Genomic DNA, 72,089 nt, shown 5'->3' on the forward strand with positions numbered 1-72,089 from the left:
GCAGAGGGCCTTACTTCTCCCAAGTTTGACAAGTGGGTCTCACAATGGGGCTTTCAAGTCTGCGCTGACTGTTTTGCCGGCACAGGCTTGAGAACCTCCATGTTGGGCTTTTTGGCCCGACCCAGAGGATAGGATTCAGTGGAGGAGGCCTCTGCTGGTCTTACTCCTTCCAACCCTGCCTCCCCATTCGCTTTCACCCAGCCCGGAATGCCTCCCTCCACCCCAAACACCTGCACTGCCAGTGGGTGGTGCTACTCATTGCCAGTCAGCGTCTTGCCAGCTTTGAGTCCATCACTGACTGGCAGTGACCCAGTGCCAGCATTCCTCCCTCCCAAGGTGCCGTAAACATGCTTTACACCACATTTGCAACACCTAGTGCCAGTGCTGGAGCTCAGCACTGGCACTACAGCCCAACAGAACTGGGCGCTAAATCACTGGCGTGGTGTTTTCCATTCCTAATCCTACCCAACTCTGCCCCCACTCCACCAATGCAGTGTGCATACTTTGTTCACTTGCCCCGGGGATATCCTCCACTTTCCCAATGGGTCTCTTTGGTTCTGTGCCGGCTATTTTGCTGGTGCAGGAACAAGAAGTGCAAGGGTGATGGAGGATTAGGCTGCAAAGTTATAATCCTTTACACACTTCTATGGGAATAATTAATTCACTAAGGTGAAAATGCTGAGAAAAGATGGAGCGGAAGAAGACATTTATTTATCATGTCTGCATGATGTTTTTCTTCTTGAGAGCTCAGGGGAGCTTATCCATCAGCTTTTGAGGTAGGGTGGGAAGAGAAAAACCTCTCATGGAGCTTCATAGTTTCAGGGACGTGAGCCCAGGGCTTCTTAATTCAGAACTGACACCCTGCCCACATCTGACACTCTGTCCACATAAGATACTCTGTCCACATCACTACCTAAGATAAGATCAGGTAACAGGAATTCACATCCACTCACTGCAATCCTTGGGGCGGAATTTATTGCAAATGCCCCAGTATGTCAGGAAACAAACAGTTGTTGGAGTTTCCTTTGAAAGGTTCAAGCAGAACTGCTAAATTCATGGCAAAGGCAGGTGTAACATTTTACGTGTGGTGGAATTGATTTGTACACACATTCCAGGATGGGCTTCAGGCCAGCAAATGTGCATCAAACCATTTTCACCACACTTTGGGTGAAGAGAGGCCAGAATTCTGAAGTGTGCTAGAACTGGTCTGAACGCACATTTTCTGCAGTACATTCAGGGCAAAGAAAGTGCATTCAGCTTCAGAAACAGTGGCGGACCTGCCCTTGAGGTGCCCCGGGGCAAAGGTCCACGATAGCACCTCCCTCTGCGAAGCTGACCTTCGCCACTCGACTGCAGCGCAACAGAACCTCCGGTGGTTCCAGGACCAGCTGGGAAAGCCATCTGAGGCTTCCCTGTGGTCTTAAACTATACTTTCGGTACAGTTTCTGACTGTGTTGGAAGCTTCAGAAGGCTTCCCATGCAGTCCTAGAGACATGCGGTCTGGGCATTTGCCCCTTTCATATAATGGTAGGACCGCTGTTCAGAAAAGCCACTTCTTCCACACCTCATGAATGACTGTCTGTCCTTAGATAAACCCTTTTCAACCTTTTTAAAATCTCACAGCACACTGACAAGGTGCTAAAATTTTCAGAACACACCCTCAGTTTTTTAAATCATTGACAAGGCACACCATGCTGCCACGGGGGGGGGGGAGTCATATCCCCAATGGCCCTACTAATAAATTTGCCTCCCCCAAAGTCCTGCATCATATCTGTGGACCATTTGCAGCACACTAATGTGCCACAGCATCCTGGTTGAAAATCACAACCTGAGGGTGCAATCCTAACCAACTTTCCAGCACCAAAGTCAGGACAATGCAGCTCTGAGGTAAGGAAATAAACATTCCCTTACCTTGAGGAAGTCTCTGTGACTGCCACCCAACTGTGGGATGCAGCACATGCTCCATTGGCACAGCTATGACACAGTGAGGGAAGGTTGGTTAGGATTTTAGCCTCACATTGTTATGGCTTTCTTTGCTTTGACATATATTGAGCACAGTCACTATTCTGTGGACAGCAGGGGAAGAATTCAAGAGATCACTGGAATATCTTTTTCAAGGGAACATCATGTGCTAGTCCTTCTCTGGGACCCTTGCTTCATCCATTTCTTCAGGTAGTGCACAAGATGTCATAAGCGTGAAGGATGCTGCCAGCAGCATTTTATAATTTTCAAAGCATGACTGAAAAATGTCTGATACGAGCTGAAAAGATCCTTTACTTAAGCCGTTTCTGATCAATGTTGCATATTGGTACACAGGGACCAAATGTGCACACCTGTGGGCTGGGCTGAAATGGGTTAACATACCAGTGAAAGATACATTGGACTATTTAAACTCTTGGTACTCATGATTGTCCAGATGTTGCTCTTCTAAGGACAGTGATGTCAATTACAATATAAAAGAACGGACTCCTTTACCCTGTGAGCTTTGACAGAATGGTTGGGCAGGTCGGGCTAATTACTGTCAGGGTGATCAGGGTTTAACATTTACATTAGAGATAATGACTTCTTCCCCATGCCCTTTACAGTGTTTTCATGTCTGTGGTCTGCATCAATTCTGCATGAGTGTTGCTGCCTTTGCACAGTATACCATGATATGTTTCTTACAGCACAATACTAGGGCATGTCTACTCAGAATTAACGCGCATGAACTCAGTGGGGCTCAGCCCCAGGTAATTATGTTAGGACTGCAGTTTTAGTATAAATTATTCTGTATGGGCCTAAAGGGTATGACATATTTCATTCAGCCACATCCTATACAGATTGACTTGGAAGTAAGTTCCACACAGTTCATTTACTACACATGCGTGTAGAATGGGCCTACCTTATCTGCCTCCACATCTGTGGATTCATTCAACCCCGGAAGGAAAATGTATTTAAAAAATTCACTTACCCCACTGTAGTTTTGTTTCCCTTGCATCCACCCATTTATGCAAGTTTAGGCACAGGCTTGGAGCAATTTGCTCAGGCTTTAGCCAGCAATTCTCAAACAGCGGGTCATGACCCAATTCTTGGTGGCTTGCAAAACTGACAGGACAGAATAGCTGTGTGTATCAAGAGTTCAGAGAGCTGCTACTTGAGTGGCAAGCACTGCTAGGTAATCATATTACAGGCACACGCCTTGCCACTCATAAATCAGGCAGCAGACTCTAAGGCCTCTAAAAAGTTGGAGAACCACTGCTTTAGGTACTTAACTAAATGTAGCTAAATTTATCAAGAAGAGTCAATAACTGGTGAAGAGGGGCAATTAATTTGTCATTTCAGGATTGGGCAGCCCAATCCTGAACTGCCTGGCGTGCAGGGCGGCAGCGGCGCCAAAAATGGCTGCTGCTGCATCCAGCACATCCCAGGCAGCCGCCAACACCTCCTTGAAAACAGGGAACTTTTGTCCCCTTTCTCCTGGGTAAAGTGAGTAGCCCTGCAATGGGGCTAATACGACAAACCGAGGGTCAGCGTAAAATTCAGCGGACAGCCCAACATAGAGGCTCAAGATCCGGTGGAGTGAAGTTCCACAGTCCCACCTCCCTCCTACCCCACTCCCCTGGCATGCTTCCTCCCCCCTCTCTCCACCTCCCCCTGCCCCAAAACGCCTCCTCCCCACCTTCCCCTATGCCCCCACCTACCTCTCCACTATCCAGCGGTCCGCGCAACTGCCGAGCAGCAGAGTTCCAGTGCTGGGCTAGCACCAGTGCTTCACCAGTGCTAGGTCACACAAACATGCCTTATGGCACGTTTGCGACAGTGAACACTGGTGGTGAGCTGGTACGCACTGGTTAGGATTTGGCCCTAAGTTAGGTGAGAGGCAAGGCCAGGCTGGGTTCTTATTTACCCACCATTCATATCCTATAACCTTTTTCTGAAAATGTCCTTGGAGAGACAAGAAGGAAAGTTTGGTAGGAAAATGAAAGAAAGCTTCACCTCTGCTTCTTGCTTTTTTAAAAACTGTAATGGATCTCAACTGACCTTATGTGAATTCTTTGAGATATATAATGAATATCATATGATAATGACTAACCATTTGAGATAACCACAGGGCCCATACATAGCTGGGAAGTTGCCTCTTCCACATTGAGTGACCATTGTTCTTTAAATACCAAACAGAGCTGGTTGTCCTCCCCTCCTCGTAAAGAAGATCTTAAATTTTTAAAATTAGAATGCAGAGTATCAAAAGGCACATTCCCTTCAAAATGTCAAATATTCACTCAGCAGGAATATCAGTTCTCAGTGATCTTCCTTATATAATTTTCTCTTTCTTTCTTTCTTTCTTTCTTTCTTTCTTTCTTTCTTTCTTTCTTTCTTTCTTTCTTTCTTTCTTTCTTTCTTTCTTTCTTTCTTTCTTTCTTTCTAATGCTCTTTAAATTCATCTCTAGCATGACAACATAAAAACAAGATGATGATGATTTGCAATTAAGTCCACCATAACTTTTTTTGTCTGTAGAAGCATTTTTTAGGATTGAAGACTCAGATATTTGTGTTATAATCCAATGAAACATTTGGCAAACATAGTCATGATTTTAAACCTACAGTATAAGAGATATGAAGAGCTTTGACACAGTCCCTCACCAAAGGCTTCTGAGAATATCAACAGTCTGGGAATAAGAGGATTGATCCTCTTATGGATTAAGAACTGGTTGAAGAACAGGAAACAGAGAGTGGATTTAAAGGGCCGTTCTTACAATGAAGATACATGAAAAGCAGTGTGCCCCAAGAATGCCAAGAATGAATGAATGAATGAATGAATGAATGAATGAATCTATCTATCTATCTATCTATCTATCTATCTATCTATCTATCTATCTATCTATCTATCTATCTATCTATCTATCTATCTATCTATCTGGGCTTTTCAATTTGTTCATAAATGGCCTGGAGTTGGGGATAAGCAGTGAGGTGGCCACGTTTGCGGATGACTAAATTTTTCCAGGTAGTAAAGTCCAGAAGGGATTGTGAAGAGCTCCAGAAGGATCTCTCTAAACTGGGGGAATGGGCAGTAAGAGAGATCAGAGACCAGGAGATCTTGGGCTCGTGGTGGACAGTTTGATGAAACTGTTGACCCTGTATGAGGCAGCTGTGAAGAAGACCAATTCCATGCTTGTGATTATTAAAGCCATTACTGCCCAATGTTGCATATACGCAACAGGGACCAAATATGTACACCTGTGGGTCAGGCAAAAATGGGGGGATTTGGGGGGAAGCATGATAATTTATCATTTTTATAAATGATATAAGCTATGGACAAAGCAGATCAAGAGAGGTTTTTCTTACATTCTCATAACTCTGAAAGCAAGGGCACAATCCTAACCAGGTCTACCTAACAAAAGTCTTGTTTTGTTCAATGGGGCTTACTCTTAGGAAAGTGTGGTTAGGGTTGCAGCCTTAGATTCATCCACTGAAAATGACTTGACTGGCAGTCAGGGAGAACCCAAGCAGAATGGTTTGATGGTGCTTTGGTCTGATGGGCTCTCCTTAAGCTCCCTTAAGCTCTCCTTAAGCTCCCTACACAAGACCTTCAAGATTTACAGAACAACATAAGTAAAAAAAAACAGGTCCCTGACCCCAACAAACTTCTAATCTACAATAATAATTTTGACAAGGTGGTGCAAATGGGAAGAGAGGCACAAGGGCTGAATAGAAACCATTTTCAATTTAGCTTTCCTCCAATCTGGTATGTCTTCTTGTGCCCACCCCCAGTTAGTTATCTTTCCCCCACTCACGCTTATATTATGTGGATGGTGTTGATGTTCTGTTTCATTATCAAGCATCTGCTTTTCTTTCATTTGGCTATTTACTTTGGAAATTACTTTATTAATTGAAAAACTTGTAAATATTGGTAAAGTTGCCACTCAAGGTAATTGCCACCACATTTCAATTCAGCCCCCAGCACCGTCCCCGCCTAGGCTGCGTATAAAGCACGCTGTGTTGTACCGTACTGTAGAAATGAGAAAGCCACACACACCTTGGAGAAAATGTTAATCACATCCTGAGTATTGTGGGTTCTGTTATGGCACTTCCTTTCGCAGACTGTTGACAGCACATGTCACAGAATATGAAGGCTGATTCAGAAGTTTTGCAACTGAAAGCCCTTTGGAGTAGCTATGCGCAGAGACACTACCACCCGCCCCAGAGAAATTTCACTGGACTTCCAGAAATTTGTTTGGCAACCCTTGGAAATTTTCAGATTTCCAAGGAGAAACAAACCCTAAAATTGCTTTGAATTTCACTTTTTCTTCACTTCTCCAAAATCTTGGTGCAAAATCCTACTTTAGACCTAGTGGGTTGCAATCACATTTTTTCAAAGTTCTGAGGTGAGGGATGTCCTGCAGAGGGCTTTGTGGGTCTCCCTGTGCACCCTGGAGGCTGGCGCAAACACAGGGTGAGTAAAGAAAGGTCCCTCCGTCCCTGGTGCTGGTGTGATTCTGGAGATCATGTCACCACCATCCCATCCACCCCGCCCTTTTAGGGTGCAGAGATAGTGCTTCTTGGGCTGGTTGGTTTCGACCCACCAATTTGAGAACCACTGATCTAGGGGCATACGTTAATGATATTGCCTTTCCTAAGGACTACCAGAGAGACAGTATGTAGCTCATGTTACATTAGGGCTATAATCCTGTGCAAATGTACCTGGGAGCAGGGATTTGTGGAGAGGGGAGACAGAGGAGGCAAACCCATCCCTGTTGTAGTTCATGGAAAAGAGCTGCAGCCCCCCCTGTGATTGCATGCACATTCCACCCACTTTCTGACTCTACATGTGTTCTGATTTCTTCGGGGAGGCTGTGGCTGTGGTTCTGTGTGTGTGTGTGTGTGTGTGTGTGTGTGAGAGAGAGAGAGAGAGAGAGAGAGAGAGAGAGAGAGAGAGAGAGAGAGAGGATGTGGTTATGGGGGGGGTTATTGATAAGCTTCTGTGCTTTAAAATGTACCACTACATGTGTACATAAAATGTGGAGCCAAACTTTGCCAGCTTGTTCCCATTTTATCAGAGGGGTCTAGATGGAGGGATCACAGGATGACCCTCAGCATTGTAGGAAAGCAAGACATAGGCGCATGGCGGAGATAGCAAGGCGTTTTGTAGACACACAGATCAAAAATATGACTCATGCATAATGAATCTGTAGGGAATTCAGGAAATCTTAAAACTGACATCAAAACAGGCATTCAAAAGGAATAACTAGTCTGGGATTAGTGGTATCGAGCACACCCTTCCTGTAGATTCAGTTAGTATACTGATTAAGAAGACAGCTCAGTGTACATTTCCTGGAGTAAAATGAAACATTTCACTTCTATCCACTCCACACAACCACACAGACAGAGCCGAATTGATTTCTTCCTGGTTAGAAGAGAAGCACTACCTAACCATGGAACCTACTGGTTAAATTAACGGATCTTTATTTTTTTAACCCTCCAGATAAAAGAGACTAGTAAAATGGAACTTCACCATGAAACAAACAAATTTTAAAAAAAAATAGCAAGAAACAAACCCCTCTTTATAAATAAATTAAAATTCTAAGTAAAAAAAGCTAATTATAAGGGTATTTGTTTTGTTTGAGGTAAAGCACATCTATTATCATAAAGATAATTAACTCAGCCTGACAGATCTAATAAAAGGACAAGTTTAGCACTGGCTTAGCCAGAAGCCTAAGGCAAGCAATTTTTATAATTACTAGTTATTGTAACTGGGCTCTGAGAAAATGGTCTGTGATATTTAAACAGTAATGTTAATTTGCATTTAGACCTGATTTTTTTTTTCTTGGGCAAGATCTATTTAACTGGAATAAGTGAAAGAAACTCAAATAACTTTTAAAAAATCAGTATGGTTATCTCAGTACAGAGAAACTTAAGGCTTTTTATGCCTGGATAATTAATATCCTTATGAGGTAAGTGGCCTCGTAATCACAAAACAATTCAAGAGCTTAACGCAGTTTTAACATGCAGAAAATATCGAATTTTCTACTTTGACCAATGTATCCAAATCGGGTGCGTCGGAGGCAATCTTATTTACTTATTCATAGATATGCTAGTACGCACCGTATAGTATTTTCTCATTTGAGTCCCTGGACTTGAAGATGATCAAGACAAAGGGTAAACATGGATTAAACATAAAGGCATTCCACACTCGTGGAGGCAAAAGAGAATAGAGCAGGGGTGCTCAATAGGTAGATCGCAATCTACCGGTAGATCGCGAGGCAAAATGAGTAGATCGCAGAGCCCTGTCTCTCCAAACTGTTAATATGTCAGTTTCGTCTAGTGACTAGACGAAACTGACATATTTAGCTGACACGAAACTGACACTGAAACTGACACTTTAGCTGCTGTTCAGGCATGCAGCAACAAAACTGACGAAACTGACTAGACTCCAGCAGGGGTTCCATACATTAAAGGGGGTGTCTGTCAGACGCTTCCTTCCCCCCTGGTAGATCTCTGGGCCTTGCTGGGTTTCAAAGTAGCTCTCGAGCCAAAAAAATGTGAGCACCCCTGGAACAGAGTCTGCAAATATGCCCAACATAGTAAATAGTTCCTTTCGAGATGAAGCGGCAGCCACAAGTCCGTATGTCACACCATGTTGTTTTCAAGAAAAAACAAATTAAAGCTTCCTCAGGAAGGGGATTTTTTTTTCCTTTTTCCTTTAAACATCTTGTAAAATTATAAACAAACACTAACAAGAATCTGCTAAAATTATGTTGGTGGCACTGTGAAAATGGGGAAAAAAAACCCAAGCATGTAGCGTTCGATTGTGAATTTCATTAGTTTGCCAACAGGCAGCCCAATCCTAAGTTTCCGTGCTGTGTTGCAGCAGCACTGGAATGGCCTCCACTGTGTCCAGTGTGAGACGAGAGGCTGCTGGAAGTCTACCTGAGGGAAGGGGACAAATGTCCCTTTCGCTGGGGGTAAACCTAGAAGCCTGTAGCAGCCACTATGGGGCTATTCAAGCCTGTGCCAGCAAAATTACTGGCACAGTTCCACACAGCCTCAAGTTGGGGAAGCACAGGAAGGGGAGTAGGATATGGTGGGAGCTGGCCCCGCCAATCCTGCCCCCTCCCAGGCCTGATCCAGTTGTTTCCACCCTCCCCACCCTGTCACATCCCCTCCCTACCCCATTCCACTCGCCCCTGCCCCTCTGCCACCTGTGGGTGCACGCCTTCCCACCAGCACCACAATCACCTGCACTGTCTCAATGTGCTTTATGGCACGTTCGCAACAGTGCATGCTTGCTCTTCTAGCCCGGTTTGGACTGTGCTGTTTTTCTTTTCCAATTTTTGTTTTTACTTATAGAAATGCTTTTGTGGACATGCAATGCAGAATGAGAAGTGCAGAAAGTGGTGTTATGTGTTTTTATTTCGTTATCCACAAAACAAAATCACACCTCTGCTCATAGGATTGGGCCATCAGTGTGTCAGGCTCTGTCAAACAGGTGTAGTGGCAGCAGGTGAGGATGAAGTGTCCAACTGTAGTCCAAAGAAAATAGCTGCAACCTCCGCTACAACTGCGCGCACACTCCATGATCGCAGACTATGTCAGAAAGCAGATGGAACACATGCCCAGTTGCAGCAGAGGCCATTGCTGTTTTCAGAGGACTATGGTAGGGTGGTTTTACCTCATCTGCCACCCCCACACCACATGTACCTTCTGTTGAAAAATCCAAATAATTTTAAGAGAAGCAAACAAAGTTCGATATGGCTTGTTCAATTTCTCAAAAAGTGAAGGTCTGCTTACCCCTATTGGAAGCATTCTATCTTTAGGTGCCATTCTAAATTATATCTCCCGATTTTATTAAGTGTGCACCTTTATTTAAATTATTTGTTTATTTATTTATTGCTCTCACATAGATCCTATGTCCCAATTTACTGAACCTTTAGATTATGTTCTAACTTGGATTAAGTTTAACTTGGGTTAAGTATAGGGTTAATTTAAACAAAGTAGAAAAACTTGCTTTCTGCTTTATCCTCCTATATTTTATTTACTTTTCCAAGTGCCTGTGCCTTGGGCCCTTACTCACGAGTAGGACTCCGCTCCTGCTCAGAGTAGACCTATGTACACACTCACGTATATATTTTTATTGCCCTCACGTAGCTCCTGTGCCCCAACTTGCTGGACCTTAGACTCCCTCCCTCTGGTTAGATTAGGTGCTAATTTAAGTAAAGCTAAGCTAAAGGTAAAGCTAAATTTCAGTGTTGATTTAAGGTTAGAAGACAAAGAGTTAGAAAGAGTACACTTACCTTCTCCTTCTCGTCCTCCTTCTCCTCCTCACTTCTTCACAACTCAGAGAGTCCTCTCTCTCCTTCTCCAAAAACTCAGAGGTCCACTTGCCTTCTCCCTCTCTTTGCACCGAGGCTAAACTCATGGTACCTTACCTGGCACTTTGTTCCCGAGGCACTTTGTGTCCCAGAGGCCACGCGCCATGTCCTCATCCCATCTGTAAACAAAAGCTCTGCTGTTCTTCAAGTGAGTGCAGCAGTGCAAAAAGCACTGATTGATTCCTCACAAACCCCAGTGAAGAACTTGTTCCCAAGAAAAAATCAAGAGTCCCAAGACAGTTTGAAAACATGTGTCTCAGTTCGTACGAGTCTGGGAAATGTGTGTTTGGCAACTCGAGTCCGAGTCTTAAGAGTCAAGTTGCCCAAATGGGCATTGCAATACATTTGTAAAGGTGGGCTCAAATGTAAACCAAATGATTTTTGTTTGTGCTGTCAATATGCACCATGTTGAAAGGAGAAGTTGTGTGAGGATGGAGGAAGTTTGTCATTCCCTGCCCAACATTTTAAACAATTTGGTTTAAAAAGTGACTGTATCCAAGACCCTTTGTGGCTCCATATTAACTGTTAAGTGGGTGGTTAATAATAATAAAATAATATTAATACAGGTATTTATATACCCCCTTTCTTAGTCGTCAGATTTCTGCTCAGACTTTAATTCAAGGCGGTTTACATGGGCAGGCTATACTAAATCCCTGTAGGGATTTTTACAATTGAAGAAGGTTCTGTCTTTCAAGAACCACAACATTTCAGATGGATCTTTTATGATCTGGTATCACATTCTGGCCTCCAGTTTCCTCCCACACAGGCTGACAGGCAGCTCCTTCACATCTCACTTGAAGGGCGGCCAAAGAGCAGGTGGAATAACTCGGCTAGGCTTGTCATCTGCTTCAAGGTCTCGCCATTCATGGTGCTGGTGGCCTCGAACTGGCGACCTTCAGATGTTATCTTCAGGCAAACAGAGGCTCTACCCTCTAGACCAGACCCTCCTGGTTGTTATCATGAATACAATTCAACTGGAACTTTTCTATTTAATGGTTGACATTAAATAGTCTTTAATTAAGACTATTTAAGACATTTAAGTCTTTAAGACATTAAGTCTTTCTATTACATTGTCAAGGAGTTTCCAACAGTTGTATCATATTTTTGTTTTGCATTAATCATAAGAAATGTCTTGCCAAATCAGAGAAAGGGTTGCCATTTTGTTTCCAACAGTGACAATCTTCATGCCGCTGGGAGTTTATATGCAGCATAGTGCATGAAGGTGGTGGCCTTGGACTATTGTTTGTCCCCAACATCTGGCATTTAGAGATGGCTAGGGGCTTGATTTTACAATTATGCCTCATAAGCATTGTGATGTCCTCCACAAATTTGTATAATGCAGCAATTTTCAGCCACTGTGCCACATACATATCTCAAAACATACATCTTTCCCATTGACTCCTTGAAAGACCAAATGTAGTTTGTATTACATTAGAGACAGAATCCCATGCAAATTTGCCTGGGAGTAAGTCTTATTGAACACAGTTCAACTTGGATTTTAAAAACATGCATAAGCTCACACTCGAATATATCTTTTATATGTACCTGAATATTTTTAATTTCATTTTTTCAGTTTTTATGCATTTATTTAACCTATTCTAACCCACTCCAAGTGGGATGAAATGAGCTAGACTATTAAATGAAATATAACAAATTTCAAGCAGGAACATGTGAAGAAATAAAACATTTCTCTAATGAAGAAATTCATTAGAAATTTGTGAAAAAGTTCATTTGTTTCATGAGTCGTTCATGATTGCAGTTGTTCTTAAAGAGCCTTGCTGAAGCATGTCTGTGGATATTTGTGCCATGAAAAGCTCCTGCACATCAAAATTTACCACTACACCACTGCCCACATCGCCCCAGAACTGGTGGCTCTTCATACTGGGCAGCGGCATGCAAATTCATAGGTTCCTAATGCTACCCCAACAGTTTCTGTGAAAATCCAAAGAATAGAATTAGAGCTACCTGCCTCCCCCACCCCCAAAATAAAAGCAGCAAAGAGCTAGCTCATTTCACCTTGTGGCATCTTAAAGATGAACACGTTTACAGCCCAATCTAAATTCTCATGTGATGATGCAGTGGTGCCAATGTGGGCTATGCTATAACCTGCAGGGAAATTTTGCCTGCTTGAGGTCACTGAGGTAAGCCCCAGCAACCGCTACAAGTCAACCTAGACCTGCACAAGCAATATTGCTGGCACCAATCCAAGTTGATCTGTGCAGGCTGATCAAGTACGGAAAGAGGATTAGGATACGGCACACACTGGCGCTCCTGAACCTGTCCCCCTTCCAGACCTGATCCGCGCACCCCTGTCCCATCTCTCTGTTCTACTCCTCACCCTCCTCCACCCTCCCTCTGCCCCTGTACTGACCTGGTCCAACGGGCATCTGTTGGTGTAAAGGCTCTGGCCTTCTTGCCAGTGTGCTGGCTAGTAGCACTGTTATTACAGCACAAGTTTTCATTGATTCAACAGATTATGGAGGCTACCAGCAAAGTTTCTCAAGTTTTAGGATACTGGGGGGGGGGGACCCTTTCTCTCTCTACATGCCACTCATAGTATTCCCTTGATAGACCACTCCCCACTTCTTAATCATCTTGTTTTCTAAAATAAAATTTCCTAAATTTCTATTAAATGCTTTAGGACATGGATATTTCACATGGTCACAGCAGTCAAACACAGAGTTGCTCTCTCTCTCTCTCTCTCTCTCTCTCTCTCTCTCTCTCTGTGTGTGTGTGTGTGTGTGTGTGTGTGTGTGTGTGTGTGTGTGTTTTAAGATTTTAATGGACTTGGCCACACCAAACTCTGTGCTGGATTGTAGCTAGTACTTTTAACAACTTAAAGTGGGTCAAATATTAAGTTCCCCTCCTTTATTGATGGACACCCCTTTAAATATCCTCCCTTGATAGCTTGTTGTTAATCACTGTGGTAAGCAGAAAATTATAGCACCATCTCCTTGCTGAGAAAGGCATGTTTTTCTTTGCTTATGAATTGATCCCTGCAACTTTCCTCCTGGGAATCTCCCCCCTCACCACCCACCTTCTAATGCAAACTGGCTTTTGACTACAGATGTGCTAATCTGTAGGAGACTCCTGAATTCATTGATTTAGGGGCAGCATAGATATTCATCTACCTTGGTAGGAAGACAGAAAGAAGGAACAATTAATTAAGCATCCCCCAGGGTTATTTTTCAAAACAGCAATGTAAGTAGTGATGGGGAAACCTGAGGCTTAAGGACTGTCAACTTGACATGAGACCCTGTAACTAAACAACAACAACAAAAAAAGAGTGCAACAACTTTTTCGTATTATTATTTTGACAGTGTTCAGAAATGTAAGGAAACTGGCTCATTTTTTTAAAGAGTGTACAGTCAGTTCTCATCATGCACTAGGGTTAGGTTCCTGGAAAATCTAGTGGATACTGGATCATTGAGCCTATGGGGAAAATGGGCTTAGGTTCCAGGGGATCCTTTTCACCATACACTTTATGAACTTTATGAACTTGAACCTGAAGTCTACGGGGCTGGGTGATAGTGAGGACTTCTCAGCATTTCCAACATCTGATGCTTCCTCCTCTGTGCTGGCTATCATGGCCCAACCATGAAGCCTCAAAGTTCAGCTGTTGGGAGTGGATTGCTTCACCCCTCCTCCTCCTCCATCTGTCACTGGGCTCCTTTTGTGGGCTTGGCCCAGCCCCAAAACAGCCCTCAGGCAGCCTTCCAGAGACCTTTCATCATCAGCTTCACATCATCGTCAGGTCATCAAAAGTGTTCAACAAAATTCCCCATGGGCCAATACAGTTTTGCAGAAACTAGCACTTGGTCATGAAGGAGGTCACTGTCTCTTCTCCTCCTCCTCCCGCAACCTTGCCTACCCTCACCTGTGTGCAGGTAGCAGCGCTGAGGCCTCCTCCCTGAGTGCACCAGCACAGTATTAGCAGAAAACAAGAACAGATAACGAGGGATATCTGGCAATTCTGCCCCTCACAGATAAGCAAATTTGCAGATAGTGAATTCACATATAAAGAGAACTGACTGTATCTCCATGGGGTATTTGGGGGCAATGGGATGCCTTCATGCCCTCCTAGTAGGTTGATCAGTGACTGGCCACAGTGGCAAAAGGACTGGACAAACCGATCCAGTGGAACTCTTAGATCAGGGGTGCTCAATAGGTGGATCGTGATCTACTGGTAGATCGCGAGGCAAAATGAGTAGATCGCAGAGCCCTGTCTCTCCAAACTGTTAATATGTCAGTTTCGTCTAGTGACTAGACGAAACTGACATATTTAGCTGACACTAAACTGACACTGAAACTGACACTTTAGCTGCTCTTCAGGCATGCAGCAACAAAACTGACGAAACTGACTAGACTCCAGCAGGGGCTCCATACATTAAAGGGGGTGTCTGTCAGACGCTTCCTTCCCCCCGGTAGATCTCCGGGCCTTGCTGGGTTTCAAAGTAGCTCTCGAGCCAAAAAAGTGTGAGCACCCCTGTCTTAGATGCTTGTAACATTCATATTTCATTTTTTTTGTATTTTATAAAAATGTAAATACCTTAAGCTCAGGGCCATTTTATAATAAATCATGTTCTCTACATTGTCACATGCACAGGTGAAATATCAAATGAATTTCAAGGGAAGCAAAAAAAATAAAAATCCTTCTATGCTACTAGTTAACATTTCCCACAAACTGAGAACGTGCCCATTCCTACTCAGAGGCATGCATCTATTTAGACTCAATTCCATAAATGAGCATGGTAATTTACATTTTGCCTTCATTTGTTAGCCATACTTGGGCTCTAATGCGCACCAAGCAATTTTTGCATATGCTGTCAGTATGATCCCTTTCAAGAAGAGCAGCTATCGGAGGATAGACACAATGCATCATTCCCTAAAATCACAGATCATAGAATCGTAGAGTTGGAAGGGACCTACCAGGTCATCTAGTCCAGCGGTGTCCAAACTCCGGCCCGGGGGCTGCTTGTGGCCCTCAGGGGCTCCCAATCAGGCCCTCGGGGAGCCCCCAGTCTCCAGTGAGCCTCTGGCCCTTTGGAGACTTGCTGGAGCCCATGCTGGCCCAATGCAACTGCTTTCAGCATGAGGACAACTATTTGACCTCTCACCTGAGCTGTGAGACAAGGGCTCCCTCCACTACTTGCTGTTTCATGTCTGTGATGCAGCAGTGGCAATGAAAGAAAGGCTGGTCTTGCTTTGTGCAAGGCCTTTTATAGGCCTTGAGCTACTGCAAGACCTTCATTCATTCATATAAGTTTCATCTCTAATATATTCATTTATGTAAATTTATTCAAATTTTAAATGTATATTAATTCTTTTTTCCCCTGCCCCTGACACATTGTAAGAGAGATTATGTGCCAAAATGTTTGGACGCCCCTGATCTAGTCCAACCTCCAACTGTTGCAGGAAACCCTCCTAGGGCATCCCTAGCAGATGACTATCTACCCTCTGCTTGAAGATCTCCAATGTGGGAGGATCCGCCACCACCTCCCTTGCAATCTGTTCCATGGCTGAACTGCCCTTACCATCAAGAATTTCTTTCTCTCTTGCAGTTTGGATCAATTGATACAATCCTGTTAAAAATTAGTTGTACCCAAGACCTTTTTCAACAGCTCCGTATGACCTGTTAAGTTGATGGTCATAATCATGAATGTTCTCTTATAAGATCTGGATGCCCCAAATAAATATAGGTAAATAAGTTTGCAACACCTAAATCCTCAAACATTATTAAAATTTAGCCTAATTTTTTTCTCATGACAATGGGCTTGTGATCCAAGCCAGGGAGCACCATGGACTGCTAGGTCCTTGTAATGTCCTTTGTTACCTCCTACCCACCCTTTATGGGTCCTGAGAATACCAGCAGGAATAGGGAAAGGGTTCTTGGGGATCAAGGTTCCAAGTAGTTGAGGGGCGATGTACACAGTGACTTCAGCTCAGTCCCCATTTATTATCTGTGCTCTGTACAAGACTGAGTGGCTTGACTGAGAGGAAGGTCAGAGAGTTCAGTCCTTGTAGTAAAGAAAGATGTTTTGATTTTCCTGGAGCTAAAACAGAACTTAAGTACAGCTTTGCACAATGGAGACTTGACATAATTGAGGAGGCTAAGCCATAGGTCTTTAGAAGTCAACTACCTATGCATATGATCTTGGAGTTAGAGCAGTGGTTCCCAAACAGTGTGCCATGTTGCTTCATGGTCACTGTGGGATGTCCCTGGTGGTCTCTTTTCCTGGCTCTCCTGGATGCCACCCTCTTGGATTATGCTAAGGGAGAGAGAGAGAGAGAGAGAGAGAGAGAGAGAGAGAGAGAGAGAGAGAGAGAGAGGCGGTATCACATGAAAAAGTTAACTATTCAATAAATACATTATCTTTTTTATGAATGGATACACACACACATCACTCTTGTGTGGCCTCCTCTAGTGTGCTTTGGCATACATTCTAACTGTAACATTTTAAAAGATCTTTGCTAGATCTCATCACAACTATATGGTCAACCATGTTTCCTCAACTACTCTTGAAGCGGTGCCAAATTATCACTCTGTGTGTGTGTGTGTGTGTGTGTGTGTGTGTGTGTGTGTGTGTGTTCCTCTTGCAAGCCAGTGTGATAAGGTCATGAGAATAAGGTCACCAGTGATTCAGCTAGTGCAACGGACGTGTGCTTGCTGGATGTAGCCACCCATGCGTGGTTAGAGAATGCTTAGGAAACTGCAAACGGAGGAAGCAAGCTCACGGAAAGTCACCTACTCAGTTCATTTGCTTTTTTCCCCCCTTTTCATTTGCAGATGATCCACAAAATACCAGCATGTTTTGCAATCAACTTGATTATTCAAAATTATTTGCTGACAAAGGTAGCAGGCATCTCCATAAGCTCAGCAGAGAAGGAACTGCCCACTTGGGGCCTCCATTAATTTTTTTAGGCAAGATGATAAATGGGGACCTCTAGTTGTAGGAGATACTCATATTTCAAGATATCCGAGGGAGCTTTGGTGGCACAATTCACTTCATACCTCCAGGCATCCTAGTCTCTCTCATATGTGGGGATGTTCAATGTTTTATTACAATTCTTCTAAAGTTCCTCTAGAGATACTATAGCTCTGGTGTGCTCATGTGGGAAGCCACATGACATCTTTGGACTTATGGCCTAGGAATATCAAGCGCATAACTTTAATGGTTTCTCATCTCATTCACTCAGTAGCACGATTTCCTACAGTAGCTGGTTGGAGGCAGACATGGGGAAATGGCTTATAGAGCATATGTTCACTGCATTCTATGGCATTTGTCCACTTGTCCATTTCGCCTGGGGGCTGGGGATAAGAATAGGTCCTCAGTTTGGCTGTACTTGTCGTAAGAGGCGACTAAACAGCCACCGGGTAGATGGGACTCGATAGCCTGGGAAGGCAGCTCATCTGAGAGAAGGAAAACTCTGATCCCAAATCTCCACTGACTTGTGGCTACATCCAGTTATGGAAAAGGCTTCAGGAGTCAACCTCGAGGCAAAATCAGTCCCTGAGGCAGTTCGTGGCTGAACACAGTCATGTTCTGGCAACTCCTGCGACTCCACTGGAACCAACCATATTGGCTTCTGCCTTTCCATTGGACCATTCCAGCAACGTGGAGAGGGGGGATCTGATGCATGGGAAACAGTCTATCCTCCATATCTACTTTACCCAGGCTTCGCGCACTGGAGAGGACACTGTTCCAGAACCACCATTCAGAGCACGATATCATAGTCTTCCAAGACTGAAGGATGCCAACAGTATGTCCACTTGGAAGATGGGCGGGGGGCTGTTCACATATTAAGCTGTACCCAGGTACATCTGTGAACGAGGGCATGATAGTTGTTCATCCATACCTGGGTAGAATTATTCACATAATCCATTCAATGCAGATACAACCCATGAACCCAGGTACAGCCATTCATACAGAAATGTGTGCTTGGGTTTTAAATCTACTTTCTGCTCCCATTTTCTACTACCCTCTGCCTGCCTTCTCCATCCTCCTCATCACCTCCTTCCTTTTTTGCCTCTGTCTCCACTTTCACTTCCACCTCTGTTTCTGCCTCTGTCCCTAAATTGTTCATTTCTTTATCTTTCTGTCTCTCCTCTCCTTCTGCCTCTGCTACCACCTGCTTTGGTCTGGCCACTTTTGAGAGGCTGATACCACTAGCCTAGTTCTTCCCCAGGAAAATTGCTGGGATATCCTTGGCTCATGAGCCTTTGCTTGGGCGGTCCAGCCAACCAGCGTTCAGTGATGACTTCACTGGACCGCAGTACAGCGTGTCTTCTGCTCCCAACAACTCGGTAAGGCAGTCAAAGCTGGGCTCACAGCCTGTCTTCACCCTTCATTCTCTTAGGAATTCAGTTTGATTAAGTTTGAGGAATTCAGTTTGTCACTGTATGTACCATTACATCTCCATTTCTATCCTCCTAGTTGCTTTGAATTTGTCTCATTCAGCTTGGAACCTGCAAAGGTAACTGAAGCCCACCAGCCAAGTGTGGCAGCATACCATACTCGCAGACACACAACACACACACACACCTCACCTGTTCTGATTGTTTGCATCAAGCATCAAAAACAGAGTTGGGGGTGTTGTCAAGCACAAGACAGTCTCTAGTGCCTGGCTGATGGATCATGTTTACTGATACCTTTAAAATTATCCAGGTTTTGAGACCATGGTCCATTAAAATCATGCATACCTGGACCATGGTCTTAAAACCCAGATAATTTTAATTATAAAGATAGCTGCCCCAACCACAAAAGCCTCAGAATGTACGTGTTTACTGATTTGGTTGGTCACACATTGTGTAGGCCTGGTCTAGTAAGCTCCAATCAAGTATTAGGAAGCGCTACAGAAAATAGATGGCGTTAAAGGATACTGGTCAAGGCCTCTTGACCGGCAAAGCATTCCTCGTCTTTTCTGAAGCTGAGAAAGTGAAATTTCAAAGGAAATTTGGAAGTGCCTATTAAGAAGAAATGTCTGAGGAATTCTGAGAGAAACTAAAAGCCTTTCAATAAAGCAAGTCAGTTTGCTGAAGGATGAAGCCCTGCACATCCCTATCTGCAACCCATAGTAATGCAGATTGTTAGTCATGCTGCTCCTCAAGCAGTAAGCCAAGTTGATAAGGCCTGGGACTAGCCACAGAATGTTCCCTGTCGTGAAAGTTCAAGAGGAATTTGGAGATTTCCACCTCTGGAGAAATGCTGGAGGAATTTTAAGACAAGAAAAAAGAGTTTCCATAAAAGAAGTGAAATGCAGAGGAGGAGGGAAGGGGGTTGTTCTTCACATCTATAACCATAACTTGCCTAGCCAAAAATATGCAGTGTATTTATAGATGTGCTGTTCTCCTGGTAGATGTTATTTAAGGAGCACCATCAATATCCATTGTGTGGCACAGCATAGGAAACAAAAGCAAGTGCCCTGCCCCAAGGGCCTTACAATTTAAACTTTGACAATGGGAAGAGGACAAAGGAAACAAGAAAGATGGGAGAAGCCATGGTCACAAGGGATGAACATGTTCTTGAGGTGTGATTCAGCAGTCCAGAAGCATCTTGGGCAAAGATAAGGGCTGGTAACGGTACCAGGAACCGGATGAAAATATCCCTTGGCCTTTCTTGTTCTCGGAACAATGTCTGAATGTTCATATCAACTTTCCGTCTTTTTATATTAGAAATGGCATCATCTCCAATTCTCTCTTTCCGGCTTTTGACTTTCCTTGCTGTGCTATTTAATCATGGAGAGGTGGGTTTCAAGAGCCAAAAATAACACTTGGCACCCAAATGTTCTTGCCTCTGAAATGCCGTTCCCAAGAAGGCAGGTTTGCACCAGGTGCGACAAAGAGATCCTTGCCCAGAAAGAATCATGATCCAAAGAGAAAAAGGAAGATGATGAGGAAAGAAAAAGAAAAAAGAAGAAGAAAAAAGAACAGCACTCTTTTCACACATGCCATTGTTGTTTCTGCTGTATATCATTTGCCCCTCCTCCTTTACATTTTTTAGGAAATTAAATTTAGCTGATGCCTTGAGGCTCAGGCTGTTATGTCATGCTTCATTAAGACCCTAATCTTTCAATTGGATCTTTATGCATGCTGCTTGATGGGTTGTTTTTTAGGTTTACAAGGTCTGTCCCTGTTTCAATGTGAAACCTCTGGTCCAGACTAAGGGAGGCCTTTTTTCCCTGATCTCTCCCCACCCTTGTGCTCAGAAAATCCTGCCCAACAGGACCTGCTTGATGCCACAAGCAAAGATATTGGGGCACAACAGTCATTGTAGACTATTTGAGAGGTAAATTTTGTGATCAATCCTTTGCAAGTAGGTTGCAGAATTTCACATATTGATTTGAACTAGCTGGCCAGCCCTTCAGCTGCAGAATTCTGATGCTGTTTAAAGTTTGCACTGCCCAGAGACCAACCCACCTGTGAGGCCAACTGAGGTGGTTGCCTCAGGCAGCTGTTTAGTGAGGGCATCCACCTTGTTGCCTCCACACTCCTCCTCCTGCTTCCTTTCTATTCCCCCATCCCTCTCCTTGATGATATGATGTGACTTTGCAGATTAATCTGTGTTTCAACGGAACAACAAGGGACTCTGACTTGGCAGTTGTCATTTGCTCCTGAAAACATCTTCTAAACAAAATTTTAAAAAAGGTAAGAGCAGAGAAGGGTGTGTGTCATCAGAAGGTATAATAAGTAAAAAGTTCAGCTTAAATCCTTCCCAGTTGATGTCCCACAGTAAGCTATAAAGGAGGGGTTGAGAATGGTGGTAGAGGTACTCAGAGAGACAAGCCCTGCTTGAATTGAAGCCAGCAGAAACAAGGAGGGCACAGCCCAAATACAGAAGCTCTCCAGTCACTCAAGGAAAGTGAGATTGGTTTAGCCCCTTCCCGTTACACAGGGGCAAACACTGAAAGCAGGCGGAGTTTCTGCTTTGCCCAGAGAAAATCAGACTCCCTACACAGCTAATTACATTCTGGAGAATCCAGTGATATCCTTTAGACTCTTTGAAAATAACAGAAGCCGAGTTTAGCAGTTTCATATTTCTTGAGGTTTTTATCCTTCCTTATTAACTACCATTTTCAACACCTGAAAAAATCTGTCTTTGCCCTTAATTAAGTCTCTACAATTTCTTCCTCCTTTGTCACTGCTTGAGAAGCAGCTGGAGACCATTTTTCTGCCTGCTTCCTCAGATCTCAGGATAATTTTCAAGTCTTATTCTGACTTTTTTTAGTATCATTCTGAGGCAACGGTGAAGTTTACATGCTTCCCCCCCCCCCGCCTTTGCCTCGATGAGGAAATTGGAAAACAGCAGTAAGATGTAGCTCCTGACACCAAACTACACATGTAGTCCAAAAGTAAATAACATCAGGATAGGGTGGCTATCTCCCCCGGCTTACTGTGTGCATCTTAAAGAGACCTCGAGTCATCCTCATGCCAGATACCAAGGTTTTGCAAAGGCAGAGCTACTGGAGTGAGACATGACTTTCTTGCTCCACGTGCTATCTTATCAGCTTCCGCTCCTGATCCCTAGGATGCAAGGGAATTGCCAGCGTAAACCTTAACCGCTTGCACAAGCAACTGCATCAGCTTAAAAGCAGAAATTATTAAGCTTCTTAATTTAGTCATTTTATTCCTTAAACCTGAATCTCCCTTATTCTCCTGAAAGTGAAGGAGAAAAGTCAAACCTTTATTAGCGTAATCACTTTATCGGACTCAATCCAGCACTCTGCAAATAACTTCTTTGCTTCCTTATGACACTCTCGCTCATTACTTAAAGGAACAGTCACTGTCTCAGTTCTTATGCCAGACCCCTTTCTCCTTCTCGGCTGGAGACAAAAAACACAGGCCAACACACTTTTTGCTATCTTAGACTAGTGTTTCTCAGAGGTACAGATGGTACCAGTGGTACGGGTGGTTTCTCAGTAGCATGTCTGGTACCAGTGGTACCACTTGGTACCACTAGTGGTAGTATCTGGTGGTACTTGTAGGACCCCTGGACACCTGCTGCCTGGCAGCAAGACCAGGAATGCAATGCAACAAACAGTGGAAGGTGGTTCGGCTTGGCCAGCAGAGCTCCAAAGCATGCTTTTCTCTGCTCAGAAAAGCCCTCCTGTTCACCCTGAGCCTCTTTCTGGTGTTTGACATGTCACATCTGGCCTCCCAGCCTAGAGGTAACTGGTGATGATGTCATCACCAGTTACTTCCAGTGGTACTTCAGATAGATGGACCATGTGAAGTGGTATGGTGGAGGACAAACGTTGAGAAACACTCACTTAGACCTATATTTAGGGTGCTGATTCCAAAAATGGCACCTGTTTTGCCCTATCACTAGTTTCAGAGATAAGGCATAGCCTCATTAGTGAATGGTTCAAGCAGCTTCCTCATGAGGAAGCCTATGTCATTGCTTCCTCACAAGGAAGCTGCTTGAACCCTTCATTAACAAGGCTATGCAGCATCTCAGAAACTAGATGTGATATGACAAAACTGATGCCTTTTTTTTTTTGAATCAGAACCCCAAATTCATCAGAAACCACCATAAATTGGGGGGGGGGGAAGGTTTTCTGACCCTCAGTTTCCCAGGCCTGTGTAATTAATGGTCCAATCCTTCCTTTAAGGTATGTCAGCATATCTCCACATACATCGCCACGATGATGGCCCCAACAGCACAGAAGATGGCCTGCTGACAGGTATGCCCCAGATGCTGGCACAAAGCTGGAAAAAAGCTGCACCAATATAACTTGTGCAACTCTGCCAGCGAGGAGGTCAAAACAGGGAGGAGATGGAACATGTTGTAGGAGGGCTTGGGAAGGACATGGGCAGGATGAGGAGGAGCAAATGTATGCCATATCCTAAGCTTCATTCTGATAACAGACATGACCTTGATGCTGGAAAACACATGAGACCAACAACAGCTGGCTGTGTGAGTACAGGAGTGGTTGGGGTAGATTCTAGATCCACCTCTTCAGTGGCGTTGCTAGGAGGTGCAGGATGTGTGGGCTGCAATGGGTGTCGTGCACAGGGGGTGACACCACTACTGGCCAAAATGTTTTAATCTTGGTATTTTTGAATAATAACACCATGTTATATCTCATTCAGTGCATAATTTCATGCAGAATGCAATGAAACAAACCATGTTGAAATATCTCTATTCTATCAGAAGTTATAGCAAAAAAAAAAAGTGGGGGTTAAGTTGATGGTGCATTACAACCACCACTTGGGATGTTGCCATGCTCACTGCATGGGAGGAGGTTCATCAGGGGGTGATATGCTGGCCTCCCATATCAGGTGATGCCCAGGTGAAAGAACACTGACCTCTGCCAAAGCCCTTGTTCCTCATCACGTTGGACAGGAAGTGACTACAAAAACTGCAACTTTCTCTCAGCTGGCACAGGAGTCAGTTCCTGCAGGCCCTTCAGCCTCAATGCAAAATATAAGCCTGGTTAAAGTGCATTGTCTGGAATTATAGAGCTCTAGGCAGTAGCGTAGTTACAGAGAGGCGGCATGGTAAATATTGCAAGTGCCACAATGCGCCGTGTAACAGACTCCGACAGTGAGTGGGAGGGACCGGTTACAAGTCTGTTGCAGCACCTGGAATGCTTACCATGCCACTGTGCCCCACCGCCCTCTCCCGTAGCTATACTACTACAGAAGATCTAGATCTAGCAGGAAAAGAAACCATGGATCACAAAGGGGACGTGCTTGCATTTAGGCAATAATGCCGTGCACAGAGCAAAGGATGATGGTACATATGACAAGAGAAAAGCTAAATGAAAATGTAGCTTGTTGGGAGACTTTGCTTCCATTTATTTTTGCCCACCTTTTGGTTCACAAATGCGGTCAGGTTACTCCTCCAGACAACGAGCTAACTGTTTGTCCCTGCTATTGATATTTTCTGTTTGTCTTGTTCTGTCTTCTTTGTCCTTCATTGATTTCATCGCTCTTCATTTGTTCATCCCCCCTTTCTCTTCTTCATTTAATTCCTACTTGCTTGAATAATCACCTGAGAGGGCTTTGCATTATCTTTTCCAAGCCAGAGTCATTTCAGAACCACCACCTTCCCAGTTGCCCTTCCACAACAGTTGAAGTCTGCTGGGGTATCTTAGCTGTTGATGCCTGAAATTAGAATTTCTGGGGTCAGTGGAAGGGCATGTCCTTTGGAGGCCAGTATCTTTGGAACTTGCTCCCCAGGTTTGTCCAGTACAGGAAAACTCTGGCAAACATCAGAGCACATTGAAAAGGCCTTTGAATGTATGAACCGCCTTTACGCTGAGTCGGCAGCTTGAGTGACTGTGCTTTATTGCAGTTGATGATGGTCCCTGGCTGTCTCAAATGGAGGCCCTTCCAGCCCTGGCACCCTTACACTGGAGATATTGGGGACTGAATCTGGGGCCTTCTGAAATGATGGAGCTTCTTATGGAGAGATACTGCCTGGGAGCAATAGCTAATTTGTTTGAAAAGTGGGTTATAGAGGAAATAAATAAATTAATGGCCCAATCCCATCCAGAATTGGGCAGGCGCATGGAAATGTGTGCACAGCATGCCACCAGTGGCCATTTTGTGTGTGCTGCATGGGAGGCCTGCTGCTGGATCAGGAAAGGTGAGTCTGCTGGCAGTGGAGGTGGAACAGGACAGGAAGGGGGAGGAATTGGCAAGTGGGGTGTTGGAAATTGGCCAAGTGGGGTGGGGGAGAGATTTGGACTAAGTGGCACTTGGGATCAGTAGCATTTGCGCACACCCATGTCTTAACCCCTTCTCCCTTTCTGCCAGTGTTAATGCCTTGGACTTAGGCCTGCAAAAAGTAGCAGGAGTACAGCCAAGGAGTCCTTGGTAGTAGTGGTGGTGGTGTGGTAGTGGAGGTCCCCGAGGGAACCTCTCCAACTGCCTCCATGCGGTTGCTGCACATACCCCATTGGTGCAGCTGCGTTGGTGGGGGTGATTTAGGTAGAACTGGGCTGTAAAACATCATTGTTGTGGGTTTAAATGGAAGTTTTTAATAGTGACCAACGTTTTGAAAGCAAAGACCGATTTAAATGATATCTCAGCAGCATGGGAGCCTGTGCTGAAGCGATTCCTAAATCATTTGTTGAAAAATTAAACCTCTGCCCCTGTTGGCAAGCACCTTGCATACTGGCTTTTGCTCCAAGTTATCATGTCCTTTTTGGCCTCCTCGAGGCTGGAGCCTATAATTCAGTTTTTTTCAGCATGCAATTCTCTCTTTTTCATTCTTGCAATCAGCTGGGAGAGCTCCTCCAGGTACTGCACTGTCTCCCAGCTCTCACCTGTTGCTTCCCAGTTCGGAACACATCTATTTATAGTTATTTTAATTGTTGTGTGTTCTTAATACTTAGGGGTACATTTGCCGCATACCACATGGGGATTTAGCTTTGAGAATCCTACAAATGTTAATGGAGGTCACACAGTTAAATTTCAATGCACCATGCTGGAAACTTACCCCCAAATGTCCTTCATGTATATCCTCCTGTATTCTACTCCATCTTGTCACGTGCCGTATCCTCACCTGAATTCCCACCCTGCCGAATTAAATGCGCCACATTCCATCTTTTTGCACCGTCAGGACACGGGCTGATCCTTTGTCACCCAGTTGCTCCTTGCCTGCTTCTTGGTTGCCTGTGTTCTTTTAATTGACATTCTACTGCTGTCTCTTCATGCCATAAATATTGCAGTAATATCACACTTAGTGTTGTTCTTGAAAAACAGCATATCCAGTTGTAATAAACAGATGATGGACACAAGACTGATGCAGTCAATAGATCCTTCTATATAGACACATTTTGCTGATATAAACTAGATAACACATTTCCCATTTGAAGATAAAAGACATTCATCACTTGTCTTTGTCTTCTATTTTTTGATTAAGCAGTATGCAGAATAAAATATTTTAGTATATGTCAGACTAAAGAAAAAGACCTGGTTTAACAGCCTATTCTGGATTGAACAGTTTCCAGTGGTGTTGCTAGGGAGGTGCAGGTCTCACAGAGTGACTTGCAGGGGGGGGGGGAGTGACACCACTATTGGTCCAAATTTTTAAAATCTTGGTGTTTTCGAATGATGTTATATATCATTCAATACGTATTTCATATTACAGAACAAATTGCGTTGAAATATCTCTATACTGTCAAAAGTTGTAGTCAAGAAACCAGCAGGAGGGTGAGGCAGTGGGTCATCACCACACTCACTGCCCAGGGCATTGCCCCACACACTGCATGGGAGGAGGTCCATCATGGGAGTGACACACTGGCCTCTCGCACCAGTCACACAAAGTGATGCCACTGGCTGTTCCACAAAGCCATTTATGACAGTGGAAGAGCTTTTTGCTGCCATTAAAATGGCTGCCAATGGAGTGTGCAAGTGCTCTGTTGTCATCCATTTTTGGAATGCTGCTGGAAGAGGTGGCAGAGCTCCTTGGATGTTGCTGACTCTTTATGGACCTTCTGGAATAGGAAAAGCAGTGGTGGGGTGAAACAGGGCAGGGGGGGCAGGAACAGGTGTCAGGGAGGCTGTGGAAGGAGGTGGTGACAATGGCACCCACCAGATTCTACCCTCCCTTTCTGTAGCCTCCCTGCCCCCTTCTCTACTCATACTGGCTACCAAGCTAGTGCAGATCTGAGGACCCCTGGATCCTCAGAGCTGATGTAGGTCGGAGGCAAACAGAGGAGTGAGGGGATTTAAAGAGGATCCACCCTCCCCACTGGATACAGCATGTGCCTTTTCAGCATGGCTGCACTAGTGGGAAGGAGAATATGCTTGGACTCTAAATCATACATGTAAGAAGTGCAGTTAATCTACATCTCTTCTGTCTAACCTACTGATGACTTGCTGCTTGGCCTTACTCAAACCACCATAGAACTTCTATGTTTCCCAGTTATAGTCATAATTTGCCTACAATATCCACCCTTATGGCTCCCTGTAAGCAAGCAGCCTTTTCTCTAGTCTTTTATTACCTAATTAAAGGCATCCTTTTCCAATCAGTATTGATGGCCAGTTTAAATTAACACCAAGGACCGGTGGCTGCCAACTACTGGCATACCCTACCACGGACTGAAGAAATACTTGGCCTCAGTGGCAGATCCAAGACAGAACTGGGCAGCATTCCAGGTCACACTGGTCCTGAATAACATATTTTGTAGCACTGTAAGGCTCCAACACACCATCCTCACAAGGGCAACTGATTCTGCCACTCCGGAGACTATGAAATGCATAGAGTCAACCAAAATGCTCAGTCGTCTTTCCCCTACTGAATCTCAGTTACAGAAGGCTTTCTCCTTGTCTTCTCTGCACAAAGTGAAACTTCAGGTTCATTTCTGTTGGATAGCACAATCCAAAAGTAAAGCCCTTCTACGTTCCTAAGTATGTGTATGATGTGAATCTGTAGCGTAGCTAGAGGGGGTGGAAAGCACTAAGTTTTGCAGGGAGCCTCACTGTGGCGTGCAAGCGGCCCCTCCCTCTCAGTTTTGGAGCTATTCCAGGTGGGACGGGAGCAAAACAGAGGTGTACGCCCAGAAGGCCTCCCTGGAATGCTCCCTGAAGGCATACACCTCATTTTGCTCCCACCCACCAGAAATGGCTCTGAAGGTGAGGGGGAGGGGCCACGCCGTGGGGAGGCTCCCTGCAAAACTTAGTGCTTTGCACTTCTAGCTATGCTACTGATTCACAAGGATGGAATTTTTGTTCCACCCTTTCTCCATTAGGCCATACACACAGCATTCTCCCCTTTTATCCTCACAATAGTCCTGTGCAAGAGATAGTGATTGGCCTAAGGAGCCTTCATGGAAGTGTCAGGATTTGAACATGGGTCTCCCCAGCCCTAGTCTGACATTTGATAACACAGGCCTACAAAACCGAGGGTCTGAAAAGTTTTCCCCAAACTTTATGGTGGTTTGATATGAATTTGGGGTGCTGATTCCAAAAATGGCATCTGTTTTGCCCTATCACGTCCTAGTTTTGGAGATATAGTATAGCCTCATTAGTGAATGGTTCAAGCAGCTTCCTCATTCCTCATGAGGAAGCTGCTTGAACCACTAATGAGGCTATACTATATCTCCAAAACTAGACATGATAGGGCAAAACGGATGCCATCTTTTGAATCAGCACCCCATATATACCCAGGAATTGGTGTAAGGTTAAAGGAAGCAAAATGAGTGTTGGCCTGTGTAATTGAAGCCTGAAATCCTAAACTCCACTAATCTGTGGATAAATTATATTGAACAGTGAGACTTATTTCTGAGTAGACAGTCATAGGACTACATTGTATGAGACATTTCCTAGTATACTTTGAAATATCTTCCTAAGGACAAAGGTACACAATGAAACATAAATAACATGGATACCAACATTCTATGCAACTATAAATTACTGTATCAAATGTAACATAATATGAATGCCTTTACCATTTACAGCTATGAGTAAAAAACCCATTTGCAAAAGCCGTCGTTGAAAATCATAAAGGACAAAAACTCCTAGGAGTTTGCAAATACATTATTGCAATTTAATAAGAAACACTCTCTTCCTGTTAAATGAATATGACAAAGAAAATATTATTAAAATGAAAAATAGTCAAACTTGTTAGCAATTGAACTTCTAAGCAATTAACTACAAAAACCCATATATTCATAAATAGTTACCCAATTAAAATAAAAAACAAAACATAGTCAAGCTTATAAGCAATCAAAGGCTGAAAAATGAAATTCTGTATTCATTTCATGGAACAGCAGGGTCTGAAAATGAAAGCGAGGACTATTCGAAATCGGGGATGTTGCAAGACACCATGGCAAGTACCACCAGTACTGGGAAACGGGGAACTAAGAGTTCCGTGGCACAGCCATGATTCTTTTGGCTATGCAAGTGGTTTACACAGCGGTGATTTCACAGCCGAGATTGGTTCTAAACCTACATCCATGTGTAGTGTGTTGATGATGAGATGCAAAAGAGAGCCGGGCTTGTGTACATTTAGTGGTTATGTAGAAGAGGGTTGCCTTGGCCATGAAAGAAAAGTGGCAGCTGCCAAAATGAGGGTTATCAAACAATAGGAAGCCCAATCCAAAGGTAGATTTGGGCCGGCGCAGGTCTCCCTGCACCAGTTCCAAGTGTTGCAAACAGGCCATAAGACACATTTGTGCTGACTTGAGATCAGCAGCACCGACACAAGGATGTGCACCAGCCTACTGGCACCAGATCCAGCTGGAACAGGTAAGCGTGTGCTGGGCGGTGCGGGGGTGGGAGAGGATGGCGGGAGGGCATTTTGGAGGTGGGGAGGGAGCATTTCTGGGCAGGGAGAGGGCAGAATGGGGGTGGGAGGAGCACGCCATATATGTACCCACTCCCAGGCCTCAGTCTTATACAGGCTTCTTGGATGTGTGCCAGCTAAACTGGCACAGTCTAAGAAGCCACATAGGGCAGGCTGGGGCATGACACAGGGTAAGGAGAATAATATCCTTTATTCAGGGTAAGGAGAATAATATCCTGAGAATAATCCTGAGAATAATCCTGAGAATAATATCCTGAGGTGACCCTCAGGCCACTCCAACCCTGCATTGGATACAGCGCAGGCTATCCACCTGGCTGTACCGGCACAAGGTTAGGATTGCACTGTAAATCATTTTTAGTTCATGATAAACCAATTGAGTCTAACTGGGACAGATTTTTCAAATTGCTTTCCAAAAATGTGGTTATGGGGGGGACAAGTCTGGGAAAAAGAGGGTGTGATGTCACCTCACCTCTTTCACATTCTTAAGTATGGGGGTGGGGTTGCAGTTTTTGGGAGGTCTGGAGAAATTCTGGCTGGTGGCTGACATTCTCCCTCCCCCCCCCCAAAAGCACCAATAATGCTATATGATGCAGATCAATCACAAGGGGCATTCTAGGGAGAAAATATAGCAACCAACATCTACCATGTCCCTGAATTTTGCAGTCTGGAGGTTACATTGCTAAATTTAAGGGGGAGGTTACTTCATCCATAAACACATTTATGTATAATCAAAATCATAATGTAGTTTCATTTCTATCAGCCCATTCCAGCATAATTCCCTGGTGCCAATGCAGCCGTGCCAATGGGGCACAGACTGTATTCCATGGGGGAGTGTTGAGTCCTGCAGGCCTCCTCAAGATAAGGGAACATTTGTTCTCTTGCCGCAGGGCAAACCTCTGCTGCCTTGATGGGTCTACTCTGACCTGTGCCAGCTCTTCTTCTCGCGCACGACTGAGTGGATTTGGATGGGTAGCTCAAGGCCAGAAAGGAGAATAGGATATCACTAGAGCTGCTACAACCCATAACCACCCCTTCCTACCCTTGGCACACCCCTATCCCCGCCCTATTCCGCCCAGCCCTCCCATGCCAACATACTGCTCTCAGGGCTACTGCAGTAGCTGCTGTTGTCCGGCCACCGCTGCTCACTGCTGCAGTGGCCAGACTGAACTCTATGGTGCATCACGTTTTGCGATGGCTGTAAAGTGAAGAGCTGTGCCCTTGACTCATGGTGACTTGACTCAAGTTGGCCCAAAACGTGTTTTTGGACCACTCATGTCGATTCAAGTCATGGATATTGCTGATCTGACTCAACTTGCGACTCACGGCAAGTGACATGAAAACTGAGTCAGAACTCAAAATGACTCAAGTCCCTATCCTGTGTGTGTTTTTGCTTAATTTTTTTTTTTTTTTTTGGTGGGCATTCAGAATCCAGAAGCCGAAATTCATAAGGATGGCAGCAGCAGGGTAGGTTGGTTCCAGTAGGCAGGGCTAAGGGGTGGATGAAGCCTTAAGTTTTTTTTTTGGGGGGGGGGGGATTGCAGGAGACTTATTTCTTGAAATGATTCATGACTCAACTCGAAAGATTCAAAATTTTTCACGAGTTGAGTCATGACAACCACATGTTCTGACTCACAAGTCAAGTGGAATTGCAAGGTCTCTGACTCGCAATTTGACTCATGACTTGGGCTCATGGACTTGAGCACATCCCTGGTAAAGTGCACTGTGCCGCCGGAATGCGTGTTCCAGCATCACAGCAGCCCAACAGGATTTGGCTGTATTGAAGAAAAGTTATAGGTAACTTCCAGTTTAATAAGCAAATGATCCCAGTCCTGAAAAGGAGGAAAGACCATCTTTAATAGTTTCTTCTTTCATGCACTATGGTAGAGAACTTAAATAGCCATTAAAAGGAAAGAATGTGTCAGTTTGACACTGACTCACACCAATCAAATGTGTGCCCCACTAATTAATCAAGCACAATTTAAGATGACTGATCTCTTGATTAAGCCGATGAAAGCAGCCACTCCTCGAGTAAACAAGGCTTCATAACACCTCTAAGCATGCTCTTAACTGACCTCTCATATAGTTCTATGATGAAAGCCTGCTCTTTAGTGGCTCAGGCAGTGGCATAGCTAGAGGGGGTGCAAAGCACTAAGTCTTGCAGGGAACCTCCGCTTTGCTCCCCCCACCTGATTGGCTCCGGAGGGAAGGGGCCGCTTGCACGCTGCAGTGAGGTTCCCTGCAAAACCTAGTGCTTTGCACCCCCTCTAGCTACGCCACTGAGCTCAGGATAAGATCCTGATTTCCTGACTGCTCAGGGCATGGTATTGTTAACACCTCATTTACACCCATTACTCCTTAGCAGCTGTGTGTGGGGAAGTGGTGCCTGCGGAGTATCCGTGAAGTATTGCAAAGGAAGTGTGGAATTAATTGCTGAGCAGTAAGTTCCCTCATCATCATTAGCAGCAACATCCCCACAAACACTTGTTCATAGCAGCCAGTGTTTAATGAGGCTCTAACAAGGCAGATTGCTGGGAGTTCAGCAAAATATATATTACTCAGCATTCCAGGAGACTCTATCTGTGATCACCGCGTTGAGGAATCAGCAGTGCAGAGGATGGAGTCAAAAGGGACCAGTGGGGTTTTTTTATGAATGCTTTTCAGCAGTGCCCAAAAAAACTGCTTGCATTTTCCAACATTTTTAGCACTATTTGTGCAAATGTTTTGCTTGTTCATTGAACCAGTCCTCGTTTACCCCCACTTGCCCTCATCCTCAATGACATCATCACGCAACCAAATCTGATTACTGGCATCATGACTTTATCCAGTGAGGCTCAGTCTCTGAAAACAGCATGCGTAGGGTTGAAGGAGGCATTCTCAGAACCCAAGTTACACAGAATGGACTTGCTTCCTTATTAATCAAAAGTATAGCCAGTTGCATAACTAGTTGGCCATGATCAGAGTATCGTATTTGCATTCGGGCAAGGAGGTCTGGTCTAGAGGGTAGAGCCTCCATTTGCCTGGAGATAACATCCGAAGGTCGCCAGTTCGAGGCCACTGGCACCGTGAATGGCGAGACCTTGAAGCAGTTGACAAGCCGAGTTATTCCACCTGCTCTTTGGTGTGAGCGAAGAAGTGTCTTGGCTGCCCTCCATGTGAGAGGTGAAGGAGCTGCTTGTCAGCTTGTGTGGGAGGAAACTGGAGGCCAGAATGTGATACCAGATCAGAAAGATCATCTGAAATGTTGTGGTTCTTGAAAGATAGAACCTTTTTTCAATTGTAAAAATTCCTACGGGGATTTAGAACAGCCTGCCTACCAAGAAAGGCTGTATATAAATACCTGTATTATTATTATTATTATTATTATTATTATTATTATTATTATTGCGCTACCTGTGACTTCTGTATCTAGTTTAGCTGCTGGCTTTAAAAAAGGATTAGACAAGGGGGGCACAAGTCTCTCACAGACTGTCAGTGATTATAAAGATGCAGATCGTCTGGATATGTGTAACCAGGACCCCTGTTAACTGGGTCAAGATACACCTTTCACAGTGGGAACTATTTGCAGGGGAAGAGCAACTGTCCATATTCGTCCCAGGACCTCTCTCAAGGGCTTTCTTCTGATGTCTCCTTCTGATGTCTCCCCCAAGTAGGCTGAGGGGGCAGGCCGTCCCAGATGCAAGGTTCAAGGGGGCACATCAACACACCACTTGAATCTCCCACTTGCTGGAGATTCTTTTAGCTAGAAGTTTGCTATTCACAATATGGGAAAACCATCCAGCCCCACTTTCAAAATAGAAGCTTCATTTTCAGAAAAACAGCTAAGAACATACTGGAGTATTTGCTTGATTTCAGCAAGGCTAGAGGGTTTTCACCTGCAACCAAGAAGAAAGCTGGGCCATGTTGATTTGCAGATGTCAAAAAATGTTAGCAAATGTTACATGCATGCAGTAACAGTGAGATTTGAAAAACATGCACACCTGGCCATATAAGAACTGCAATCAGCCAGCCAATAGACAATCAGGCTGGTATTTGAGACCTACATGTTGGCACTGGTTTATCGGAAGAAAGTTTCATGCGCCATGCTAACGATAATGACATAAGTATAAAAAATAGAGGCTGTTTTGCAGGGCTTGGCCAGGCAGGATTTCTCGGAGAATAAAGGGTCAAGGAATTGTGAGTAATGGCTACAGAGCCAGGAAGAGTTAGAAGGCAATGCAATTAATGCTACACATATAAAAAATGTATGCTTTATCTGTTCATTCCTTATGGGTGGACAATAGGGATAAAACGTGCTGATTTATCAAGAAGTAATGGGGTTGCTGTCCTGTAAGCAAACAGAGGACTTCAACCTTTTTTAAATACTTGTGGAGAATAAGTCAGGACAGAGAAATTTATCAAATGTTTATATTGCCTTTTAAAGGGCCGTCCTTTCCCTGTGCCACCTGTCCATGGAGCTCAGGCTGGTGTACATTCTTCTGTCCTTCTGCCCTCACAACAACCCTGTGAGGTAGGTGAGGCTGAGAGAGAGAGAGTATTTGGCCCAAGGTCAACCAGGAAGATTCATGGCTGACCAGGGATTTGAACCTGGATCTTCCAACTCTTGAATGACCACACCATGCTCTCAGGATGAGATGGGAGGCTTGGTGGACAGGAGGTAGGGGAGGGAGAAGAGAGGTGGTGTTAAGAGTTGTGGTCCAGTGCTGAGTTGGCACAGGAACGGCATTGGAGGTGGGTCTATTTCCCTGTGACAGATGCATATGCTTTGCCTTCTGTTGCTGGGCTATACACCATTGGCACCTGAACTCAGCAGGCAGCCTAGCATAGTGATCCTGCTGGTCTGAACAGGGGGTAGCTGGGGTGGGCATAGTGATCCCCCTTGGCACTGAAAGTGAGGCGGCTGGGGTGGGCAAGAATAGCAGTGCCCAATTTTAAACTGGAAACAAAGAAAAGACAAAAGCAAATGAGCTTATATGCCTTGGTTCCTCTCCCCTCCCACCATATCATGCAGGTTCCTTCCAAATAGGCTTCATTACTCAAAGCTTGGAGCCCACCAGTTTTGCTCAGGAAGACAGGAAGCTGCTCTCCTGAGCTATCAGGGAAGGAGGGGATGAGCTCAGTGATAACTGCCCTTCCTCATCTCCATTCCTTGTCATTTCTCTGTCACCAAGGGAGGCTCCAGAACTGCCTTTGGAAATGGGACCACAAGGGACTCCCTTGACCCCTGGAAGGATATAGTCCTGGGATCTGGGGATTCTTTGTTTGTTTGTTTGTTTTAATGAAAGCTGGCTATTCATTCTGGCCAGCAATGAACCAAACTAGGCATCTGGTGGAACATTAAAATTCTGGATCAAACCCAGAATCTTATGAATTATGCAGCGGATGAACAGAGTGGACAGAGGGATGTTCCCTCTCACACAGCACCAGAACCAGGAGACATCCACTCAAATTGAGTGGCGGGAGAGTTAGAACAGACTAAAGGAAATATTTCTTTACCCAGCGTGCAATTAGCCTGTGGAACTCTTTGACACAGGATGTTGTGATGGCATCTGGTTTAGATGCATCGAAAAGGGAATTGGACAAATTTCTGGAGGAAAAGTCCATCATGGGCTACAAGCCATGACGTTATGTGCAACCTCCTGATCAGTGGTGAACCTCCCCAGCCCCTTGCCCCAGGGCAAAGATTCATGATGGGGCCCCTCTGCAGGCTGTTGCTCCCCCCCCCCCCGGAAATCCACCCCTTCCACTCACCTGAGGTTCACGGAGCCTTGTATGACGTGAGCCTGCGTCGGGGAAGCTTCCCGCGGCTTCCCCGATGCTATAAACGGTCCTTCCGAAAAACCAGAAGCACAGTTTTTGATCCCGTCAGGAGCCTCAGAGAGGCTTCCGTGGGTTCCTAGAGGCTTGCGCCTGGGGTATTTGCTCCATCAAACATAATAGGAGGTTCACCACGCTTTTGATTTTAGAAGTAGCCTATCCCTTCTTATGTTCTTGTGTTCTTAAACCACAGTGAGTTTACATGGCAAGGCTAGTAATATTCATTCCAATACATTGCAACACGCATGGCAGTCTGGATTCCCAATGACTGTCTTGGGCTGCCATCCTATCCACACTTACTTAGGAGTAAGCCCCATTGATGACAATGGGATTTACTTTTTTTTTTTTTTTAATAATACAGGTATTTCTATACCGCCTTTCTTGGTCCTCAGATTTCTCCTTAGACTTTATTCAAGGCGGTTTACATAGGCAGGCAATTTAAATCCCCATAGGGATTTTTACAATTTGAAAGAGGGTTTCTATCTTTCAAGAAACCACAACATTCAGATGTTTCTTTCTTGATCTGGTCGCACATTCTGGCCTCCATCCTCCCACGCTCAGAGCAGATGGAATAGCTCGGCTCAGCTTGTCAGCTGCTTCAAGGTCGCACGGTGCCGGTGGCCTCGAACTGGCGACCTTCAGATGTTATCTTCAGGCAAATGGAGGCTCAACCCTCTAGACCTGGGATCGGCAACCTGTGTTTTTAGAACCGCATGCGGCTCTTTCAGCCATCTGCTCTGGCTCCTGCAGGCTGGGATTTAAAGGGGCAGGACGGGCGGCTGCTGCTTTCCCCTCGGGCAGAGGGGGAGATTGTTTTGTGCAGGACTGGCTGCTGCTGCTTTCCCCTTGGGGAGAGCGGGAGATTGTTTTGTGCTGCAGGGGAGGGAAAGGGGGGCTTGGCCGCTCCTGCCTGGGAAGATGGTGTGCTGGGGCTTCGCCTGCTCCTGTAATGCACTGTGCGCCCTCTACGTCGTGTATATGGTGAGTGTGGCTGATAGCAGCCAGGCTCCCCTCCTGGCTTCCTGCCACCCTGAGTGTGGCTGGCAAGGGGTGGGGGCGCCAGGTGGGTGGGCTTCCAGTGGGGGGGTCGGTGGGGGGGCGTAGAGGCAGGAGGGGGAGCCCAGGCAGGGCTGCCTGGGTGGGTGGAGGCAGGGGCAGCTCCCAGGAGAGGGCAGAAGGCACCTGCAGTCCCCTTGTGGTCATCTCCTGTGCACACAGCTGTGGGGTGGGACTTGGCACAGTGAGGCAATGGGGATGACCTCAGTTTTGTCTTGTAGGACAATAGGTGAGGCAGAGCAGTGGGAGAGGGGGGGAGTGTTGACTTTGCAAGAGTGGGTGGGTGGGGAAGAGGGAGGCTGGGGAAGGGCTGCCTGTGTAACTACCTTGCTTTTCTGGTGTGCCATGGGGAGCAGGAGGGCAGAGATGGGGCTGTGGGAGCCTTAGAAAGGGGTGCTCTTTCAGGAGCAAGAAAGATGGGGGTTGACCTGGGGAAAATGAAGAGTGCTAAATTCAAGGGTGCCATCTTAGCATGCACCGTCCCAGTGTGTGCCCAGAGTGACCAGAGGTCCTCTTTTTCCAGGACATGTCCTATTTTTTAGCCCCATGTCCTGGAAAAGAACTTAAATGTCCTGCTTTTCCCTGTGAGCAGGCAACGCATCCCCTCTTGTAATTAATAAATTATATGTAATACAGTTTTAAATTCAATAATAAGTAATTTTAAATTAGGCACATGAGATCAATAATACAATATATAATAAAGATATAATCTATATATTGATCAATATATAATCAATATAGATGAGTGTTTTTAGCTTTTATTTTGTGGTCCTACATTTTTCTTCAATGTCCTACATTTTGGGGTGACTTGTCCTCTCTTATTGTTATGACATCTGGTCACCCTGTGTGTGCCTCAGAGTGCTGTCTCAGGGCCCAATCCTATCCAGTTTTCCAGTGTAGGTGCAGCCATTCTAATGGGGCATGCACTGCATCTTGTAGTGGAGAGTCAGTCACAGAGGCCTCCTCAAGGTATGAGAACATTTGTTTCCTTACGTCTGGGCTGCATCAGTGCTGGAAAGTTAGATAGGATTGGGCCCTCAGTCAAGATATATCTATCTTGACAATAAGTATATTGTCTGGTTAGCACAGGAAGGGGAGCTTGCAGCAGATCATAAAGGTAAAAAAAAACTATATATGCAGTGTTATCTTCATTTTAGATGTCAAAAGGGTTTTGTGGCTCCCGAGGTTTTCTTTTCTCCGGAAAACGGGTCCAAATGGCTCTTTGAATGTTTAAGGTTGCCGACCCCTGCTCTAGACTGAGTTGATATGAATATGATTAGACTCTTGGGCAGTATGTGAGTTGCTTCTGCAACCATATCTGTGCTTTATTGATAAAATATATTCCAAGACCTAGATTTGCAGGATTTGTGAAACCACTAAATTATCTTCAAAATAAATACATTTTCTTTATCTCCAAGATTTTCATTATTTTTAGGGATGTCAATATAACTTTTCTCCACAGAAAATATCTAAATATTCATACAATTTTTGCTTAAGCAAATACTTTTTTTCCCCCAACGTCAAGCACCATTTAATCTAACCAACATTTACTTAAATCAATACATTTTAATTGAAACTAATGGCAGTTAGCTTAAACCAACAGATTTTTCAGTGAACTAAGTACATTAAATCAATACATTTCTTTTTTAAAAATGGCTGTAGCTTATGTAACAAAGTATTATTTTTTAATTCTTGTCCAAATTCATTCTTATTCAAACATATATGCGAATTAGAAGAGCAAGTAAAACACTGATACTATATGGTATAATTGCATTACAAGAGTCCTTCAGCCCCTTCTTGGCTTCCACACAATTTAAGTGACTGCAAAGGCCCTTTTTTCAATTTGCCATATCGCCCAATCCTAACCTGTGCTGGAACAGCCAGATACTGCTCAAGCCACTATAATGGGGCTGCTTGAATCTGTGCCAGTTGACAGCCCAATCCTGAGCTGCCCGGGGTGCCCAGGCCCGGCGGCAACAAGAAGGGCTGCCACCGGAACCTGCGCGCCCCGGGCTACCTCAGGAGGCGCCTCGGGAAAAGGGGACTTTTGTCCCCTTCTCCCCGGTAAGGTAAGCAGCCCCGCAATGGGGCTACTCACTTTACCACCGACCTTTACGTCGGCGGTAAGGTAAAAGCACTCATGTAGGGTGCGGAACCCTAGACAAGTGCCTTGGATCCTGTGGAGCGGAGATCCACAGACCTACCTCCCTCCCTCCCCCTGGCATGCCTCCCCCCGCCCTCTCTCCACCCCCCACTGGCCTCACCCCTCCCCGGAACGCCTTGGCTTGGCGGTCCAGGAGACTGCTGAGCCGCGGAAGCTGGGCGACTGCCCCACACTAGCCCGGCACCGGCCAGCGCTGCGCTAGCATGAGCGGGAGCCCGGCTGTGAGTCTCGCAAATGTGCCTTACGGCACGTTTGCAACAGTGCTTGGCAGCATGGAGCCATGCCGCTGAGTGCAGATCCAAGCAGCCCAGCAGTAGGCCAGACTACGCGGGGGGGGGGGTTAGGTTCTGGCCTAAGTGCTGGAGGTCAGTCCCACCCACCCCTCCTGGGCCTGTTCCACCTCAGAACACCCACAAAATGTCATCCCCCAACCCCTGTGCCGGCAGCCCACTGCCAGCACAAACGTTCCATTGTCAGGGCTTGCGTCAGCACTGGGAGGCCAGAGTGCATCCTTACACTGGCCTCCCTGATTCCCGTGGTGTCATGAATGTGCTCTATGGCATGTTTATGACATCCAGAAGCTAGCACAAGGGACTTGCACTGGCTTAAGCACAATCTAGGTTTGCTTATAGTCACTCAAACCCTTACAGAGGCAGAGGGCCAAAAATCAGAACTAGATCCAATGCGTAGAAACTGCAAGAGACAAGATTCCAGTTGGACATCAGGAAGAAATTCTTATGGTAAGGGAAGTTCAGTCGAAAGATTTTCGAGGGAACTAGTGAAATGGCTGCCCTTTATGACTTGTGAGCGTGTCGAGTTAAGGGGGCATAGACTCATGACTTGACTCGCGACTTGGTGCTGTGACTCTGGCACATCTCTGGAGATATACTATATCCAAATGGTAAGACAGGCAGAGTGCCCGTGATGCATGCTCATCCATGCCCTTTTGCCATAGAATATGACCACGAGAGTGGAAACTCCCTGCATTGCACAATCCTCTTACAGGTTCCCAAAGAGATCTACTATTCCACAGAAAACCCACAAGGACTGAATTGTAATGCTTGACCCTTGCTCCCCAATTTGCAAGAAAACATTCAAAGAGTCTTTCATAATACCTTCTGCAATACTGCATCATTTGCTAAGGTTTAGGACCCTTCAGTAGTTGACCACTTCCCAGAACTGAGGCTTATCCTGTTGCTACTTAATCTAAGCTGTGAGTCAGCTACCAGTTAACCATTTGTTCTTCTTTTTCCTGGTAAATAATAGGGATAGTACTGGTAAACCCCATACCCATGGGTGAAGGAAGTAATAACAAACTGGAGTATTTATTTTTCACATTTTTATACCACCCTTCCTCCAAAGAGCTCAGGACAGTCACAGCTGTTCCCCTCCTTTTGTCCTCAGAACAACCCTTTGAGGAAGGCCAGGCTGAAAAAAGTGACTGGCCCAAGATCACCCCAGGAAGCTTTATGGCTAAGGGGGAATTTGAACCTGGATCTTCTAGCTCTAAGTCCACCTCCCAAACCACTACACCACTCTGGCTCTCAGGAATATATCTAAAGGGGTGCCTAAAGATACCCACATTTATATCTGCATATTGTCACACTGATACAGTAGATAACTTAAGTATAAGGAAACATCTGTGCATATAGTAAAATCTCAGAACTTCCTAGATGGGGGACTAGAGCTGGCATATGGTCATCTGTTTTAAGTATTTAATTACAATCACAACCTAATTAGACAGTCCCTTTAATTGCGAGTCCAAATTTGGGTGGGACATTTGTATGTGTAGCTATGATTTACTGGGTTTTTAGTGTCAGGCTCTCTATTCCTTTCCAAGTGAATTAATGAAAGGTTTTGTCTTCCATTCCTCTTGTTTTATTGCTAATTTTCAAGATGGCTTCAAAAACACAAAGTAAGGTCCTTGGGCTTTTAAACAGATGGTCACCAAACAATGTTCAGCACATATCTTCTGGACTCTGTTTAAAAATTCCTGATCTTGCAATCTGATCTGTGCAGAAGTTTTCTGGAAAATTCACAGATTTAGGGATACTGGGAAAGTGGCTTCAGAAGTTTGCACATCCAATCATTGCACTGCATTTGTACCAGACCCGAAGGATTTGTCTGTCTTGTTTACTCCCCCACCCCTTAGATAAGTGCTAATGGAAACCAGCACAAATCACATTGGTACAGGAATGGTGAAGGAAGACTGAACCGAATGACACGGACCTAGATTTACAGCAGCCATTTTCATATTACAGCACAACAAAATTGTCAAGGCACACTATAAATTTCTGACAATTGACAAGGCACACTGTGCTGCCAGTGGGAGGGGGGAAGCTCACATCCCCCAATGTTCCTAGTAATAAAAGACCCCCCCCCCCATCAAACTCCAGCAGCATACCTGTGGACCATTCTCAGTACACTAATGTGCCACAGTTGAAAATTGCTGATCTAGAATGCTGGTTTTCAACTGGTGGACTACAACTAACACCTGGATTGACATCCAATCTCAGTTAGCCTACACTAGCAGTACCATGACTCTTATAAAGACAGCAAGATTAAGTGAGAGCAGAGAGGGAGGCTGATAGAAAATGATAAGAGAGGCCAGATCTAAACAAATAATGTAAAACTGAGATCTTGAGCAGTTGGGTTAGGAGCCAGAAATCGATCATGACCTGACCTCAGGTGGATCGGGGTACTATTGCTACCATCACATTGTTTTGAGGATTAGGCCCACACAGTTTGAACAGTATCCATGATTATAGGTTCTAGATGTGGTAGGTCTCAGTAGAGGCTTTGGCTGTAGAGCCATTGCTTTCAAAAAGCTCCCCAGTGGACCATCTCATTCTCCCACCCATCTTCCTGCTCTCCTCTGCAGTGCTGTTACCATTGCTCTCTGATTTGCTGCACCTCACTTCTTTTTGCTCATCCTTTGCTTTTCAAAATTGAATGCATGCTGTTGCCATGCTACTGTCTGCCACTCCTCTCCTTTCAGTTGGTCAGGAAAGAACAGTTGGCTGCCAAAAGGAGGGAACATAAGAACAGCCCCACTGGATCAGGCCATAGGCCCATCTAGTCCAGCTTCCTGTATCTCACAGCGGCCCACCAAATGCCCCTGGGAGCACACCAGATAACAAGAGACCTGCATCCTGGTGCCCTCCCTTGCATCTGGCATTCTGACATAACCCATTTCTAAAATCAGGAGATTGCACATACACATCATGGCTTGTACCCGGTAATGGATTTTTCCTCCAGAAACTTGTCCAATCCCCTTTTAAAGGCGTCCAGGCCAGTCGCCATCACCACATCCTGTGGCAAAGAGTTCCACAGACCAACCACACGCTGAGTAAAGAAATATTTTCTCTTGTCTGTTCTAACCCTCCCAACACTCAATTTTAGTGGATGCCCCCTGGTTCTGGTGTTATGTGAGAGTGTAAAGAGCATCTCCCTATCCACTCTGTCCATCCCCTGCATAATTTTGTATGTCTCAATCATGTCCCCCCTCAGGCATCTCTTTTCTAGGCTGAAGAGGCCCAAACGCTGTAGCCTTTCCTCATAAGGAAGGTGCCCCAGCCCCGTAATCATCTTAGTCGCTCTCTTTTGCACCTTTTCCATTTCCACTATGTCTTTTTTGAGATGCGGCGACCAGAACTGGACACAATACTCCAGGTGTGCCCTTACCATAGATTTGTACAACAGCATTATAATATTAGCCGTTTTGTTCTCAATACCTTTCCTAATGATCCCAAGCATAGAAGAAACTTATTGCCTGCTAGGCCAAGATGGTCACATCTTGCCTGCTAGGCCCTAGAGCAGGGGTGGCCAACCTTCCAACTTTAGGGCTCCTAGATCTTTAACCATTGTGTAGATTAAGAAAGAATTTCATCAGGTACAGCTTGTCATCTCAGAGATGACGGGTTGCAAGTGCTGAAAGATCCTCTTCTACACAGTGGTTAAAAATCCAGGAGCCCTAAAGTTGAAATGTTGGGAACTCCTGCCCGAGAAGATGGGTCCTATGTACAGTGGCAATTCAACCCAGAACACTGTCAATGCCACCTTGGGCCTGCTGCCTCTGCACAGCTAAGCAACCTGTAATACTTCAGCTAATGGATGGGCTGCAAGGTGCGAACCAGAACAGGTACTGTGGACCTGTTGTGCTATTTTCTTCCTGTATCAAACCCCACAGATCCCTTACCTGAAGTGACTCCTGAGGCCAATCTTGCAACTGACATCTTTAAGATGGGCACCAGGATGCTGGTCTCTTGTTGTCTTGTGTGCTCCCTGGGGCATTTGGTGGGCCGCTGTGAGATACAGGGAGCTGGACTAGATGGGCCTATGGCCTGATCCAGTGGGGCTGTTCTTATGTTCTTAAACTACAATTCCCAGGAGGCCTTGCAGGTCTTCTTGTTGTCTGGTGTGCTCCCTGGGGCATTTGGTGGGCCACTGTGAGATACAGGAAGCTGGACTAGATGGGCCTATGGCCTGATCCAGTGGGGCTGTTCTTATATAGATATGTGTTGTGAAGTTGTCTGTAAACTGCTAAGCATCTCGTTCAGCTGTTGATTTGTGTACCATAAACTGGGACATACCAGCTTTCCAGTGGAAAAGGAAGATCTGAACTACAGAGGAAAAGGATCTTTAAACAATTTCATAGCTTGATATCAGCATCCCAGTCCAGCGAAGGAGAGCTATTCATATGTAGTGAACAGGCACCATTCCCCAAAATGATAATCCAGTCTATGTATATTCTGAAGCTGGTTTCACTGAGTCAGCTGTCACGTCACCACTTCACTGCATGTACCAAGGTTTTCCTAGGATGCATAGTGAGAGTGTTGGATATCACTAAGACTGCAATCCTAATGTAAGAGTAAGTCCCATTGACAAAATAGGACTTACTTCTGAGTATACCTGGTTAGGATTGTGCCCTAAAGGAAACAAATGCATCTGGCTGAAACCCCCAGGTTCTTGAGTTTAGCTCTCACCTGATGTTGGTTCAGGTCAACCCACCTGAATTAGTCAGGTGAGTTAAATTTAAAGGAGAGGGAGGAGTTGGGAAAATGTGGGAAAGAAGATTTGGAGGCTGGAGAGGTGGAAAAGGGCATGGAATAGAAGTCTTCACCAGTCTGGGTTTTAATCCAAGCCAGAGAAAAAGTTGAGGTTTGTAATATTTTCTTCAAGTCTAGCATTGCAGGCCACTGAAACTCATATCGAACCTCAGAGTTGCAAGCACCTCTAGTAAATACCTATTAAAGCTGGATGAGGGCACAGCTCTACTTAAATTGTGATCCAGCAAGCCAAATACACCAGCTGTGCCGTGTGACCTTGCCAAAAGCAATATCTAGCTGGTATTGATTATGGATCACATTTAAATTTCAAATGAAATAGCCTGGGAGGATGGGGATTGTTTAGGACTTGATCTTGAATGTGTGTTAATTCTTTATGTTGTGGTTTCCCTTTGGAGGTCTCAGAGTTCTGGTGGTCTTCCCCAGGCAATGGCTAGACCCACAATGACAGCTTCAATAATGCTATAGTTTTGGTTGGTCCCAGACCAGTTGCCACCACCATTATCCCATCTGTGCTGGACAGGCATCCCCATGTATCCACAGGGGTTCTGTTCCGCCTTCCCTGCAGATATAACCGCAGATATGAGGGAACATGATATAAATTACAATTTCCCGTGCCATTACCTCCACATCTCTTTAGTAGGAGCGGAAGCATGCATTTTCTTTATTTTATTTTTCACATTTTTATACCACCCTTCTTCCAAGGAGCTCAGGGTGTTGTATATGGTTCCTTCCTCTCCTTTTTGTCCTCGCAACCACCCGGTGAGGCTGAAAGATAATCTGGCCCTAGGTCACCTGGGAAGCTTCATGGCCTGAGCATGGATTTGAACCTGGCTGTTCCAGGTCTTGTCTGACTCCTGCACCACTACACCATCCTGGCTTTCTTAACAGAGGAACTGTTTCTTGCTTAACTGAGGAACATGACATTCAGGCAAGCAGCCTGCAGGCTAGATGGAGGAGCCTAACTTAATGGTAACAGGAAGCAAGGAAGTTCCTGCTTCCTGTTAATGTTCTGGCTGTGTCCTTCTCACATGCAAGCTGTCTGCCTGCATGTTGGGTTCTCCAGTTAAGCAAGAAACTGTTCATCTGTTAAGAAGGAAAATGTGTGCTTGCATAAAGAAACATGGAGGTAATGGGTACGGGGAAGCACAGGGGTGGAGGGGGCAGAGAACCTTGTATAAGTTAAAAACCGTGGATACCAGATCTGCAGTTAGTGTATATAATGGGCACCAATTTCCATTCTCAAATGTCTTTTTTCAACTGTTCATTTTGCATTATTAAACTAGTTTAAGCCTTCCTACTATATCACTTCAAATGTGCCTTCATAAAGCAATCTTCCGCAATGGGGCTATGTGCTCCGTATTTTAACTGACTGAGTCAAAGACTAGCATGTGAGAAAGAGGCGAGAAAAGAGTATCTCTCCTGCTTCTCCTCCTCTGCTGCCCATGCCTTTCCCTTATCTCATTCCTCCCTGTCCTTTGCTGTCAGATATATCCCCAGCAGCCCACAGTTAAATCCCTCATTTAATATACAGGTGAAGCAAGAAAAGGGAAATCAATTCATTCCCTGGAACTTGCCAGGATCTGCTGCCCTTCAAAATCCTGCAGGAACATTGCACAATGGTGACCCTTCTTGACAAAAGGAAAGGGCTAACCCTCTTTCCTATCAGCCACAGGTAGCTGTTCATATCATGATGGGGCAGCTTCACCAGCAATTAAGGCTTAAATAGCTTTTTCTGGAGTCTTGATGGCAGAGCTGCATAGAAACCATGATTGTGTGTCGTTCCCACCTGTGACAATGAGTGCAGCGTTCAGCTTTCCAAACAACTAAGCTTTCATTCTTTTTCTTTTAAAAGCAGGTTTCTAGCCCTTAAGGTTGTAAAAATATGCTTTAGCATTAAGTGTGTGGGTAATGTGTGGTGAAATCTCTGATGCCAGAGACGATGCTCAATAAGATTTCAAGGGGTGGACTGTGTTTGTGATGCAGAGCTGCTGGCACCTCACCATACACTTTAAGAGCAGAATAAATCACTCAATGCGGTGATGCAGGAATCAGACACAACTAGGCTTAACACGGGGGGGGGGGTGACCTTTACCTTTGAATCACTCAGAAGAAGATGTGATGCAAATTTGTATCAGTGATGCAACTGATGCACACATCACTTGAATGGGTACACCCATGGGAGAGACATTGAGAAAGTCCTTCATCCCATTGGTGGCATCCTGCTGCATCTTGGAGAGCCAGGATGGTGTAGTGGTTCAGGAGTTGGACGTAGACCAGGATGATCCAGGTTCAAATTCCCTCTTAGCCATTAAGCTTCCTGGGTGACCTTGGGCCAGTCATTGTTTCTCAGCCTCACCTACCTCACAGGGTTGTTGTGAGGACAGAAGAAGGAAAGGAACCATGTACACCACACTGAGCTCCTTAGAGGAAGGCAAAGTGGGATAGATGGATGGATGGGGGTTGGCATCTTGCTGCAAGGACCATTCCAACAGCTCTGAGCATCCCATGTAGAGGCTTTTAGTTTCAGGGCCCATTCTTATCCAACTTTCTAGCGCTAATACAGCCGCAATGGGCCTCAGTCAACTCCCCATTGAATCTTAAGTGGATCTTATAAACTGGGCTGAAGTGGTCCACCAGTGGGTATGAATTTGGGGCTGGGCCATAGAGGGTCAAGCTGTTTTCATGTGCTAGCATTGCTATCTTCTCACCAGATTGTCATGTCTTAATTTCACGTATGTAGAGAGAGGGTCTGAACTGGCTATCACTACCCATTTGATAGGTAGTGAAATTCAGGAAAGATATTTTGGGGTCACAGTGAATAACATCACAAACATTTCAAAACAAACACATAGAGTGAGTGAGTCTTTCCACCAGAGCCTGGACTCATCTCACACTGTTAGTGTCACTACCACCAAGGTCTTCCCTCCACCCCAGGGGTGTCCAAAGTTTTTGGCAGGAGGGCCACATCATCTCTCTGACACTGTGTTGGGGGCCGGGAAAAAAAGAATTAATTTAAAATTTGAATAAATTTACATAAGTTTACATAAATGAATATATTAAAGATGAACTTATATGAATGAATGAAGGTCTTGCAATATCTCAAGGCCTATAAAAGGACTTGTACAAAGCAAGGCTGGCCTTTCCTTTGCTGCCTCTGCTGCATCACAGATGTGAAACTGCAAGCAGTGGCAGGAGCCCTCATCCCACAGCTCACGCAAGAGGTCAAAGAGTTGCCCTCACGCTAAGAGCAGCTGCGTCGGGCCAGTGGGGGCTCCAACAAATCTCCGGAGGGCCAGAGGCTCATTGGAGACTGGGGGCTCCCTGAGGGCCACATTAAGAGTCCTCGAGGGCCGCAAGTGGCTCCAGGGCCGGGGTTTCGGCACCCCTGCTCCACCCTCAAGGTAAGTGCTGCAGGAAAGGGAGGACCGAGCAGCGCAGGCAGTTCACAGGAGTAGGGCAAACAGCCCTGATTGCAGAATTTCTCACAACATCTCATTGTTGTCCTTAGAGCTACTAAGAAGTCAACTCATTGGTACCTGCATAGCTCCGCACAGAATTTAGTTCTCCCTATAATGTGGCAAGACACAATGTTAGGAATTGATATCTATGTAGGGCTGACTGCAATTCCTTTTGCTGGGTGAATTTTGTTTATGGCAAAGTTAATGCATCTTGTGTCTACGGAGACTTCACAGAAGAGACAGGTTTCCATGCTGAATATTACTTCTTGTTGGTTTATTAGGTGGCCAGTGAAGAGAGAGTTCAAAACATCAGCACTTTTTAATTACACTGTTATGTGGTGTAGAAGGACCTGTGAGATGACCTCCAGAAGGAAGTCAGCAGTTTTTTGAGTACGAACCAGCATTTTTAAAGAAAATAATTATTTATTTTTCTTTTTTGCTTCCTTTCAGCCTGCTCTTCTCTTTTAAATGGATCAACATCTCCTTCTTTGGATCTTTCACTTGAGTCCATTAGTCCCTCCCCAAAGCCTATTTTATCAAACAAAGCAAAACACTTAGAGATTATTTTAAGTTTGTTCAAGAGTTATAGCCATTGCTTTGTTTATGTATAGTGAGCATTTAGTGAGCTAGCACTCCCCAAAGGAAAATTGGAGTAGATAGCAGGGAAAAAAATGTTTTGATAATTGCTGCTTGGGTTGGATCTCCAGGTATTTCATGGTATTTTATACCATCTTAATGGAATCACCTGAGATTCTTGGTCTACAGCTGACAGTTTTAAGCCGTGGTGGTCCCAAATAAACCATAAATGAATGAGTTTTGCTATCTCTGTGGTAAGCAGCTGCAGTGAAAATATTCTAAAGCCCAAGAGACTTTTCATTGTGTGCAATAAAAGCCTTTATGAACCTTTCACCAATGGGGAAGCCTATGATTCTGTACAACCTTCCAATTCTGTATCCTTTCCTTTCCTTCTAACTTGACTTTGAAAATGAAAAGCCCGTGTCATGCAATACAGCGATAATTTGCGCAGGTAATTCTATTTCAAAATATTGTGAATTTTTGAAACACTGACCTGTCCATTTCTGTGGGCTTGCTTTAAGGGGCACCATGTTGGATTTGGTGGTGATGGAGACAGAGGGGAAAAAGGAGTCAAAGCAAAGTTCAAAAGTTCAAGATACAATTGTCGTCTGTCCCCCCCAGAAGAGCTGGATCATATTTTAAGGGCCCAGTTCTATCCGACTTCCTAATAGTGAAGGCCAGGGTGGTGTAGAGGTTAGAAAGGTGGACTTAGACCTGGAAGATCCAGGTTCAAATCTCCCCTCAGCCATGAAACTTCCTGCGTGACCTTGGGCCAGTCACTTTCTCTCAACCTCACCTACCTCACAGGGAGGGGAGCAGCTGTGCACACCAGCCTGAGCTCTTTGGAGGAAAATGTGAAAAATAAATAAAGAATAAATAGTGATGCAGCCCCCTGTGTAGCTCTTCAGCAGTTCTGCTTCTGGCTCTGGGAGGGAGAGACAGAAGAAGGCCTCAGAAGAAAGGGAACACTATGGGGAAAGGGCAGACAAAGAGATCTGAGAGAGGGGGATGCTGCTGAAGTGCCGGGAGAGCCTAATGATCAGGCACACTACCCTTTTAGCAGCGCCGCTTCTGCAAAGGCTTCAATTCACAGAGTGGCCTCCCCTCTGCTGAAGTGATGCTGCAGCAGAAGCCGCACTGCTGAAAGGGTGGCCCATGTGATAACTGTGCTGTCTCATAGCTTGAACAGATTTGCACGTTTTCAATTCTGTCATTTGCAGCTAACGAGTTCCTATGTGAGAACAAAGTGCTTCTTTCTGGCTATTGTCTGCTTAATGACCTCACTTCCTGCTTCATGGTATCACTTCTGGCCCTTGGCAGACTCCAAGAATGCTCTTCACCCCACTATAGGAAACTAGTTTGACACCCTTAGTCTTGCCCACCACTTTCCTGTCCTTCACACTTCTTCTTTTGCTTCGCCCCAACGGTGGTTCTAATGCTGGACAAACAGGATAAATGCCCTTGCACTGAGCCCGCGTGACTCTAAGACCACATGGGAAGCCTTACTGAGTACTGTTTAAGACTGCGGGGAAGCCTCAGAACACTTCCCTAGTTGTTGTGCTGGAGTCGTGTGAGGTTCACTTTCGTTGGTAAGCATGGAGGTGTGTGGTGTGGGGGTGGCATTGTGGACCTTTGTCCCGTGGCGCCTCGGGGGCAGGTCTGTTACTGCTTCATCCTGCTTCCTTTTCCAAAAGCAGAGGCTAGCACATAACCAAGTAAGAAGGAGGTAACATTTGGCACACTGCCTTCCTGTGCTAGCCATGGTTGCATGATGCATACTTGGGCGTTAAGTCTATTCCATTATTATTGTTGCTGTTAATTACAATTTTTAGGCCACATTTCAGAATAAATATTATCAGAGCATCTCACAATAAGAAAAATACAAAAAAGAAAAGCAGCAAAATTTGTCCTGTTTCTAAACTGGACAGATCACTAGCCAACAGGCTCTAGACTGTGGTCACCTATCTCAGAATCCAGATTATGCTTTATATACCCAAGGTCATCTCCAAGATTTCCCCCCAACCGATGAATTGGAGAACCTGTACCAACACTTCTAAGCCCATGTAATTACAGTTTGTAATATGGAACCAGTAGCATAGAATACAAAAAAAATCACATTTTGACAGAAATGAAAATTGATTCAGTCAATGATTTTTAATTACTCTGAATTTTGCAGGCCTATTTGTGGATCAGTGACGATAATGTAACACGAACTGAATTTCCCAAAGTGTCAGTTTTGTGATGCTCTTTTTGCGCTGAAATCACACATTCCTTACACCCACTGACTTTTTGAAATCTTTCCTGTTCTTCTCATCTTTAATATTTGGGTACCACTCTCCAATGTACCAGCTTCAGGATGGTAACATTCTGTGTACAGTTTGAATAGAAGATAATGTTTGGAGTATAAGAACAGAAACCTAAGGAAAGGTTGAAAAGACAACTGCAAAGTTCCTACCTGTGCGCTGGGGCTTCTATGCTTACCCTGTTGCTGCAGACTCTTCCACACAAATCTCATGAAGAGTACAGGCATGTGCCATTTAATGACCGTCTGCTTAACGACGGACCTCATATGGTCAAAGCACAGCAAAAAGTCTCATAATGAAGCGGTCAGGTCTCCCATAGCCTACAACCTATCCAGAGCCTTCACAGTGCCAGCCAGGGGAAAGGGATGATGTACAATTGGCTCATCTGATTCAAAATACAGCAGGGCAAAGTCTTTTTTCTCTTGCATATATGCCATCAGCATTATTGATGTCAGAGGACAGCAGGGTGACAGAGAGCAGCGTTTTAGCTTGCCATTTATATTTACATGACAGTGTCAAAATATTGTGTCTTGGCAATCAATCTGCTCTATATTTAGTTGCTGGACCTTGCTCCCTTTCCTTATCTAGCCCTTTATCACTTGATGCCAGCTGTAAGCATTTATCCATATGAAGGCCTACATGGATGCTATCAGGGAGTCTCTTGTCGTACATAGCACCTGGCAAAGAAAGAGCCCAATTCCCCCCCCCATGAGAAAACCGTCACATTATTTCCCAAGTGGCCAATCACTCTGTTGGGAGCCACTTCATTTGTTTAACATAAATCATGGCTTTATCAACCTATCAACTAGGTTTCACACTTTGGAAAACCATTTTGCTCATTAATTTGTTGCAGATCTCAGCTTCTGTATCCATAGAGGATACCTCTTCTCTAGATAATGCCCCCCCTTTTCGACGGAGTACTTTGCATGTATTTAGCACATTTCAAGAAAGCACTTCACATCCACATTTGCTCTTAATAAGGTACAGCAGTGTTATTATCCCCAAGATGCCTAATCCTATTGGGCACTTTCACTGGCAGAATGAGCATTTTGCCAGTGAAGACTGCCCTATGGGAATGGCAGAAAGGTCTCTTGGCGTCATGTTAAGCCACACACTGCTGGAGTGTCAGCAAGCAGACTGGAGTGGCCCCATGTGCAGCAACCACTTGGGACTGTCCTACTGACTGAGGTAAGACAGTGGGGGAGATAGACCAGGGTAGGTGGAACAGGGTGGTGATGGGGTGCAGACAAGGGAGGATTGGATCCAGGATGGGGGCAGATTCAGAGGCAATGGCAGTTGCCAGATCCAAAGCCCCTTCCCAAACCAAATCCCACAGCCCACGTCCATGAGGACTTGTGTAAATATTCCCTTACCCAGAGGACATCTCTAGGATCCCCCTCCCCCAGAATGCAGCACAAGCAGTTTTGGAATGGTTACATCACCGTGGGGGAGGGGTCAGCATAGGATTGGTCTGTTGGCCATTATCCCACACTAGGTTTTGCGAATTGGTAGAGGGTCTTTGTTCTTTGTTGATGTGAGGTTTGGGGAGGGGTCAGAGGTATTCTGCATTCAAACCTCTCCAGATGTCTGAAGCATTCTGGGGATGCTGATTACTTTTCAAAAGTCAGACATAGGACATGGGAACAATTTTGCAACAGTAAGTTTATGTGTGGAACATAAAAACAGCATGTTTGCAGCATCTTGTCTTGCTTTCTATTGTGAATTAACTCACTAGCGCTCCTTAAAGCTACCCCCATTCTAACCTTTACCCGAGAACCACCATGACAGCTGGCATTCGGGATCGTAACACCCCACAACTCCCTTTCCTTTCCAATCTTTTTTTCTCCATCCTCCCAGCCACTTCCAAAGCTATGGAGCTAATGCAGGCTGGACATCAAACTTTTGGACTGCTTTTCTCTCTTCAGCAACCCAAGTCACCATAACTTCCTGTACGATGATAAAGCAGCACCAATGTGAGGTCTGCGACATCCTATAGGGAAGTTTTGGTCTCCTGAGGGGGCAAGGGAATATTTGTTCCCTTGCCCCAAGGTAACCTCCTGTCAGCCTGGTGGGTCTACCTGAACCTGCACCAGTAATATTGCTGGCAAAAATCTACAAGGACCTGTGAAGGTGGATTGAGCTTGGGAAGGGGGCTTGGATTCAGTGAACACTGCTACCACCAAATCCGCCCCCTTCCTGGTCTTGATCCACCCTCTTCCCTGCCCCCTTGATATGAGAGTTGCATTCAGGCTTACCATTCCATTTAACAGCTTAGGGTTGTTGTAAGAAGAGCCCTGCTGGATCAGGCCATCTAGTTCAGCTTCCTGTATCTCACAGTGGTCCACCAGATACTTCAGTGAGCACATAAGACAACTAGATACCTCTGTCCTGTTGCCACGCCCTTGCATCTGACATTGAGAGATAGATCCTCTCAAACTAGGGGCTGTGCCACCCCGTGAAGGCATTAACCAGTGGGGCAACAGGGCCCTGCATATAGCATATTGACCCATGGCATACCAGATTCCAACTGTGCAGATGCTTCATCTACATAGGGAAGGATTGTGCCCCATCTATTTAGGCTGACATGCCTTTTTAGTGTTAGTAGGACAATCTTTCACACAAATCTCTAATTGCAATTAAAGCAAGAGCTTGCAATTCTCTGATGTACTTATAACCCGGGATTTTGAATTAGTCTAGGGGGGCTCAGGGATTTGTAATATACTGTGAGCTCGTTCTGTTCCTGGAGAAATCTGTTTGTTCATAGTCAGGTGTAGTGCGGTTTTTTAAAAAAAATAAAAATGAACACTGTGCAAACACAAGCTGACTCCTTTGGAATCTGTCAGCACATTCTTTACATCTGTGCATAAACATTATTAACGCAGACTCAGTGTGTTACTGTAGAAATGATCACAGTTCTCAAAATGTACTCGGTGGCTTCCAGTAGGATAAAACTTCAATGTATTGACATAAAAACAAGGAAGCTTGAGGGGTAGTGGCTGTGGTGGGGGGAAGAGGAGATAACCATTCTGTGTTCATAGAAGATGAGCCAAGATTTTTTTTTCTTTACTATCCTATGTGCCCGCCCGGTAAATATTTTGAATTGCGGACAGTATTGTCTAATGAAACATACTTGGCCCATGATAAAAATTTTCCACTGTATTCACAAAAAATATTAAATGTTGATGAAAAGTTAGAGTCAGATCTAGCGAGAGAGACCAGAACCTGGCATGCCGTCAGAGATTTTTCAAGGTCACTTGTTGGGCATGGAACCTCTAAATCCTCGCTGTGCAATTATGTTTCAGGAGATGAAGAATATTATGCTCTTTTCCATGCAGATAGCTGGGATCACTGAAGGAGGGCAATCCCTCCCACAGAAACACACACCAACCATTTTTATTTTCGGGATTCTTCCAGGTTCTGCGGCACTAGAGGAGGGAGAGACTCAGATAATTCATTACTACAGTTGTCCTAGAAACATGTGATTATTCCTTATAAACATCCCTATCTGTGGCCAATGGGTTGGTTCTATATACTTCAGTCATGACCATCTTGTTTCATTGATCTCAGTGGTGCTAAGTCATGACTCACTTTCTTAGATTACAGCCCATAGTGTACAGACAAACTTATCTGTCTGAAGGATAATGACATAAACATAGTTGATTTTTCATATTACAGCCATTAATGACTAGTGCCCAATTCACCAAAAATTGCCCAAATCAGCAATTCACTGATTTGCTTTTTATCATCCTTCTTTTACACCTTTACAATTTGTTAATTTAGCTGTAACTGCAAGACCACTAGAGTTCATTCATTTATTCTTCTTGGCATCCTTCAGTCTCTGAAGACTATGGTATCGCGCTCTGAATGGTGGTTCTGGAACAGAGTGTCCTCTCCAGTGCGCGAAGCCTGGGTAGATATGGAGGATAGACTGTTTCCCATGCAGCAAATCCCCCCTCTCCATGTCACTGAAATGGTTCAATGGAAAGGCAGAGGCCATAAGAACATAAGAACAGCCCCACTGGATCAGTCCATAGGCCCATCTAGTCCAGCTTCCTGTATCTCACAGCGGCCCACCAAATGCCCCAGGGAGCACACCAGATAACAAGAGACCTCATCCTGGTGCCCTCCCTTGCATCTGGCATTCTGACATAGCCCATTTCTAAAATCAGGAGGTTGCGCGTACACATCATGGCTTGTACCCCATAATGGATTTTTCCTCCAGAAACTTGTCCAATCCCCTTTTAAAGGCATCTAGGCTAGACGCCAGCACCACATCCTGCGGCAAGGAGTTCCACAGACCGACCACACGCTGAGTAAAGAAATATTTTCTTTTGTCTGTCCTAACCCGCCCAACACTCAATTTTAGTGGATGTCCCCTGGTTCTGGTATTATGTGAGAGTGTAAAAAGCATCTCCCTATCCACTCTGTCCATCCCCTGCATAATTTTGTATGTCTCAATCATGTCTCCCCTCAGGCGTCTCTTTTCTAGGCTGAAGAGGCCCAGACGCCGTAGCCTTTCCTCATAAGGAAGGTGCCCCAGCCCCGTAATCATCTTAGTCGCTCTCTTTTGCACCTTTTCCATTTCCACTATGTCTTTTTTGAGATGCGGCGACCAGAACTGGACACAATACTCCAGATGTGGCCCTACCATCGATTTGTACAACGGCATTATAATATTAGCCGTTTTGTTCTCAATACCCTTCCTAATGGTCCCAAGCATAGAATTGGCCTTCTTCACTGCCGCCGCTCATTGGGTAGACACTTTCATCGACCTGTCCACCACCACCCCAAGATCTCTCTCCTGATCTGTCACAGACAGCTCAGAACCCATCAGCCTATATCTCAAGTTTTGATTTTTTGCCCCAATGTGCATGACTTTACACTTACTGACATTGAAGCGCATCTGCCATTTTGCTGCCAATTCTGCCAGTCTGGAGAGATCCTTCTGGAGCTCCTCACAATCACTTCTGGTCTTCACCACTCAGAAAAGTTTGGTGTCGTCCGCAAACTTTGCAACCTCACTGCTCAACCCAATACCCAAAAGGCCAACCCAAAAAGCCAATACAGTTGGTTCCAGTGGCGTCGCAGGAGTTGCCAGAACGTGACTGTGTTCAGCCATGAAGTGCCTCAGGGACTCCGGCTCCTGATTTTGCCTCGAGGGTGACTCCTGAAGCCTTTTCCATAACTGGATGTAGCCACAAGGCAGTGGAGGTTTGGGATCAGAGTTTTTCTTCTCTCAGATGAGCTGCCTTCTCAGGCTGACGAGTCCCATCTATCCGGTGGCTGTTTAGTTGTCTCTTAAGACAAGTACAGCCGCACTGAGGGCCTATTCTTATCCCCAGCTCCCAGTGGAAGAGTTCATTCATTATTAAAACCAAAAGAACAAGAAATGCTTTTTAAGCCATTTCTGCCCAATGTTGCATATATATAGGACTGGGCAGAAATGGGTTAAAGCGTTGGGTGGGTACTTGTTTCTTGGATCTCCAGATCTTCTTCTCTTCCCACTTCTGCAACCTTCTTCATCACCATCAATGTAATCTGTAATGGTAACCTTAGCACAGAGATTTTCAACATTGTTCTTCTTACAGCACACTGACCTCTATGGCCTTCACCTCTTCCGATGTCATGTCTGGCTTCCAGGAGATTCTTCCAGGTTCTGTGGCACCAGTGGAGGAAGTGGGACAGATAATTCATTACTACAGACAGTTGCCCTAGAGCCACAGATCCTGGAAGAGTTTTCAGCAATTTTCAACTCTATGCTCCAAACTGCCGGGGCACACCTGAGGATCTTTCGTGTCACACCAGTGTTCCACAGCACACTGCCTTAGCATATGGATGTGAACTTTCACTTTATAAAGCCAAGTTTCTGAAGCAAAGTTATGTATTTACAGGTGAGACCTCAATAACCACTGATTTGTCTCATCACTGATTCTGAGGTTCACCTTTAAATACCTTGTAACAAGGAAAAAAGTTCCAAGATCCAATTTCCCATCTTCATGCTGTTAAATAATTATAATTCCATTCCATTAGATTCCATTATTCACCCCATCTAGTATCTGAATGCGGTATAGCGTCTATACCGATGCATTCTGGGGCGACAATGGAGACGCAAGAAACCTGGAAGTGGGTGTTTAAAGTTATTTTCCCACTGATTTGGTATCCACCGATTTTTTTTTTAACCCACTGAGGATTCCTCAGTGGATTAACGAGGCATGACCTGCAATTGCTTTCTTTCTACCCTTACTGCGGCTGTTACATGCCTGTCTCTGTGTTATCGTATACATAAGCAAGTTATACATGTTTGGTGAATCCATCTGCTGGGTTAAAACATGGATTTAGAATTGCAAACACACTTTTGGACTCTTCTTCCCCTTCTGTCAGTATTCCTGTATACCTAATGAGGTGACAGGAAGAATTAAAAATGACAGATCGTTTTGGCTGCAATGGAGCCATCTGAGATATATTTCCCTGTAATACAGCTCAATAAGCTCAGCTTGTGTGAAGTCCTCTGTGTATGATTCATTGCTGCAGCAAGGGTACCGGTGGCGTTTTTAACGAGAGATGGTCGCAAGCTGGGCAGTAGGGAGATGGAACTGCTGTCAGAAGACAATGGTGACAAGTCTGCGAACATTGCTACATGAATTAACCAAGGTTTGCCAGACTACAATCCAATAGACTATTACTTGGCAACACACCTAATTAGGAGCTGCATCGGCTGATTGACACACACACAGAAAGCACATGCCTAGCCAATCACCTCTGCAGGGAGGGGGGATTGTGCTGCTTCAAAATGGTAATGCGTGGAGGAGATCTGTGGCCGTCCCGTCAGCAGGCCGGTTCCAAAAGTCCTGGAGTTAACTCAGGGAGATTAGAATCAAGCTTTTTGGTCTGCAGTAATAAACCTCTTAACATCCATGCACCATTACTCAGCCAAGTGTCTGGTGGAACAATAAAACATATCAAAAGGGATTCTTCAAGACAGAATGGTTAAGTACAGGTGTTAGACTGATAGCCGACGTAATTAAGAAAAAAGATCTGTCATTTCACAGTCGGTCCGGAATAAATTCCAGATATCTCTCCATAATCTTTCAAAGTACTTTTATCTCTAGAGCCAGCAAGGGTGACCACAGAACGCCATGAACCCAATTATGTGGCTCTCTGATTAACATATCTTTCTTTCTCAAGGCATAAGGCTAGAGCAAAAGATTTTTTTAAAAAGTCTGAACTGCAGTCATTTCACAAATCAGGGACAAGTTATGCTTTTCACCAACTCCCTGGGCTCGACAGTAGAAGCTCTTAAGCTTGATTCCTCCTGAGGAGCGAGAGGATTGACTGGTGGTTTGAAAGTAACTTTGTTGTCTACGCCACCAACTTATGCTACTGAGGCTTGTAGCGGACACTTTCTTTCAGCTGACTGGAGTTTTATTATTATTTATCAGAGGCAGACAAAAACTTATGTGGGAAGCACAGCAGACAAACATAGCACACGCACAAATTTTTCTCATAAAAATGTCAGTTTCAATGTATTTTAAAATGTTTATTAAATGAAAGCATAGCCCCAACAAGATCAGTAAAACCCATGCATTTAAAAATTAGCATTACAGTGTACCCTTAGGATCAGCGGATCTGGCATCCATGGATTTAACTGACCATGGATACCGCGGATACCTGCTCATCAAACCAGAAGTGGCCGTGGACTCATGTTCTTAGTCATCCTGGAAGTGATCCCCACAAATAAAAAGGTTGGACTGCATGCCTTCAGTAAAAACGCTAAGGCAATTCCCAGCAAGTCTATAGCACTCTCTGACTCTCCATCCCATTCCAGTATGACCAGATCCTGAACTCAGACCAGGGGAATGAAGGGATAAGGATGTACAGATTGCTGTTGGCTGTACACTCTTAACGTGGGACACATCTCTGCAACTTGCCCAAGATGCTGGGGTCACAAGTGGGAGGATGTGCAACCACCCCCATGAAGTAGACAAGCACATACCTTGATTGACTCCTGTCTGAGTGAAGGACTACCATCCATTGTATGGGGAAAAGTATCTTATGAACAATTTTGTGGTGGGTTTTTTTTTTTAATGCAGTGACAATGTAAAATGAGTTGGAACTATTAACTCAGAGCCCAATCCTATCATTCTCCCCACCAATGCAACCATGACCAAAAGGCACAAGTGGCGGGGGGGAGGGAAGGGTTCAAAAGTTTACAGAGGAAAAAGGGGAATTATTTCCCATTACCACTCTGTAAGCCTCTTGCTCTGCAATGGATCGCCTCGGACCTGCAGCAGCTCTTTAGCTGGCACAATTCTGTGAAGAACAAAGGGGAGGTTTGAAAAAGAGGGGATAGGATCAGATGTGCACCATTGCCACTGGATCCACCTCCCCACCCCATTCCTCCCCCTCCTTGCCCAGTGCTGTCCTCTCCCCACCATCCTACTGTTGCCTTGCCTTGTCCAGCGGGTGTGGCGAGGTCTGTTGGTGGGGTAGTGTCGCTGCCACCTCTACCATTGAAATTCAGTGCACTGGGAGCCCAACCCTATGCATGTTTACTCAGAAGTAAGTCCTGTTATAGTCAATGGAGCTTACTCCCAAGTAAATGTGGCTAGGATTGCAGCCTAAGTTCTTATCAGGCTTCAATGCTGATGGCTTCTATGCTGATGACCAGAGCACCTCTCATGAATGGGGTCACTAAACAAGGGACCAAAGGAACACTTATGAGTTAACTTGAACATCCAATCTATACTCTGAAATTCTGAAGAAATAAAATCCATTCAATCCATATAAGCATAGACCATGACTCACGGCCTTCTTTCCTGGTCTGAAGAGGTGGAGTTGGGAAACACAGCTGTATATTTCCCCAGATGGTTGCGACTCCAGCATGTGGAGAAATTTAAGATAGTGGAACTAGTTCCGTGGTTGTAAAATGGCTTTTGACAGCACGCTGTGCATGCCACAGACTGGCACTTTTAGGGGCATTACCACAAACAGCTGCAGTGCAGGAGGCCTGCCATCCGATCCAGGAAGGTAAGTCTGAGGTGGCAAAGGAGGGGAAGGGATTGAGTGGGGAGGAGAGGGGAGGGATGGGGCAGAGATTGGGGCAGGGAGGGCTCAGAATGAGGTGGAGATTGGGGTGGGGAAGTGGGCAGATTGAGGCCAGGAAAGGGACGGTATTGGTTGTAGTCCCTCCTGGCCCATATCCTTCTTCCTGGTCTCAGTCTGCCTTCCCGGATCCACTCAAACTTGCCCCAACTAAATCACTGGCACAGATCCAAGTAGACAGAGTGTGGTGGGGAAGGCTTATCCCTGGGCAAGTGGACAGATGTTCCTTTACGCAGAGGAAACCTCCAGGACTGCCCCTCCCCCCAGGAAGCAGTGTGTGCTCCAGTGGTGCAGCTGCCTCAGTGGCAGGGGATTGAGTTAGGATTGGGTGGTTTAATTAAAAAAAAAAAAAAAAAAAGTTGTGGCACAGAAAGGAACATATTTCTCCCAGAAACCAGGGGGTGCCATTTAAGGTAGGTGGTGGTTTGTAAGTCATGTTTCAAACCCCCTACTATTGTTGAGCATTATATTTCACTACTTAACACACATGTGTTATAGGCATTTATTGAAATGGGTTGTACTAGGAATACATGTTAAAGGGGAAATCTCTTTGCCGATACATGTGTGCGCCACGTAGGGTACAATTCTAACCAGCTTTCCAGCACCGAGGTAAGGGCAATGCAACTCCAAGGTAAGGGAACAAGCATTGCCTTAACTTGAGGACGCGTCCATGACTGCCCCCCAACTGCAGGATGCAGCACATCCCCACTGGCACAGCTATGCCAGTGCTGGAAAGTTGGTTAGGATGGCGCCCTTAATGACGGGAATACGTCCTCTGATCCCTGTTGTTATGTGATTAGGTCATTAAATGAACATTCAGTCCAATCTATTGCCTTTGCTGTGTAAACAGACACTCCCTGCCAGACATTAGCTGTCTGCTCAGGCTACTGGAGATAGATTGCCTCTTCTTTACATTGAGAGCCTCTCTGTTGTGTAAACAGACACTCTGCTGCAGGCTATGGGAGATGCGATTGCCTCATTAAGAGCATCTTTATTGTGCTTTGATCAGCGTCATATATGTGTCCATTGTTAAGCGAATGGTTGTTAAGTGGCTCACACCTGTATAAGGAGGTGATCATTTGACCTGTGTTGATAAGACTGTGATAGTTCCAGCTTTTCTTTTCCCCCTTTTTTTGGTAATTTAATTCTAAATATATCCAACAGCAGACCTTTAGATCTTGCTGAGAAACTCGCTTCCCAGATGGAAGGCCAAGCCGAAACCATATGTTAGCCATTGAGTTCCTTGGAGGAAGAGTGGGATAAAAGTGCAATAACAAACAAACTGATTTTGTGGCTTATGTCAGCCTGGGAAGGTGCTGCAGCCTGCCTGTTAGGGAAACCGAACCACTGTGGAAACAGCACAATGGCTCAGGGGAAAACTAAGAAGCAAATTCTCTAGACTTTTTTTTTTTTTTTTACAGCAATACTTAGAAACCAAATAAGGAAAATCCATGCACAAACTTGGGGTGGGGATGGAAACATACTGTAGACATTGGTGCAAAAGCAACATTCTGAGCAGTGGTGCCTGCTTGGGTGCAGACTGTATCAAGTGACACCGTCAGGGGATGGCACAACTAGTGGCCAAACTTTTGGAAACCTTTAGGAAAATTTGTATTTATGTATTTAGGCTGTGTGCCTGATATTGTTATTCTGTCTGGTCTGGTACAGGAGAAGCTCCATCATGGGGATGACGCAATGAGCTCTTCCACCAGGTGACACCTCTGATTCTGAGCTCAACTTCAAGAAAATAACACTACTTTCTGTAGGATCAACAATGACAACACTGGAGACATAAGTAAAACTCTTTGTTACTTCCTTCCCTGCAGGCTGCCTGGCCTCCAATGTGCCTTCCTGAACTTAAGCCAGCTATTTTGCAGTTGTAAATCTAAAGAGACTCCAGGGGTATTATGGGGCAGGGAAAGGGGGATAGGAATGTAGTGTGTGCTGCTGCCACAAAGATCTTCTCCTTGCTTGGCACACTTTCCACCCCTCACAGCCTCTGCCACCAACCTACCTGCTCTGACTGGGTATCTGGGAGCCAACGTCACATGCCCAGCGCCTACAGCCTTTTGTGCCCATGGCCTCAAAATGCATGGCGATGGTACAGTTTTCTCGCAGCATCCTGGGCTTTAGGATGGCAGATCATGAGGTCTTCCATGGTAAAGCCCCTAAAGGACTGGGCCACAAGTCATTGTGTGGTTTCCCAATCCCATTCTGTGGTTGCGTTCTAATTATCAGTGCCAAACAGGAATCACAGATTAGAGCCTATTTAAGCTACTTTTAATCAGAGCTGATTGAAACTGGTTCTTTTCTGTGAATTGGCTAGAAATAAATGTAACACTTAAAAAACATTCTACAATATGTCAATTAGAGTATCCTTGGCAAAGGTAATGTAGATGTTCCCTTTTTTTTTTTTTTGTTAAACTCACTGCCAAGCAAGACAGAAAATGAATGAGCAAAAATTTATAGATCGATTCACAAAAAAAGGCTATTATAGTGTATCAAAAAGGGAGTAGAAAGCATGTGGATGAATATCCACGCAGAAGTAAAGTTCTCTTTCTCTCTCTCTCTCTCCCTCCCTCCCTCCCTCCCTCCTTCTTCATCTCCTATGAACCATTTTACAGTTCAATCTGTATTATACTGTAGTTATAGAGAAACACATAACTCCATATATAGGTCATATAGAAGCAACCTCTGCAAGTCTGCTCTAGAAATAATTTGTAGAACCTATGGCCCAATCCTATGCCCCACCACTGACAGCTGTTATTTCATGACAATAAAATGCTTTCTGACCATTGCACTAACATGTTGCTGACCGTCTGACTGGCGATCTGGAAGCACTTATCAGTGTGCTTCCAAACCATCTCCAGAGATGCCTCACCGGCCCAGCAAAACAGTGGTGAGTATATGAAGACCCACTGTTGATGGTGAGTTGGTGTGATGGGCGTAATGGGGTGGGGAGAGGGTTGGAGGTGAGAGGGGGTGGCACATGGTGTGGGCAACATGGACCAGATACTATTTCCTCTGGAGAGAGCTGACAAGTCTCCTTTGTCTACTCGGACTTGTATCAAGTAAAGAGTTTGGTTCCCAGGCTGGGAAGGGGTGGCACCAGTTTGGGAGACTTAGGGCATATCTTAACCCCACTCTTGGCCAGCTCAGGTGTTACACCAGGCTGCTCAGATTTGCACTAGTGATTTTGCTGGTGCATGTCCGAGTAGCCACATAGGAGTGGCTGCCTCAATACATGGGGTAAGGGGAAATAAATCCCCTTACTTTGAGGTGCATGACAGCTACCTCCTACTCTGCTCTGGATACAACACAGACCAGTTGGCATCATGGTACCACATCATGGCAATACTTTTCATATCAATGAAGGCACACCTTTTCAGACTCAAGGCTGGACTGTGTCATTGCTTTCTTACCCAAAGTATTCAAAGTGATTTACAATTCATCAAGGCTGCAGCCAACTGAGCCTGCAGGCAGAGTGCATTCTGTGCATGGGAAAATGGTTAACACTCTAGAATGAGTTTTTATCCAAACAGGAAGGATGCTATTTATCCCTTCCTTTTGTGTCTGCAAGAACTTCAAGCGCACAGCTGTTGATACGTATGCTATCGATTTGCTGACTAGTCTTTTTTTTAATCTGATCATTATAGACTGTAACTTTCCATCTATAATCTTTACACAGCCTACTATTGTAAATAAAATGTGGGATGCAGTAACATAGCTGGAGGGGGTGCAAAGTACTAACTTTTGTAGGGCACCTCACTGCCGCGGAGTGCAAGCATCCCCTTCTCTTTGGAGCCCTTCCAAGCTGTGAGAGCAAAACTGAGGCAATGCCACCGTTTTGCTCTTGTGGCCTGGAATGTCTCTGAAGGGGAGGGGCTGCTTGCACACCACGGTGAGGCGCCCTACAAAACTTATTGCTTTGCACCCCCTCTAGCTATGCTATTGGTGGGTTGCAGAATAATTAGCCTGCTCCCCATCTTGATATCACCTGCCTCGTAATGGCAAAGCAAAGCCATTTGGCAAGTGGAAACCGTATTTTTAGAGAAACGTGTAAATAGGAGATGAATATACAGTATTTAGCTCCTTAATAAAAATTACTCCCGAAGAAGTAGTACGTTGCCTTGGGGATATCAGTAGCTTCTTCAATTGGATTGCTTCTGTCACCGTGTGGACACAGTCTTGTTTGATGTCCTCCCACCATTCGTCATGTATGGAGTCTTTTATCTAAATCCAAAGCAATGCAGTCATCGCTGGGGCAATTCAATAATGGCTCCACAGGAGCTGTCATCCACAGTTTGCTATTCATCTCGTAAAGCCTTTTGAGTTTTTCAAAGTGCCAACTAAGGTTGGTATTTCAATCACTTAAGGTTCTTTTGTATGTCGAAAACAGGCCTAAATTGAGGATGAACAGATATTATTGAAATATTCAAACTCATTGTGCTATGGGGGGGACGACCAGAGGATAGCATGGAAATGTCAAGAGGTAATTGGATGGTCTGACCCATCTTTGCTCTCCACAGCATGACTGCCGGAGCCTGAATCGAGTTGTGCTCTAATCCATACTGCACACCACATCATCATAACCTGAGAACCCTGCATGAGTAAACAGAAAAAAAAGAATCAAAACACTATGGGCAGACAAAAGTAATGGATGTGACATGTCTTGCAAGCAGAGCAGGAAGGTGTCATATTTTGCTTGGCTGTTTTGAATCGGGGATGGAGGAGCACATGGATATTTTGGTGCAGCTCACATGGTTAACAATATCAAGGATGGCAGCAATTCTAGAAGAATTCTAGATCTTCTGCACTTTAATGTGGCACTTTAATGCCACGGTATTATAGCACCATCATGGCTAAGATGCATAGTGGCCTAAGGTTTCAAAGGTAAAAGGCTTTCACCAGATGTACAAACTGGGTAATGAAGGTGAACAGATCTCTCTCTCTCTCTCTCTCTCTCTCTCTCTCTCTCTCTCTCTCTCACACACACACACACACACACACACACACACAGAGAGAGAGAGAGAGAGAGAGAGAGAGAGAGAGAGTGCTGTGTGGTCTTAGGGTATTCACTTGAAGGTCAGATGAAAAGATGAATGTGCACTAAAAGTAGAGCTACAATACATGAGCCAATTAAATGAAGTCAATGATGTCCAATCACAAGGATGTACAAATACCTAAATTTAGATGGGTTCCAGGCACTGCTGTTTACTGCAGACCGGATGCTGTTTTCTACCAATGCAGAACGTGAAACAATACAGAATTCTAGCACATCAGCTTCCGTCCTCACTCTGCATAATTGGTTGCATGCCACCTTTATACTTTTGAAATCTGAATGTGGGATATAAAGCTTCTGTGGTTCTCAAACTTCTAGCATCATGATCCACTTTTTAGAATGAGAATCTGTTGGGACCCACCAGAAGTGATGTCATGATGACATCATCAAGCAGGAAAATTTTTAACAATCCTAGGCTGGAATCCTACCCAAACTTACCCAGGAACCAGTCCCATTACTATCATTGTTAAAAGCATATACATAGTAGCCTGTTCAAAGTACAAATCTGTAACATTTCCCCAGATGCAGTCACATACCATCTAATATATTAAAAACAAACTATTGAAATGAATGGGGACCCACTGAAATTGGCTCGCAATCCACCTAGTGGGTCCCTACCCACAGTTTGAGAAGCACTGTCCTAAGTACTCATTAAAAAATTTACATTGACTGTCACTAAAGGGTACCTGGGGGTGTGCACAGAATTTCTGCGTGCTGCATGCATCTACACTGACCAGGGACCCTGGGGGGAAAACACAACTCCATTGAACCATTTAAGTATGCTGAGACTGATTGTACCCTAACAGTGGACTCCGCATTGAGGGTAAAGGCGGGTCCCAGGTTTACGGCCCAATCCTATCAACGACCCGTGCCTGTGGAACACACATTCTGACAGTGTGCACTGCCACAAAAGCGCCACCTGCTGGCAGAGTGACAGAGGCCTACTGGAGCAGGTAAATTCAGCGCAGGAGTGGAGGAAAGGCAGGAAGGGGCAGAATGGGGTAGCAGGAGGGTGGAATGGGGAGGTGATGGGGAGGGGGTAGGCAGATCAGGACCGGGAGGGGGGTGGGATAGGCAATGCCAATGCACACCAAATACCAATGCTTTTTCCAGGCCTGATCCACCTGCACAGATCAATGCAGACTTGCACCAGTGATATCACTGGTGCAGGTCCAAGTTAACCTGTTGTGGCAGCTGGGGCTTTCCCCAGGGAGACCTCCAGGATCCAAAAATCCCCCCAGCGTGCAGCGTAGCCCACACCAGCACCGCTGCATCGCCACACAGGGATTTAGGTAGGATTGGGCTGTTAGGAAGGTAGATCACCACCATGTCAGCATGCGATCACATATGATAGTATTGTCAAGAAGCCTAAACATTGTCCCAATAGATATAGCCTCAATAAATATTTATCTTTCGTTGCCAACCTTGGTTCACATACTTTTCTTAGTCCAATTAAGAACAATGAAAAGTAATGCAAAGAAGATGTATTTCTTGGAAAAAAATAAATACAAAGACATTTACAGCCTTGTAAAATACAAGAGAAACAGCGAAACATTAAAATGTAAGATACACATATAAAATTATTCAGGCTCAGTCGTATAAAAGAGAATCTAAATTGAGCATATTTCAGTAGCTTTGGGAAACCTCACCCCAGAGCTAATAATGTAGTTGCATGAGAGTTTTATACACAAAGGAGTCTTCTCTGGCCTACTTTATTAAATACCTTGGAGGACTTTGTATGTATCCGTACATCTGAACAATGCAATTTATTAAGACATCTTTCCCTTCTTTCTCTTCTCCTGTTGCCTGAATGAATTTTCGCTCCTTTTGTATCTAAATTAGTTATAAATAATGCAAATAGTATAAATACATCTTATTCCAAATATCAGGCTTTCATATCACTCACCAGAAAAGAAAACACACCATCATTGATTTTTCCATTGTCATTAGTTATACCTATCTCTCTTACATTTTCCCTCTCCTGATGAATAAGGTAATTTCATTTAGTGCTGCTGTTTGCCGACTTGTAGACGTTAAAAGAAGAAAGGAAGGGAAAAATCATTCAGAACACATCCACTGGCCATTCTAGCCGAAACTCTTTTCTGAACTTATGGGGCACATTTTTTTTTCTGCATTATAAGGGGGGGGGGGGAGAGACATCATCCTCCACCCACCCAAGGCTTACTTTTAGACTGATGCACCTGAGGAAGCCCAAGCTGGCACTTGACCTACAAGGGTCAGCCTCTGTCCCACAAGCACTAGGTTCAGGGGCTGTAGGTACACCTGAGTCTGACTGAGAAGTGGACCAGGGAGGGGGCAGGAGAGAATACAGGCCCTGGGGAGAAGACAGGAAAAAAGGCAGATGGAGGGAGAAAGAAACGGGGGAATGGCACCTAGTTACATAGTTTATAGTCCTCTCTGAGTAGCCTTTATGTGGTTGGCGGAACCCAAGGTTCCTTGGCACTGCCGCTACCTGGACTAGGATCCCCACTCTTGACAGCAATGCTCCTCAGGAATCCATTGGGTCCTGGCATCTGCGCAGGGGCACACCCAAGATCACAAAACTGGGAGCGACACCTTCAGGACAGGATTAGTAGTGAATATGAAGCCTGGGAGTGTGGCTGCTTTAGGTAATGAGGTGGAGGGGCTTTTTGGTGAGTGGGGCATTTTGTTGAAAGGTTGCTGGATGCCATTGGTCCATGTGAGAAAGAGGGGGTGGGAAAGAGACATGTGATGAGAGGTATCGCCCATAGAAGCCAGAGGCAACTGGAAAACATTTCCACAGGCAGGTGGGGTTTCTTGTTAAGAGCAAATAAAGATATGGTTGCACTGGAGAATACAGGTAAATCCTAATCCATTCCAACTGTTTGCCCAGAGCCAAGTGAACCCCATGAGCACCTCATACTCTGTGGAGCTCCCCATAGGTTGACCCTGGGCCCCATAGGATGAACCTCCTTATTGGATGACATCAGACAGTGGCATTCCCAGAGGTGTTCCTCAATGCACCATATAAGCTGCCCCTCTCCTCACCGTCAGAGCCATTCTGGGAGGCAGGAGTAACATGGAGGGTGCCCTTGCCATTTGGAATGGCTCTGATGGTGAGGGGGAGGGGCAGCTTGGTGCACTGAGGCACCCTGCAAAGCCTAGCACTATGGCCCCGCTGGGAACACCACTGGCATCAGGGCAGTAACACATAAATTGGCCACTGCATCTGGTAACTGCATTTAAATGTGATGGGATGAGCATGGAATTTTACCATGGGTAAGGGCTTTAACTGTAGCTCACATACTGTATAACTCAGACCCGAGATTAAGCCAATGAAGGCTTATTTTAGCAAACAGTTTTTATAGCCAAATCCATAACCCATTTTAGTGGACACACGAGGATTTAAACTCTTTTTGTCCCATTGAGATCAATTGGACTAAACCATCTTAAATTAAGTACACGTGGACTGACCTGTTTAGTGTGTGTTTATTCCCACTTTATAAAGGCTAAAGTAAATAACCAAGTGATTAAGACTAAGAAGCAGCGAGAGAACAAAATGCTCGGAGAGCAGAGAAATGTTAAATTTTCAAAAGGTTGTATGGGGATAGGATGAACTTCACCTAAATTTAACAGATGCCAAAATATGGACACAGATGACTGAGTTGCCTTGATAACGGAAATGTCTAATGAACTTGAAAAAGAGAAGCAATTCATTCCCAACTTATGAAGTGCTAATGCAGTAAAGGGCTATACCATTAAAAGTAAATGGAACAGATTTAATTTCCACGGAATTATTGTTAAAGGCAATCTGATCTGTTCTTAAATGATACTTCTATTAGGAAAGACATAAATAACGCCCATTTGTCAATGTGGAGAAATTGTTTTGTTTTTTTAAAAAAAAAAACAACAAACCCCTCTTTAAAAAAAGGGGGGGGAAGAGGGAAGGTAGGAGTTCTTGAAGAGTGAAAAATGCACCACGGAAGGAAATGCTAATTAGAATCTCGAATAAATTATATTGCATCCCAAACCACATGGGTAAATTGGTTTGAGAGATAATAGAAACTGTTGGAACTGCTTTGGAAGTATTAGGTGATTAGAAACATCTGTTGTAGGAGTGTAAGGCAGTTTAAATATTGTATTGAAAAATATCAATACTGAATGAAACCATCGAGGGTGAAATAGAGGTCAGATTCTGAGTTTCAGGGCCACAATACAAAAGGTCAGACAGTTGAGCAAAGAACAAGTGGTCCAGTAGTGTAACTAGGCAGGGGGCAAAACTGTGAGTACTGCAGGTGCTGCAATGCGCTATGTATGTATACAACATGCTATATTTCATTCATATGGCATGTCTGCCTAAATGGAAAGAGTAGACCTGGCAGCTGCACTTGCAGGCCTATGGCATGGCCTCTTGCTGGCAACACTGGTAAGTTGGCAGTGGGGGCAGGCAGTGGGAGGAATATTGCAGGGAGGGGAAGGAACAGGGAGTGTCAGCGGGGAAGGGAAATGCAGGAAATGGAACAGCAGAAGGAGGGGGTGTTCTGTTCCTGTTCCCTCTTCCTGACTCTTCTTGGTTCCCTGCCAGCAAAATGTCTGGTGCAGATTCAAAGAGACCAATTTGGGCAATGGAGACTTGCCCAGAATAAGGGGAAAAAAGTTCCCTTACGCGGAGAACCCCATGATTGCTCCCCCACCATAGGGTGCAGCATGTGCTCTGTTGGTGCAGCAGTCTCGGCAGGGGTGTGTGGTGTAGCTAGGATCAGGCTGATAGTGTTCCATTTATTGATTGTTAGGTCTCCTTTTTTAAATTTGATAGAATCAAGTACGTACGCTTTTTCTAGACCATACCACTTCAGACGGTGGATGGGGGGGGCAAGAACCTCATTGCTCAGTGCTCTTTCATGAAAAATAAATAAATCCTTGCACATAGAACACTGTATATCAGAGAAAAGGCTAGTTTTCTGTGTTCTGGGCATTTTTTTTTAATATGGGGGTGGTGGCGTAGCTAGAGGGGGGCCAAGCACTCAGCCTGACAGGGAGGTGGGCAAGTGGCTCCTCCCTTCGGAGCCATTCCCAGCGGGGGGGGGCAAAACATATGGCTCCGTTTTGCCCCCCTGCCGGGAATGGCTCCGAAGGGAGGGGCCGCTTGCCCACCTCCCTGCCAGACTGAGTGCTCTGCCCCCCCTCCAGCTACGCCACCGTATGGGGGAACATTTAAACATAAAAACGCCTTACATCCGCAGCCTGCTCTGGCATATGAAAAAATCTTCTCTTGATTCTGCCATATGCATAAACTGGCCCTAAATGTTCCCACCTGAAGTGGGTGAGGACAAATCGATTAACAGTGATTTCCCCAACTGCCACTACCTTTTGCCAGTCTCATAAAATGCATGGAATTCCTGCACACAAAGTCATCCAAATGAGGTTTTTTTTGAACAACCAGTCAGGAAATGCTCTTGTTATTCCTTGGACAGATCTCTTTGAATTATGGGCTTGGAATCCTGACTTTGAGTAGGTTGTTTCGCACAAGAGTAAGTTCTACTTAATACAGCATGTGGTTTTCAAGGTCTAGGCAGCACCTCCTATAACAATAAATCTTATAGACTTTTCTAAGAGCAGTAAAGGCAAGTTGGAGAAGAGGGCTAGGGCTTGAACAAGGAAGAGGTCAACCATAATAGTGGCTGTGGGACCAGAAGCAGTGTTCCATATACTTTATCCAGTACACAAAGAAAATAAAAGGAGAATATGGAAGGCAAGGGTTCAGTGGCAATCACTCCCTTAACAATAACACATTAGCTGATGAGAATCCCAATGACTTACAAGGAGTTCACCATATTTATAAACCCTACAAAAACTGTCAAACAACCAGATCCTAACTAAGTTCCCTTGCACCGATGCAACAGTGTCAGCACAGCTTCCGCTTGCATCCTGCAGGGGAATTTGGCAGGTGGAAAGTCTCCTTGGTGTAAGGCAGTTGTTCCCAAACTGTGAGCCGTGGCTCCCTGGGGATCTGTGGAATCCTTGCAAAAACCCACCTCCCTATAGGACTGTAGCCCCATGTGGGAGATGCAGCCAATGGCCCAGTAGGTCAAGCCACCAGTTTCTTCTTTTTCTTCTTCTTCTTCTTCTTCTTCTTCTTCTTCTTCTTCTTCATATCACAGCTGCCAGTTCTTTGGCTGAACTTGGCGTTAATTACTACTCGGGACCCACCTAGGGGCCTAAGACATCGTAATATATTTGCGAATAATGCGTGCCGAACCAAGCAGGGTAGTTTTTTTGAATTTGACCAATAGTAATTTTGTCAATATTCAGATGTTTTAGATGTAATTCAAATATTTTTGGAACTGCACCTAAAGTGCCAATCAGCACTGGGATGACCAGTGCTGGTCTGCGCCCTAATCTTTGGATTTCAATTTTTAAATCCTGATCTTTACTGATTTTTCCATGTTCCTTTTCATCAGTCCTACTATCGCCAGGTATTGCTATGTCAATGATGGTCACTTAATTTTTTTCTATTATTTCTGTAATGTCTGGTGAAGTGTTTCTCAAACTGTGGGTTGGGACCCACTAGGTGGGTCGCAAGCCAATTTCAGGTGGGTCCCCATTCATTTCAATGTTTTATTTTTAATATAGTAGACTTGATGCTACCATGGTATGTGATTGCATTTGGGGAAATGTTACAGATCTGTACTTGTAACAGGCTACTCTGTATATGCTTTTAACAATGATAGTAAATAGGACTTACTCCTGGGTAAATGTAGGTAGGATTGTAGCCTAGGATTGTTAAAAATTTTCCTGCTTGATGATGTCACTTCCGGTCACGACATCACTTCTGGTGGGTCCTGACAGATTCTTATTCTAAAAAGTGGATCCTGGTGCTAAATGTGTAAGAACCAGTGGTCTGGTGCAGTGTGTGCCAAAACTTTATCAGTTTGTATTTGAAAATCCCACAAGATGTTCACTTTCTCATTTTCTATCACTTGTTCTGGTTTATGCTTCCATCAATTATTAACTGTTTTAATAGGAGGCAGGAGGTCTGGTCTAGAGGGTAGAGCCTCCATTTGCCTGAAGATTAACATCCACAAGGTCGCCAGTTCGAGGCCACCGGCACCGTGCGACCTTGAAGCAGCTGGCAAGCTGCAGCTGAGCTGTTCCATCTGCTCGGAGCGTGGGAGGATGGAGGCCAGAATGTTAAACCAGATCGGAGTGTAACATCTTGAATGTGTATTATTATTATTATTATTATTATTATTATTATTATTATTATTATTATTATTATTTTAAAAGCTCTTTGCCCATGCCTCCTCTTCTATAGGAGGGAGCTGGTAGTCAGAACCAACACTGCTGACCTTTAAAAAATTCAAAACAGGAGTAGTGTCCAGAATTATTTGCCAGTGGTGAGGTCTACAAGGTCAGGCCTCCTTTCATCCTTCAGCTTGTTCTCTTGGGAAGTTGAAGACCATGCTAAGGGTGCCTGCATGAAAGACAGACTGCAATCCTCTGCAGTTAGGCATGCTTAAACCCCTGGTATTCAATGAGATTCGTGCAATCACATTCTGCTGAATGTTAGCAATGTTTGAGAAACAGCCTCTGTGAAGCCATAGAGTGTTTTCCAAAAAATGTGGCGTAGTCAAATTGCTTAGTGTTAATTTTGATTTTCATTTCATCTCTTTCATCAATTGGATGTCAAGATGATGTCTCTATTTCTGGCACATAAAGCAAATGTGTAAAATTTCTCTGTGGATACCTTTTAAATAAATTCTCTCTTTTTGCCTGAAGAGAATTAGATGTTGGCTTTTGACCTCTATTAATTTTTTTAATTTAATAGTTCTCTGCATGCATTAATAAATATTATTACCCGTACTTTGTACTCCTGCATTTCCATTTCCTCTTCCCCA

Source organism: Tiliqua scincoides, chromosome 6 (assembly GCF_035046505.1).
Source record: "Tiliqua scincoides isolate rTilSci1 chromosome 6, rTilSci1.hap2, whole genome shotgun sequence".
In the NCBI taxonomy this organism is placed as follows: domain Eukaryota; kingdom Metazoa; phylum Chordata; class Lepidosauria; order Squamata; family Scincidae; genus Tiliqua; species Tiliqua scincoides.